The sequence below is a fragment of the Leuresthes tenuis genome, unplaced genomic scaffold (genome assembly GCF_036924035.1).
Source record: "Leuresthes tenuis unplaced genomic scaffold, fLeuTen1.0.hap1 SCAF_16, whole genome shotgun sequence".
NCBI lineage: Eukaryota > Metazoa > Chordata > Actinopteri > Atheriniformes > Atherinopsidae > Leuresthes > Leuresthes tenuis.
This window is the reverse complement of record NW_027325370.1, coordinates 31,335,585-31,407,673: the sequence shown is the minus strand read 5'-3', so window position 1 is coordinate 31,407,673 and position 72,089 is coordinate 31,335,585. Positions and strand designations below refer to the sequence as shown.

Genomic DNA, 72,089 nt, shown 5'->3' with positions numbered 1-72,089 from the left:
TTTTGCAGAACAGAGATTAGTCCTAAACTTTATGTCTGTTAATTACAATGTGTTGTCAACCACAACTAATGAAGTCCCGCTCACCTCAGATTCGGCACATACCTATTCTGTTTATGCAACACAACTGTTAATATCCTATGCATAACTGTGAAGCACCACTGCTTTAAAGTAGTGTCCAAATGACATCAGCTTCATTCAATTGAATCTAAATACAGTGGAGTTGAAAACAGTGCTCTCTAATAGGTTGTTGGACCACCTTCAGCATCAAATAACATGTACCATTGCATGATTTTGATAAGCTTCTGCAATGTCACATTTATTCCTGTCCAGATTTGAATTGTTTTGTTTCGATGGAGACCATGGGCCCAATCCATGTGTGAAAATGATGTCTCATGCTCCCTGAACCACTCTTTAAGTTTGATCCCGATGGATCCTGACATTGTCATCTTAGAATATGTTTGGGTCATCAAAGAAGAAGAAAAATCTACTGGTGGAAAAACCTGCTCATTCAGTTCATATAAGTTTCTAGCACAAAACATTGGTGAACCTCAACCTGACCAGCCGAAACAGCCCCAGATCATAACTCTGCCCCCACAGGCACTGTACATAACGGGTGCAGTGCTTCACCCTTTGGTCTTCCTACTCTGATGAACCCACCTCTTTGGAACAGGGTTGTCCTGTGATCTGGAGACCACAGGACCTTATCCCATTGCTCCAGAGTTCAATCGTTATACTCCCTAACAAATTGATGCCTTTTATTTTTTTAATCTTCACCGACAGGTGTTTTTTTAAGTTCACACAACTGTTTAGTCCCAGTACAGTGAGTTCTCATCACTTTGTTTGTGGGAATGCTCTTAAAATCACTACTAAACATTGCTGTGAGTTCTACTGTTGTTTTTTTTTTCCTATTTGATCTCACCAAATGCTGAAGTGATCATCTAAGATTGTTCTCCCTGCAAGATGATGCTGCAGCCAGGTTTTAACAATGTGTTGAACAGTTCTTATCTACACAGTTTCAGTAGTTTCAGTCATCTCCTGTGTTTAGTTTTCTTGACGCAGACCACAACTACTGGTTTTCACAACCACAGGATGTATTTGCCATGTGGTTGTTTGAAGAATGAGAAATTACATTGCATTAGTTAGATTTTAATAACTTGTTGTAGCTGGAACATATTCAGTTGGTTCTACTTGGGAAATAGGCCACTCAAAACATTCTTATTTAAACCCACAGGAAGTGCCAAATATGCCTAATAATGATATTTATAATCGACAAAATTCCACCAAATTTTATGCACATAGTCTAGGGATGAGTGTTACAAAAAAAAATTAAATACCACAATGATTAACGTATGTGGCTTTGCTCTACACACAAAAGAACAACTTGTATTCTATCTTTAAGGGGATTTGCCATCACGGCTGAAAGCCTAACCCTAACCTTTACTTTAAGTCCTAACTTAACCCAATTTTAACCCCTCATTGCTTTAAACATGCGGGAGCCACCACTTTGCCCTTTAAACAGACAAAATGTCCACATTTTGTGGTCCGAGTGCAGACTGTGCTCTGATAACAGTCACCCAGTGGAGATTTGTAAAAATGTAGGTTCTTTTCATTTTGGGGATTTTGACTTCGTCTGCACCCAAATTCACAGGAAGTATTATAAACCTCAGCTCTACAACTACATTATCCCTCAAGAAGGTGGCCACCAAAAATCCAAATTCATCTGAAGTAGAGGGGCAAGTTTTCTTTTACCTCAAGCTATCTTGGAACAATTCAAGCCGACCTGTGATATCCTGTGGTATATCCAGAAAAGTACCATCACTATTTTATTGCTGTTTGCTGCTTTGAATTTGCTCTGGTTTGAGTTGAGCCGTTTCCTCCTTATGTAGTAAATATGTGTATGTGTGTGTGTGTATTTTCGACACATTATGCAACTTTAAACAGTTTATACATGTTCAAACTGTGTATTCCTGCAGCATTACAACTGCAAACAGAATATCTCTGCTTTTGCTAGTTTTGACAGTTCTGTATCTGCCTCTTTACTGTTGCTCATCTGCGTTGTGAGACATGTATGTATCTGTTTACGTACAGCTATCTGTTTCCACACGGCTGTGGCTTTAGTCTGCTGTGCTCTCGGAAGTCAGTACTCTCCTGATGCTGACTCACCATCTGCTTACTCCACCTCTTACAGCCATCCAACATGCAGCAGGCGATGGGGCTGCACTCTCGATCCACAGGTATCCCCATCAAGTTTTTTCATGCACTGAGAACAACTTCAGCTGCCTCCTCCTTTGGTCTCACACCACTGGCAAACCATTTTGCTCCCTGTTCAGTCTTATTCCAACCGAACCTCATCCCAAAGCCACAATGTTTCTTCATTCTCTAACAACAGCAATCATACACATAAGGCCCTCATTCAGCCTCCAGTAGTAAGTCACACACACACACACATCAAACAGTAACAATCATGGAGAAGGTTAGAGCTACACTAATGGCTTGTACAGTCTTTGTCTGTGTCCCACTGATACGATTAACAAGCTTCAGCTATATTTAACATAATAAACATTTCAGTTTCAGATCTAGTTTTAAAACACAGCCTTGTCTAGCTTTCCAAATGCTCCAGGTTTGCTCCAAACATATTCATTTAAAGACTGTGAATCATTAATATTAGAAAAGTGCCTTTTTTGTGCTTTTCAGGTCAGTTATAAGTTTAACTCCTATTTGACACACAGAATGTCAATCATAAGACTTGAGAGTCATTACAGTTCTCTGTTAGTGAGAAGCTGAAACTTTTCAATTTATTCTTTCTGTCCAAAGCAGCTACGTTTAATGTTCTTTTCAGTATGGACTGCTGTTTTCCTTTAGTGGGATCGAGAGCTGTCATTTGTCTGATAAGTGTGTGTGTGTGTGTGTGGTGTGTGTGTTTTCACTGACAGATGATGGAGTCAAAGCGGAGACCTCCTCAGGTGACTCAAACCCCATTAGGGCCTCAAGGACACACAATGAACTCCACAAGGAACTGCTTCTAGCTCACAAGAAGTAGGTACTAAACAAAAGCCAAATGTGACTTGTAAATGAATGATTGAATTCTAATAATTCATTTAAAAAATACATTTTCATTCTAAGATGAAGACAAGAACAAAGAACATAATCAAACGATCTAAAATGAGTTTTTTCATTGATTTTCCTTTCCATACTCAAAATTCTTCACTTCTTTCCTCACTCATTTAACCCTGAAGCAGGTCTCATTAAGAATGTATGAGAAAGTTCCTTGCAATGATACACCCTCTCTCCATGTTACTGCAGTCTTTTAGTCCGCTGGAAGCATGAACCACTGTAAAGTGATATGTGTATTCAGATGACTGAGCTCCACCATTGGCTTGTCACCAGACTGTGGCAGTGAAAGCAACGGTTCTTTGTTTTTGGGTTTGTTACCGGGTAATCTGACAGTTAACATTCAGATTCAATCACTTCTGAGATAATGGTTCATGAAACTTACATTTTCAACACACTGTGTAAAGGAAGGTCGGTAATTTAGAAATTTATAGACAACAAATTTATAGGCCCAAACATTAAAAACATTAGAAAAATAGCTCAAGTAATTCAATCATTTAAAATAAAAAAAGCAAATACCTAAAACATACCTGAACATGTCTTAACAGGCTGTAAATAATTGTTCACATGTTATTGTTTAATAGTGTAAGATCAGCATTATTCTGAGAGATTTGGAAAAATATCTCAAAACTGCAGCCCACTGCAGGGCTCAAAACCTGTTTCATTCAAACGCATAAACCTTTAATCTTTATGTTTACTGAAGACATAAGTCTTTGGTACATAGTATGACTTACATAAATTCCTCCTTTTTTACAAGACTAAATCATTAGTATATTCAGAAGTGACATAAAATGCTATTAACCTGACAGTTGTTTTTGGCAGTGACTGTGCTCCAGGGCTGCGATGCAACAGACTGTCCTGAGATCACAAAGCTACAAAAGTGAGAATATGTGTAACGTGTAACGAGTAACGTGTTAATGGATTGTATGAGACGTAGAATAACTGATAGCAACAAGAATGTCCCAGTTTTCCTTTGAATTTATACGAGCACCTTTAACTAGATCAGTAATCATACTGAAAGTAACCAGGAACTATGGCAAGACAATAATAAAGTAACTTGAGACGAAAAGAAATATTCTAGGTCAGGACTGAGCATAATGATCAGCAATATTAAATGAACTTGAAGCTGATGGGAAATGATGAAATAACATTCAGTCCTGGAGATCAGCTTTGAGAAAATCCTGAGACAACACCAGCATCCCATTGAAAATAAAATAAATTCTTCACATGAGGGAGAATTGAAAAATGTAAATGAAAAAGGCATTTTTGAACAACTACAGAAAAATAATCAAGCTTTAGCTGTGGGACAGATGGCCTCACATTTGACTCTAGAATACTTTGGTATCCAGAGGAGTTCATGGTGGACTCAATGACTGCAAGGTGTCCAGGTCCTGTGGCTGCAGAACCAGCCCAGATCATCAGCCCTCCACCACCGTGCTTGACAGCTGGTATGAGGTGTTTGTGCTGATATGCTGTGTTTGGTTTCCTCCAAACGTGCTGCTGTGCATTATGAGCAAACATCTCCACTTTGGTCTGGTCTGTCCAAAGGACATTGTTCCAGAAAGAGACAATCCAATCTCTGTACATCCACAATGACTGGTGTGCTGATAGCAGATCTGTTTTCCAACACTGCTGCCTGGTGCTTAAAGCCCTGTTTATTCTTGTGCGGACCCTTCTACCTCCCCCAATAGATAAGCGTCGTCATTGTTACCGCTGTCTACATACTCCCCGATGCAAATTGCAAAGCAACCCTCTGCAAACTGCTAGATATAGTTGATAAACAGCAGCGAACCCATCCTGACAGTGCTCACATGATTGCAGGAGATTTCAACCAAGCCATCCTCAAAAAAGAACTCTCCAAATTCTCACAGCATGTGAACAGTTCAACAAGAGGGGATAATATCCTGAACAACGTCTACTCCAACATAAAACATGGTTACTAGACTTGTAACCTGTCCCTACGTGGGGCAGTCAAATCACCCTTCTCCTGTTGCCCACATACATCCCCCTCAGAAGAACTATAAAGCTGCAGGTCAAAGCCATCACAGCCTAGCCTAAGGAGGCCCTCACCCAGCAGCAGCACTGTTTAGATTGTACAGCATGGGACCTTTTTGATGAAGGGGACATACAGGGATACACAGAAGCCTGATTTTTTTTTTCAAATCCAATTAATTAAATTAAAAGTTAATCAAATTAATTCATATAGAGCATTTTCCTCGCTAAAGAAACCAACAGATTGCAATGAAACTTCTGTTCAGTCCAATATCCTGTCCTGAGCGTGCCTGAGGCGACTGTGGAGAGAAAAAATCTCCCTTTTAACAGGAAGAAACCTCCATCAGAGCCAGAACCAGGAAGGGCAGCCATCTGCTTCAACCAGCTGAGGTTTGAGAAGACAGAAAAGAGGGAACAACAAGTAACATAACACCAGGCCAGGGATACCTGCTGAGAGAGAGAAACACAAGTTAATGACAACAAAAATGCCAAAAGTACGTAATGACAAAATGAAAAGAGGGAAAAAGAGAGCAAAGCGAGGAAAGGTGTGACATAAGATGACTCCCAGCAGTCTAGGCCTATAGCAGCTTAACTATGGGATGTTTCAGGATTACCTGAGCCATCCCTAACTATAAGCTTTATCAAAAAGGAAAGTTTTAAGCCCAATCTTAAAGGTAGAGAGGGTGTCTGCTTCCCGAAGCCAAACTGGCAGCTGGTTCCACAGAGAGGGGCCTGATAACTGAAGGCTCTGCCTCCCATTCTAACCTGCAGTTTGGGAGCGAAGTGCTCTGTTAGGAAAATATCTTACAATGAGATCTTTAAGATATGATGGAGCTCGGTCATTAAGAGCTTTATATGTGAGGAGAATAATCTTAAATTCTATTCTGAATTTAACAGGGAGCCAATGAAGAGAAGCTAAAACTGGAGAAACATGATCTCTCCTGTTAGTTCTCATCAGAACTCTGGCTGCAGCATTTTGGATCAGCTGGAGGCTTTTCAGAGAATATGTGGGACAGCCCAATAATAAAGAATTACAGTTGTCCAGTCTTGAAGTAACAAATCATGTACATACAAAGAGTAAGGCAGGTCCTGAAGAGTGAGCTGAATGGTAAGAACAAAGTCTGAGCCATCAACACCTATGCCCTGCCAGTCATCAGATACCTTGCTGGTATAATGACCTGGCCAAAGGATGAGATAGAAGCTATAGATATCATGACAAGAAAGCTCCTCCCAATGCACAAGGGTTTCACCCCAAGTCCAGCACCCTGAGATTGTACACTAAGCGGAAGGAGGGAGACTGGGGATTAGTGTGGGGGACTCCAGGATTAAACAAAGATCCAGGAATATACAAGGAAGACGGCCACCAGTGATGACCTAATAAGTGAGTGTCTCAAGCTGCTGAAATCCAGGGGAGGGGAGTAGGAAGAGAATGAACTAGCATGGAAAGATAAGCTCTCTCACATCATGTATCACCGACTGATTGAAGAAGTGGCTGATATCGAAAAGTCCTATCAGTAAGCTCAGAAAAGCTGGTCTTAAAGACAGCACAGAGGCACTAATAATGCTGGCTCAAGAAAAGGCCCTGAGCACAAGAGCAATACAGGCTGGAGTCTACCTCTCCAGACAAGATTCCAGGTGCAGGTTGTGCAAAAAGCTGTTTTTGTTTTTAGATTAAGGAAATTCGTAATCGTATAAAGAATAAAAAATTCAGAATATGTAATCTTCATACCAAATACTGTCTTGACAGCCTAAGGGGCTGGCAGACTGTAATGTCAATGCAAGAAGAGTTGTGCATGTATAACCTGACAAAATGGTACATGTGACATGTTGCACGAAGAGGCATAACATTTTGGGTTAGATAGTGTACAAGAACATCCAAGACACATCACAGAAACTGGTTGACAACAAATAAGATAAGATTCTGTGCAATATATAAGCAGCTGCCTCCCAGCCAACCAGACATATGGTGGTTAACAAGAAGTCGAGGCAATTAACACACGTCAGCCATCAGGGGATTGGCCTCCTGCATTACTTGTAAATTAAGTAACGTCCAAGACCACCATACCAAACAAACTTGTAGAATCAATGCCATTACCAACTGAAGCTGTTCTGGCAGCCCAACAAAACATGTTATGTGGGTTTGAATCTGTGGGTTTCCATCTTTACTAACTCCTGCTCTCTCTCTTCTGTTGATGAAGGGGTCTGGTGCTGAGCAGCAGGTCAGAACTTCAGCAGGTGCTGGAGAGGAGGAAAAGGGTACAGAGCAGGCAGGATGGGGAAGGGCTGAGAAGAACGCCTTTAGAGGATATGATGCTCAGACATCAGCAGAAACAACTTGAGGTAATAAACTGTACTTAGATTTATTTTCTATATGGTTCAGAAATTCAATCATCTTTAATCTCTTCATTAATTTAGAAGAAACTATTGAATTAACTTTATCAAAAGATCAAGCTCTTGTAAGGGGTAACAGCGAGGACCTGGAAATTCAGCCACACACAGGAGTAGTTCAAGAGAAAACAGTTTATTTTGTACAGAGGGTAAATGATTAATGGTGAGTAGAGAGTTTTGCGGTTGCAGCCACAACTTGAGGGAAGGAGAGAAGATAATAAGTCCAGAATACAGAGGCAGGGTCAAAACACAGGGAGGCAGATGTCAGGTACTTAACACGAGGCCTAGGCGAGGGTCGGTGGTCCAAAGACAGAGCGTGGCTCGATATCCAGGGGGGGGGTTGGGGTTCCAGATAGGCAAGAGAAGCCCATCGTGGGCAAGCCAGGAAGAATAAGCCGGGGATGTGAACGTGGTCGGCAACTGGGATGAGCATAGTTAGAATGCTGGATTTCACTTGGCTGATGACTGATGATAATCTGGCAGGGAAGCAGAGACTGGAGCAAGCTTAAGTAGAGCTATGAACAGGTGAAACAGCAATTAGGCAACACCCAGGTGGGCAGGATAAGGCTGATTAGAGAGTGCAGCTATGGCATAGCAGAGAGGTGAAACAAGACAGCTCTGAAAAATAGACCATTGAGATTTTTTAAGGCTGTGGATTAACTAAAATTGAAATGATACTTGACTTTAACTGTTTAGTCCCTCATGCATAATCTAAAGTGAGATGGTCACACTTTAGAGCAGCTCCTGGTGCAGTCTATAGTCACTCCTGATTACTGCAAAGCCCGCCTCGCTGGTCTCCCAGCCTGTGCTGTGAAATTTCTGCAGATGGTCCAGAACGCGATGGGAGCATCTAGTCTTCAATCAGCCTAAAAGAGCACACTTTACCCCTGTGTTCATTGTGCTCCACTGGCTACCCTTAGCCACCCGTATCAAATTCAAGTCACTGATGTAAGCCTACAAAGTGCTTAATGAAACAGCTTTCATCTACTTGAATTCTCTCGCAAAGGCTTATGTCACAACTCAGTCACTTCGGTCGTCAAAAAATTGCCATTTAGCAGTGCGTACACCATGCCGTGTCATTCCACAAAGGTGGAATGACCTACCGAGGGCTACCAGAACAGGGGCGTCCCTGTTTATCTTTAAGAAACACTTGAAGACCCAGCCCTTCAGAGAGCATCTCCTAGCAATTACCCTATATTTCTATACTCTTTCTGTACTTCCCTCTATGCCTGCACTGTATTTCTACACTGTCACCCCTGTCGCCTCTGACACAGCCTTAGTAGTGGTTGTCCTTCTATTTAGCTTATTGATAGCTTATTGTTAGCTGCATTGTTATATTCTCATTTGTAAGTCCATCCATCCATCCATTATCTACCACTTCTGCGGGGGTCGGGTTGCGGGGGCAGCAGCTTGAGCAGAGAAACCCAGACGTCCCTGTCCCCGGTCACTTCCTCCAGCTCTTCCAGGGGGACCCCGAGGCGTTTCCAGGCCAGCCAAGAGATATATTCTCTCCAACGTATCCTGGGTCTTCCCCGGGGTCTCCTCCCAGTGGGCCATGCCCAGAACACCTCACCAGGGAGGCGTCCAGGAGGCATCCTAACCAGATGCCTGAGTCACCTCATCTGACTCCTGTCAATGTGGAGGAGCAGCGGTTCTACTCCGAGCCCCTCCCGGATGACTGAGCTTCTCACCCTATCTCTAAGGGAGAGCCCAGACACCCTGTGGAGGAAGCACATTTCGGCCGCTTGTATTCGCGATCTTGTTCTTTCGGTCACTACCCACAACTCGTGACCATAGGTGAGGATGTGAACGAAGATAGACCAGTAAATAGAGAGCTTCGCCTTCTGGCTCAGCTCCTTCTTCACAACGACGGGTAGGTGAAGAGCCCGCAACAGTGCAGACGCTGCACCGATCCGCCTGTCAATCTCACGCTCCATTCGTCATTCACTCGTGAACAAGACCCCGAGATACTTGAACTCCACAACTTGGGGAAGGATCTCATTCCTGACCTGGAGACAGCATTTGTAAGTCGCTTTGGATAAAAGCGTCTGCCAAATACATGTATATATATGACACACCAGTTATGCTGGCATGCATAGGTAGTCTATGTGAGGCCCAGGTAAATGTGATCACACTGTGTTTTTGATCACCACTGAGCAGTGTGATGGAGATCCGAGCAGAAAACCAACCAATTAACCACAGAAAAGTAAGAAAGAACAACTTATGTGGTGGACAGGGTGACTCCATTACATGAGTCCAGATGAGAACTGACGTCTTGCCCTTCTGGCATCTCACTACTCTCAGAATGGCTGTCATATATTATTTTAGAACATAGGGGAATGCAGATGAGGGTGATCATGAGTGGTTATCCAAGACACCTATGAAAGGGTGGGAGTGTCAGTGCTGTCTGGCATGTGCATACACTCCATTTGAGGCGGTGCAATCTTTTGAGTGCTGTGGAAAGGGGCATCTATGAGATCTGCACAGCAGCTACACGGTCAACTCTGTCTATATTTCTCCAGTTTTTCTGACTGAATACAGCTGTATGCACTCCTTTCAGGGAGTGGGATTTAAGTTTTACACTGTGGTGATTATTTCAGCGTTTTCCCAGACAGGTGTTGCTGCTCAGCTGTCATTGGCTTGTAACAGGGTGCTACCCACACCAGACAATTAGTCTTGTAAACTAATTAGTCCGAACGGCAGGGTAGCTTGAGTGGCCTCTTCCCCCCTTAGCATCTAGTGGAGCTAGTGAGGCTCTAGGTAGTGTTTTGCACCTAAGCAAAGAGTGGCACAGACAGTGTCTGGTTGCCATGCCAGAATAGGAGTTTGCATACTGTACATTTATACATAGTTATTTTAATGCATGGGTGGATTCTGAGATGGCTGAAATTAACTAAAGTTACAATGTAACCTACAGAATTGTTTACGGAAAAAAAATGGTTCCTCGATAATGATCATGGTGCACAAGTATTAAAAACCTTTAAAAATATCAAAAGTTATCTAAATTTTGACAATGCACATTAGATATATAATAGCATAGATTTTACTCTTGTCCTAAAGTAATATTTTTGCCATCTTTACAAGCATTCCTAAGTGCCCATGCTTTTACTTTTGTTTTAGGGGAAGAAGGAACAAGATGAGACGACACGGGCAGATGCCCAGCTGATGGAGTTTTTCAAAGTTCGACAGAACCTTAGAAAGATCCACTCAGTAATCCCAGAAAAGGCTACAAATTCTGCTATAGAATGATGAGCCAAAATGTAAAATGCCCAATAATGGAGTTACTGCAAATATATTTTATGCAAATCTGTTTAAAAACACTGATTAACAGATGTTCATGGAAACTGTATCAATGTATAGCTTTTTGAAGAAATGTAATTTCCCTCTTTATTGAGGTCAGTATTTTTGCTTGGTATTATTGTTTTTTTTTCTTTATCTCTTGTTATTTCTTATATTTAGCAAAATAGTTGTTGTGAATGCATGTCATTTTTTCTGTCTGTGATGTCTGCACATGAAGAGGATTATGTTACTGTTTACTTGCCAGAGACACTGAAAGAATATCTTTAAAACACATGGAGCGTTTTGTATTAAGTTGTGTGCAAGGGATTGGATACCAATGGGAAAATTACACACTTTATAGTGAAAAGAAGTAAATTTGACTTTTTCTTAAATATGTCAAACGTTTATGTGTTGTTGGTAAAATCAATTAACTTAATAACTATGCTTCCTCTGGAAAATATGCAATATGTATTTCAGAGCTCATTTGTATCCTTTTCTGTTGTGGAATCAAAGTTCTTTTCACCTTCACTTTCTCAAATTGTTTTTACGACTGTTGCATCCAAAATTGACTTAGTAGTGGAATAAAGTTTACCTGTATATATCAATGCTTCCTGTGCCAAATGTGTCTCAACCCCAGAGCATATTTCTAATTTTCTACATAATATTTGGCAAGATGGTCATTTTGACAAATGCATCAGTATGAGGCATATGAGGCAAAAACAATCAACATCTGAACTCTGCCGTGGCATGGATTCAGCTTATGCTCTCTACTCTATGGACTTATCAGGTCAGATCATCTACCAAAGAAGACTGGGAATAATTCTCAATAGCATATTGTACACTGCACAACCAATACCACTGACAGGACTTATCCACCTGCAGTTAAAATCTGAATTTGGACAGTTTCCGTCTTTTTGGAGGCAGAACTGAATTGGAGCACAAATATTTTCAAATGTAGGCTTCCGCATGCCTGTGTTTCTGTAAACTGTTTTCCACATTTCAATAAATTTGTTTATTTATTTATTTACTTTTTAATTTACTTGACATTTATTTAACCAAGAAGATTCCATTGAGATATAAGTTCTTCTCCTGCAGGGAGTCCTGATCTAGATGACATGAGACACACAATAATGAACCATTAGTGATTTTTTTTTTTTGTCATGGCCAAATGTAATTTTAATAACCCTGTGCAGTAAAAACTGGCATAGTCTCATGATCTTTGGGAAGACGACCCGTGCATTTAGAATAGCTCTGTTTTCTGAGATGGACTGTCTGTCCTAAAAGGACAATCAAGGAAGAAGGCAAATGGTGCGTCCATGACAGCATGACGTGATTTTACAAAATACAATCTAACAAAATCTATTCTCACATGAACCAACAGCAATCCACCTCTCACGTCTGGAGTTACAGGAATTTGCCCTCAATTCATGTTCTTTTAGGTCAGATTAGGTGTCACAGAAGACAGAGAATTAGTGTCCCTAACATACTGTACAGTTTGGACGATTTTGGTTCAATAGTCTTTTCTCTCTCAAGAAAGAAAGTTCAGTCAGAAAAGTTCAGTCCCAGCTCTTCAGAGAGCATCTCCTACCCTAGCACTTACCCTGTACTTCCCTGTATGCCTGCCCTCGATCTCTACACTGTCACCCGTGTCGCCTCCGACAGAGCCTGACAAGTGGTTTCCTTCTATGTAGCTTATTGTTAGCTTTAATGCTAGCTGTAAGTCGCTTTGGATAAAAGCGTCTGCTAAATGCAGAAACATAACAAAAACAATCTCCAGAGCTTTCTGCATGTTGGGATCTATCTATATCTATATCTAGTTGGTACTGCTCCACCTCATAAACCATCTGAAGCCCTTTCCCTTTCGAGTGAAAGACAGGTGATGTTACATGTCCCAGGAAACAGCCCTTGGCCTTTGCCTGCCACCACACTCACCAGATGGCCCGCAATCTTGTAGTCCTTTTCAAGGTGAGGTGTCTTTCCTCAACTGGTGCTGCTCCATCCGACGTCTATGATATCTGACATGAACAATATAAGTTGAAAAAAGCAATTATTTTATTTTATCTGTGACACAGTTTTCTGATTTACATTTTTGAAGGACTTAAATGTTGTGTATGTGTGAAATGAATGCACGTGCAATGTCGTGTGTACAGTAAATTTCACAGTTCCCTGTATTGCACGTTATCAGAGTACTATTTGAATGGTCGCAAACTTCTAAGATTTTGGTGTGAAATTTTTACATGAGAGGAACTTATTTTCATTTTAGTCTTAAACAGAGCTGATGTGTAAACTAAGGCTTCATCTGTGAGGTAAAAATTATGAAGTTATAACTTATGGTTCAACTTCTGATAAATAACATAGCATGGATGAACACACAACTATGTAATTGTAAGATAGTTGTGAAGCCAGAGTGGTAAATCAAGCAACAGCAGTCAGATGTCTTCCTTGGCCCAAGGTGTTTATTCTCAAATGCATGTTGCAACACATACAAAAAAAACTTACAAACAAAGATCTTAACTGAAAGCTTAATTTGGTCAATTAAATATATCTAGACTCCAACCACATGCACCCAGCAACATGGCCACAGCCCTTCTTTAGACCTATAGTCCAGCCTTAAATACCATTCTATTCAATTCGATTCAGTTTTATTCATATAGCGCCATATTACAAGGCACTTCAATAACATAGTCAATTGGGGTTCAATTCATTGTAATCATAATCCAATGAAATCCAATTAATTAATTTAGAAATAATCCAATTCATTCATATAGAGCCAATTCAAAGACAATATCCTAGCTAAGGAAACCAATAGATTGCACCGAACTTCTCTTCAGTCCAATCTCCCGTCCTAAGTGTGCCTGAGGCGACTGTGGAAAGGAACGACACCCCTATAACAGGAAGAAACCTCTGGCAGAACCAGACTCAGGAAGGGTGGCCATCCACCTCGACCAGCAGGGGTTTGAGAGGACAGAAAAGAGGGGACAACAAGCACCATAACAACAGGCCAGGGATACCTGCTGAGAGAGAAACACAAGTTAATAACAACAATGATAACATATGTATATGGAATTACTGATTAGTTTCATCTGGTTTCATAGATAAGTACAGCTGAGTATCATCAGCATAGGAATGGAAATTGATGCCATGCTGTCTAATAATGTTACCTAATGGAAGCATGTATAAAGTAAAAAGAATCGGTCCAAGCACAGAACCCTGAGGAACTCCATGACTTACTCTGGTGTGTTAGGAAGATTCTTCATTTACAAGAACAAACTGGAATCTATCAGATAAATATGACTTAAACCAGCCTAATGCAGTTCCTTTAATCCCAATAACATGTTCAAGTCTCCGTAACAGAATGCTGTGATCGATCGTATCAAATGCAGCACTGAGATCCAACAGGACAAGCACAGAAACAAGTCCGCTATCAGAGGCTAAGAGGAGATCATTGGTAACTTTCATCAGTGCTGTTTCTGTGCTATGATGCACTCTGAATCCTGACTGAAACTCTTCAAACAGATTATTTCTATGTAAATGATCACAAAGTTGAACTGCAACTATTTTTTCAAGAAAGGAGATTGGATATAGGTCTATAATTAGCCAACACTTCTGAATCAAGAGTAGGTTTTTTAAGTCAAGGTTTAATTACAGCAACCTTTAAAGTCTGAGTTACATATCCTGTCAACAAAGACCAATTGATCAAATCCAATATGGAAGTGTCAATTAAGGGGAAAACCTCCTAGAACAGTCTGGTTGGGATTGGGTCTAAAATACAAGTTTATGGTTTAGAAGAGACTATTGCTGTTGTTAGCTCAGAGAGAGTGTTGTACGCATTGAAGCTATAGTGCTGTCAACAAGAGAGTCAAGTTCTACTGGAGTAAAATTTAGGTAGCCGTCCTCTGTCATATCAGCACATGGCAGTGAAGAAAAGGATGATGAAATCAACTCTTTAAAACTGGTTACAGCATTCTCTGACAGACACCTTCTATATGTAAAATTCTTCTCAGAAACCGTGTAGTCAAGTAATGTAAATTCAAAAGTTATTAAAAAATGGTCAGACAAGACAGGGTTATGAGGGAACACTGTTAACTGTTCACTCTCAATGCCATAAGTCAGCACAAGGTCAAGGGTATGATTAAGGCAGTGAGTAGGTCTGTGAACACTTTGAGAAAATCCAATAGAGTCTAATATAGAATTAAAGTTAATATTTAGGCTGTCATTTTCAACATCTACATGAATATTAAAGTCACCCACTACAATGACTTTATCTGTACTCAGCACTAACTGGGATAAAAACTCTGAGAATTCAGACAGAAACTCAGAATAAGGGCCAGGTGGACGATACACAACAACAAACAAGGTTTTTGTGATTTCCACTTTGGGTGGGAAAAACTGAGGATCAGAGATTCAAAAGAGCTAAAACTAATCTTGGGTCTAGGACTGATGAGTAACCCTGATCTGAAGATAGCTGCCACTCCTCCTCTGCCTGTGGTTCAAGGAACATGAACATTTAAATAGTCAGAGGGAGTTGATTCATTGATGCTAACATGATCCTCCTGCTGCAGCCAGGTTTCTGTAAAACAAAATTTATCAATATGATGATCACAAATCAAATCATTCAGTAACAGATACTTCAAAAGGAGAGATCTAATATTCAGCAAACCACATTTAATAGTTTGATGTTTTTGTTCAGTTAAAGTTTTTGTTTAAATTTTTTTTTTTGCACAAGAGGATTTGCTCCATTTGTGTTTTTGATTGAGGGGGGGGGGAGCCACAGAGAAGTGTGTAAGACTACAACTCTGCATCCTGGTCTCAACCCTGGGTTGTCATGTTTTTGGATGACTAATAAATTTGTCCATATTTCTAGAAATGAGAGCTGCTCCTTCCAAAGTGGGATGGATGCCGTCTCTCCTCATCAGACCAGGTTTTCTCCAGAAAGACTGCCAATTATCTATGTAGCCCACGTTGTTTGCTGGACACCATCTAGACAACCAGCGATTGAATGAGGACATGCGGCTAAACATGTCATCACTGGTCAGATTTGGCAGGGGTCCAGAGAAAACTACGGAGTCCGACATTGTTTTGGCAAAATTACACACCGATGCAACATTAATTTTCGTGACCTCCGATTGGTGTAACCGGGTGTCATTACCGCCGACGTTAATAACGTGAAGACTGTATTTATGCTTATCCTTAGCCAGCAGTTTTAAATAGGATTCTATGTCGCCCGCTCTGGCCCCTGGAATGCATTTGACTATGGTCGCTGGTGTCGCTAATGCCACGTTTCTGACTATAGAGCTGCCAATTACCAGGGTTTTGTCCTCAGCGGGTGTGTCGCTGAGTGGGGAAAATCTATTTGAAACGTGGACAGGTTGATGGTGAACCACAGGCTTGACTTTAGGACTATGACTCTTCATCCTGACCATCACCCAGCCACTCTGGGGTCCCGGCTGCTCGGCTTCTGCTCGGGGGCGTCTAATGGAGCTAGCTACACTAGGTGGCTCCGCCCTGGTTAAAGGGGCCTTCTACTTGGTCTCTTCCGTTATGTCTTTCAGTCCAAAGGCTATAAAACAGGAAGTGATTCCTTTGTTCTTCCTTTTGACCCTGGAACAGAAGTCACAAATGACCAACAATAAAGATGGTTAACTAAATACTGAGTCTTGATTTAACAGATGTTGATGTATTTTAACCCAAAAAAAGGTCAAGTAGGAAGTACAACACAAATAAACCAGCGAGAGTAAGTCTCCACTGACCACTGACAAAATAATGCTAAAATACATCAATCACGACAGAATTAGGTTTTATGCCTTTGGTGACAAATGGTGTCACTCCCCACTTTGTCACAGTAATGTTGTTCATATCCTATTAGTCATGATACAAAGCACTAAAGTCAATGTCTAGAGTACTTACAGTTGTTTCATTAGTCTTATTGCAGGAATTAGCCACAGCTTCAGTTTCCTCTGATTTACAGCCAGCACAGAGCAGAAGGAGAAATGATCAGCAGTTATTACTCACTGATAGCAACATTGAAGCTAGCTCTGCATCTTTCTGTCATCCTGTTTTTTCTCTCCAGCAGTAAAATCTAGTCTGATTTGAATTCTTGCTGTGACCCAGGTCTTGATTTTATCAAGCAAAATGTCTGTTTTTCAGTTGCTGATGAGTTAAATGACACAGTAAAAAGTGTCGTGCTGGGCTGGAAATCAAAGTTGTGAGCTGTCGTATCTCAGTCCCTGTGTGCTCCTGGAATGTGCATATCAGAAGTCATTCTTCTTCAAAATAAGTAAAAAACACAGATTTAAAGTTAATAAACCTCTCTAGAGTTGCTTTAATGTATATTCATGTATAACATTGAATACCAGTAAGCTGATAAAGCTTTGAAGTTTGAGCCTCATCATTACAAAGTACTTGAGAAGGTGCTAGGTACAGGAAAGTCCTCCAACAGCCTGGGCCTAAAGCAGAACAATTAATGGATGGCTCAGGATCACCTGAACAAGCATCAACTATAGGGTTTATTAGGTGAGAACACAGTATTGATATCCATAATGTAACCCTTGCTTGAACTGCTGTGACATTTGCTTTAGGCTGGAGTTATTTCAGATATAGAAATATGCGCTCTTTTGGTGGCCCATTTTTTTGTAGCTTTCAGCTTATCAAGTGTACTCTGACCACGGAATACTGCAATGGCGCTGGGTTATTGAGAGTCTTATTTGTAAGGAGCATGATTTCATGGGGAGCCAGTGTAGATTATCGATAACTAGAGATATATGATTTATCCTGCTTATTCTCCTTAGAACTATCATAGCAGTATTTTGGATGTAGAAATCCTGATAATACAGTAGTCCAGCTTGATGGAAATCAGTCTAGAGGGGACGCATGCATAATAAATGGGATTAGGTAGAATAGTTCTGAATATGTAAGCAGTAATAAGCAGTGAACCTGCATATACAACCACCACTGTAATACTCTGAAGATGTGTGTAGCCTGTACAGCTGCTATCTGATCCTAGTGCAAGACTCACATCAGAGATTTATCACTTTAAATGTCCCCTACCCCTACCCCAACCACCCCACCCCACTAGAAAAGGGCAACTATTTCTAGTCAAGGACACACACTAAATATAACTCTGACTGTATATCTATTGTCACTTTGACCAGTGACGTCTCTGTATCTCAGGGCATAGTGAAAATTTTTTGTAAAAATGAATAATTCCCATCCATCTGAAAGCAGCTGTTGTTCAAATTATTAAAATATTAAGTGCTTAAGTGTTATTAAAAATAGCAATGGGTTATCTAAGGTCTCATTGACATGTGGATGTGTATTTTTAAAAACTGAGTTAAACAAATACTGTCCATGCTGCACTGCTTGAAATAATCTCCACAGTGACTGTCATGACAGGCCTTAACAGTCCAACTCTACGCTATCTAATCTATGGTGCAACTTTTTTTTACACCTGTTTTTCCCCTAACATGGAGGCTAAACGGTTCATTCAGAGACAGCAGTATCAGAGTTGTAGACTGTGTGTATTTCAGGCGGGGCGGAGCAGGTAATAGGAAGTATCAGGCGGTGTCAGTGGAGCTCCTGCAGCACACCTGTTTCTCATCTGTTACTGGCTTTATAAGAGATCCTCCTTCCTGGCACCCTGTTGGATTACTACACCATCAGCCAATTCACTATATTCAGAGACCGGTCCTGCTACCAGCATACCTGCTCGCCCTGCCTACACACCTCAAAACAGCTTCACAGCCATCTATGACTTCTGATACCCCTCCTTTGCTGAACCCCTCCTGGAAACAGTAAGCCTCTCTATCTAACCACATTATTGATTCTCCTTGGACTCAACTGCCAACACTCTAATTATAGTGACCCATCGGACCAGAATCTCCTGAGAACCTTCTTACCCCCTAACTCATCATTATAAATAAACTATTCTCCGTCTTACCCTGTCTCTGTCTGCTCTTGGGTTCAGTCTTGTTTGTGTGCGTGGCTACCTGTAGCCATGACAAGCAGTGAAAATTCTCAGTCCATTCTGCAGCAACAACCACTTACAGTACGTCATAGTACATGTGAAAAAGAAAGTTTACCTTCTATCATTTAAAAGGTTTTAAATGGCAGGAAATAACAAATAATCTTGATCATCTGGTCTTCCGCAGGTTTTAAAATGCAGTAAATACAACCTGAGATGAACGACAGCACATGCCATATTCACATTGTAGAAAAGTCAAACCTGACTTTTTTGCCCATTTGTGACCCATATCTGAGTGTTTTATGATAGTCTGAACAGCACAAATCCAATTTTTCCAAATCAGACCCTGGCCACTTTCATATGTGGTCCTAAATTGGAGACATATCTGATGTTTTTCAAAGCGATCTCAGTCTGAACGGTCATGTCACATTTCATCTGACTTTTACGTCATTGAAGGGAGACAAATGTCACAATTCTGTGCCAGGGGAGGCGGGACGCAACAAGATCAAATGTAAACAAAGGACAAAACATACATGGCAGACCACAGACATATATACATACCCTCCTATGTACTAACCCTCCCGTGATTTGGTGGTCTTGTGGACAATGCTGTGGTCTACATAGCAGGGTTTGTGGTTAGGCAGGTTCTAAGAAAGATGTCTTGCGATGTGTGCCGTGCCAACCTAGTGACAGACGCCGCACCCTCTGCGCATGATGAGAGCTACTACCACCTACTTGTGCTCAAAAATATTGGTGGGTTGATGATTCCATCCGAAGGCACAGTCAAGGTGGTGAGAGCAGCAGAGCAGGTGTTCGCCAGGTCCACTCAAGGCAAGCTCCTAGGTGTCAGTGATCATGCATCTGATCCGTGAGGAGATTGGCACAGGTGATGTGTTTTTGCTCGGGGAACATACTGGAGACACACAATTTGGCATTGACAACCACCATTATAACCTACTGGAACTAGTGATGTCTGTGTTCCTCAAAAATAGGCTGCACCACATAACAAAACTTAATGCCAGCACAAGAAAGAAACTGTGCAAAAACGTTCTCTTTCTGGGGTTTTAGCTCCAATTCATGACAGGCTTCTATATACTCTTGTAAATAGTGTTTTAATAATAGCATTGTTAATGTTCTTCTTATTTCTTTGAATATTTCAAAGTTATGCCACTTAACCCTCTGGTCATTTAAAGAACTTGTTTAGTTTGAATTTCAGTAATCAATCAAATCACTTTATTCATAGAGTAAGTTCCTGGAAGCTGTTCTGATGGTCTCATATTAAAAAAGGGTAAAGACTGCAGATTCTATGTGTACTATGATAATAACAATGATGATGATGATAGTGATATAATTATAATAAAAACAATCATATAATGTTGATATAATAATAGTAGCAACAGCAACAATAATTATATAAAGATAATAATAACAATAATAATAATACATGTAATAAGAAAATGATATAATAATAGTAATAACAATATAATTATTATTATTATTATTGATATTATTAATGTTATTATTATATTCAAACGCAATGTATACCCTTCAAGTAATGCTTTAAATAAAGATCTGAATACACCTCAACGTTTTCTGGGTTCTTTTCATTCTATGTCTGTCTGTTTGACGAACAAACCTCGTGAAAGTAGCTTGACAACTGAGTGATTTATGATCACTTTTATTGTGTAGAAACACCATTCCTGCATAGATGTAAAGTACTACAGGAGTGAGTGGCACTGTACCAAGATGGCCGCCCTGTAGGCACGCCCCTCTAGTGAGCGGCAGCAGTCAATGTGGCGTCTATGTATATATGTCTATGTGGCATAAAGAATGTGAGGTTTTGGACATCCTTGCGTAGCATCCTTATTTACTTCCATAAACACAGCGTGCTGTGTGCGACATCACATAGACTGGAGTCTTATGGTGGTCGCATTTAAAATATAATGACAACAACCACGCAAAAATATTGGATCTTAGCAAAAAAATCGTAATTGAGCATTAAGATCTGCAGCGAGAACACAAGTCTGTATTCATTGAACAAAAAAGAAAAGAAAAAGGAAAACATTCTAAAGCAGTGTGTGAGAAGTCCACATAATTATCTAATAGCTTGTAGAACCAACTATAGCACCAATAACTTGAAGTAATAATTTTCTGTATGACATTATTAGTCTCTCCCATCTCCACTTTGGTCTGGTCTGTCCAAAGAACATTGTTCCAGAAGTCTTGTGCTTTGTTCAGATGCAGCTTTGCAAACCTAAGCTGTGCTGCCATGTTCTTTTTAGAGAGAAGAGGCTTTCTCCTGCAGCCCTTCCAAACAAGCCATCCTTGTTCAGTAACTGTAAGTCTTAATGTAAAATGGGTAACATTCAAATTGTTTTGAAAAAGTCTTAAGGAGGCGTTCTGCTGGGGATGTGCTCTCCCAGCTGGAAATGTGAATGGGGGGGTCCAGGGAAACATCTGCCTAAAAAAGCGCAGGAGGCAGCGCATGATGCAGAAATTACCCTGTGGAAAGTACCCTGTGTTTCTAAACATATTGAGAACAGCTGACAAGGAAAAGGAAACAAGGTGTCTGAAGCAAATGTTGCATTTGCATTCTCACCAGCCACTACTTGGGAACATTTCTCAAACATGTCAGGACTCCAGTGTATATGTGTGGGTGTGTGTGGATGTGAAAATGTTCTAAGATCATTGCTGATGTCTTTCCTCCTTGGCATCGTGTTAACACACACCTGAAAACTGACAGAACTTCTGCTTTTATAGAGCTGCTCACACTGACTGATGATCAGTTAATCAGAGCATTGATCAGCAGCACCTGACTGCTGCTTACCCTGTTAATTCCTGTGGAAGCAGAAGGGTTCATTTAGTTTTTCACATATTGCTCCTGCAGTTAGGCTTAGTTTTTGTACAGTAAATAATGACGATGTGTATTGGTGCTTTTGTCTGTCTGAGGTTGTATTTACCTCGTTCTTTAGATTTGGTATGGGCCAGATCATTTTTCATATGTCCTGATACTTTTAACCATAAACTTTAAAGTGGACATGGTTTGATCATTATCATTAATTTAATTCCTAACCATGAATTAAATTAAATTAATTCCTCCACAATGAAATTAGTTCAGAAAGAGGGAGCGCTTTCTCTAGGGGAAAGTAAGGACCTCTGAAAATGTAACATCCTAACACAACAATCAGCAGTGTCACATGCTTGGCTGTGTTGTGTTTTGGGTCTGTTTTCGAGTCTTGGTGTATGGCATCAGGCACCTCTGCCATGTTGAACACCAGCCTCTGTTTCCCTATGCTTTCTCTCTGGCTTATTAGCCAATCATCACTCGGGTACACAGGATAAAAGTAGGCTGCGTCTCCCCCTCTGACCTCTCGCTTCCTGCCTCTTTGCCCCTTCCGCTTTAGGGTCATTGTGTTCGCCGCTCATCTCGGAGCACAGATTTGGTGCTTTCACCATGGCCGAGGCGATTGTATTGGCCATGTACCACCGCCAACCGGAGCAAAGGTGAGTCATGGTGAGCTTTTTTGCTAAATTGTTTGTAGCCATGTGCTAAGCCCCTTTCCGCTCCTCTCACTCTAACAGTCTGTTGGTCGCATAGTGGCTTTGGTGGCTGTCTCCCCCACTACGCCGACTCTCTTCCCCCGCTCTCCCTCTTTGGATGGGACACAAATGAACCAGAGATTATGGACACTAAAGTTAAGTAAGGTAGCCTAAGTAAGGCTAAGTGTCTGATTATATAATCTAGTAACTAACCCTCGCCACATTAGGTTGGCAGAGCAGGTGTTCTTGAGAGCCTGGTACGAAGCCTGGTTTCCTCCTGCTACCGCACCTGCTCCTCATTATGACTACCTTATAGGAGCTGCAGGAGCAATCAGTCTTTGCCAGATCGTCTCACTTACTAAGTGGTAAATCAACTCAGCCTATGCTCTGCCATAGTGGTCCTCGTAGTTGTTTAGCTTACCCTTGTTCTCACAGCTTCTGCCTGTCTCGACCCATTGTTCCTACGCCTTGATTTCTTGGGTCCAACCTGTACCTGACTCTCCGTAGTCTGGATTCCTCATCAGCCACATTTCCACACCTGCCTGCCCGCCTAGCCTCTGCTCAGACCCCAACCGACACAGCCTGTACCCTCTCCTCCACCCCGGACTCCTACTCCTTCCAAGTAAGGACTATTTACTCCTCTCTCTCTCGGATTATTCATATTACCTTTTATCATCTCCTTCCCTCTGCATAATCCTCCTGTGCCTGGAAGTCTCCACCACTAGCATTTCTTGTTTGATAAATATTTTTGTCCTTTATTCCCTCTGGTCTGCATTGGAGTCTCTTTTGCTGATGGCTTGGGCTCAAGACGTGACAGGCAGCAGCTGTATCAGCTGTGATGAAGGTGGTAGAGGGTAGTGGCATTAAAAGTTGTGGTAGTAATACCATCTGCACTGTTGGAAATGTATATTTGAATATTTAAGGAAAATGAATAACTAAGATGTAATGCATGACCTCTTTATTTGTTCTTACTTTTCCTTTGGAAAAATTACATGCTGCAGTAATTGAAATTACCTTTGGGATTAATAAACTATCATTCAATTAAACTAAAGTAAACATGACCAAGCCCGGGTCTATTAGTAGTAAGTCAGCTGAAGTTGTACACTACCAAGCTGTTTTTCTTATATCAAATAAAGTGTGTTAATATTTAAAATTATATTTAGACCATTGATTGTTATTTCTCAGTATCAATCTAATATTATGGGGGGGGGGCTTTAGACAAGCTGTAGCCTAGCAGCAATCGTGACAAAAGTACTAGAGTTAAAAGTAAATTAAGTAATAGGTTATTGGTTGTACTACTGCCAGAAATAAAACATTGTCATGTTCCATGTAACCTGAAGTGAAGGAGGAATAGACCCCAAACAACACTTTCAGGCAGTAAGTGGGCAGATGAAAAAACAATAACTTTTTTAACAAAAAAAAGGTACTGCCAAGGCAAATTCTGGTGTCGACACCTACCTGACTCAGTGGACCTAAGATCAGGACTTGTCACTGAACAAAGGAAAACCAGGAGAATATCTATAGAGGGAGATAATTACAAACAAGAAGCAGGTATGGCAATCACACCTGCACTGGAATATCATGTTTGGAGAAGATCCTTCTAAGTTTATCTGAGACTCCTGCCTCATATGGAATTACAGTATGTTTGCAGCTGTTCTTAGCTTCTCCATCAATGTGGTTTGGTCAAATTGTCTTTGCCGATTTGACAAAGTGCTGTGACTGTGCTGTATACATTGAAGAGGACGGAAGTCTTAATTCTGAGATTTACAGGAAACCCATACATACTTACCAGTACCTGCTTTTCGACTCACATCATCCACTAGAACACAAACTGGCTGTCATCAGAACTATGACAGGCTGAGAGTGTACCTACCAAGGCTGAGGGGAAACAAAAGGAAGATCAACACTCAAAGAGAGCTCTTCAAATCAGCAAAGACAAATGGACCAAACCACACTGGTAAAGAAGCTAAGAGGAACAGTCTCAAACATACTGTAATTCCATATGTTGCAGCAGTCTCAGAGAAACTTCTCCAAACATGACATTCCGGTGCACTCAGTCAGAGACTGCTTCACCCAAAGGACAAAACACCCAAACCAAAACTGAGTGGTGTCATGTATGCAGTGGAGTGCAGCAAGGAGTGTGCGTCTGTATATAGAAGAGACCAAACAGCTCCACAAGCTAATGACACAACAAAGGACAGCCACCTCTTCAGGTCCAGACCCAGCAGAGCACCTACATCTGAAGGAAAAGGGACACTTTGAGGACAGTAATGTCCACATTCTGGACAGAGAAGACAGAAGATTTGAGAGAGGTATCAAGGAAGACATCTATGTTAAACTGGTAAAAGTCATCTTTGAACAGAGGTGGTGGTCTCAGGTATCACCTTCCCAGCACCTACAATGTAGCATTGTCTCTCCTCCCAGGCAGTTTCACAATCATTCACACATTGGATCCTGTGGCCAAAGCGAGCCCCCTCTAACAGATAGACAATTCAGAGGTGATAATGACTCTAAAAACATCCACATTGGTCAGGGGGTTCAGTGACATATGTGACTGTAACAACCCTCTCTGCTTATAAGCTAATACTCCCCACCATCTAATTCACAACTGAAGAAGTCTTTAAGACGAGAGCTGAAACGACTTCAAGATCCTAGAAGAAGTCCAGTTGCCCTTATTTAAGTTCTTATGATCACCATGACCTGGATGACTGATAATCTTCATAGACAATCAGTCAAACCAGAAACCCTCTTGCTGTGAGGTGACAGTGCTCACCACAGAACCACAGTGCAAATAAGTAATTGATTAGGCAAATGGACTGTGCTTGTATAGCACTTTTCTAGTCTGGCAGACCACTCAAAGCGCTTTCTACTACATGCCACATGCACCCATTCAATCACACATTCATACAGCACGTCTTAGTCCATATAGGCTACACTTTTCTTCCACACACACATATTCATACACAGATGGTCACATCTATAGGCGACATGGGGTTCAGTTTCTTGCTCAAGGACATTTCAACATGTGTCGAACCACCGACCTTCCAATTGGTAGATGACTGCTCTTCCTCCTGGGCTACAACCATTGTATATCTATATATATGACAATTCACCTTTAAAACTACTATCACTATGCCTTGCCAAAGGGCACTTTGGCATGTGGCGGAACTGGGAACCTATGATATGATTGGAAGATGACCACTCTACCACCTGAGCCACAGCCGTTCCTTGCTGAACATAGAAGCAGCTTATAATCCTAAATATAGCATATCGTCATAGGTGCTGCTGTCAGTGCTCCACTATTTCTGGGTGTCTTCTGTTATTTCCCATTTATAGATACCTCTTTCTCTTTTATTTTCTCTCTCTCCCTCTCTCTCTCTCTGTCTGTCTGTCACTCCTCCCTCCATCGTCCTTGAACGTTGCAAGATTTGTCAGGAGCTTTTTAGGGCCACACGACTCAACAAAAAGACTGAGGAAAGTATTCTTGCCAGTGCTTGTCCTGTACCTGAGTGTAGTAGTGTGACAAAGACCAGAAAGGACCAGCAGTCATGGATGATGTATATAAAGCAGCGGTGAGTACCACCTAAGTTAGGTCTGATGGTTTAATTTATCTCTCAAATGAAAATTTACTTTGAAGTAAAGATTCATAAATATTCAACAGTAAAGATCATTGTATTATTTGCTTTATTTATAAAAATATTGATAAGATCATATGAAATGGACAAAATACATCTACAATCCTAAAGAGATTCTCATATTTTCTGGATTGTAATTTTTGGTTTCAGAGTTGTGTAATTAGTGTAATATATTTGATTTAGCTAAATGTGTAATGATTATTTACTTATATCAATAAGCAAATCCAGGTAAATATAACATAGAGACATTTTTAGGCCAAAATGATCAACTTCAGCGAGGAAAACTATTTCAAATGTATGTTTGTAATGAGTTCTAAAACTATCATTAAGAATAATGAGGTCACGTCTGTGGCATTTTATGCAGGGATTTGAACAGAACACATCAACAGCCTTGAAATAAAAGTGCTTTTGGCCAACAAAACACTAGCAATCTGTTCTATTTTTATCTAATTGGTGAGAAGAAGACATTTTGGCAATATAATGAAATTGTCGATTTAGTTAATAAAATATCAAAATTAAGTAAGAAAAGAAGAACATTTATTATCCTGTTATGACTGCACTGATGATGTATTTAAATAAAATAATTATATGTGATAACATTAAACAAGAGTTGAGCCTTAAGTGTAAGAACAGATGTTTAAAGGTCCAACAGAGTATAGCAAGACTGCTGCGATTAGATCATATTTCTGTGTCTGACAATAGAACAAAGAACAGCCAGGCAGGGACAGCTGACCACCTCAACTCCCCGCACCCATAAAACAAGAATAGCAAGTGGAGCTAGTGTCACATTACAGTTCAACCGTACTGAGACAAGCACAAACTGGAGATTTGAGGTTCCAGTCAAACCATAGTTTTGTAAAAGGTGAAAAATACAGTTATATATACATATTTAAAATACTTGTTATTTTTCTTTCCCCCTCCAGGTAGAGAACTTGACAGAAGAACAGAAAAATGGTGAGGACACTGTACCTACTAATGATATTTCAGAATAAATTATGTTTTAACATGTTATAACTACTTTAGCTGACAAGTATTGTTATGTACCTGATAATATATAATAAGAATATATTCAATTAAATAAAATCCAGTTTATTTATATAGCGCCACATTACAATACGGGGGGGGGGGGGGGGGGGGGGGGTGACAGGTGAGGTCCCCCAGCAGTCTAAGCCTATAGCAGCTTAACTATGGGATGTTTCAGGATTACCTGAGCCATCCCTAACTATAAGCATTATCAACGTTTTAAGCCTATATAATAATAACAAATCTAGAGGTATGAATAACAAGCACAAAAAAATCAAAATTATTCATTACATTTCTTTACATTTTCATGTCTTTACAGGAGCGATGAAAAACATAAAATTAAATTTGTATTAATATATTATTGGGTGCAACCAAACATTCTTTACCAACAAATCATAAAGAAAGCCAGTACAGAGTAGGCTCTGAAACAAAATACCTGGATAGTGACTGGGCTGGAGGAGCATGATAGGTGGGAACAGCCCTCTGATTGGAACAGAGTCGTGTTTCATTGTTGGATGTCTGTGAAAGTCATACGTTGTCCATAATGAACACCATTTTCAGATATGAGATGGGGCATGAGTGTACTTGGTATCAAGCCACCTTAGGCCGAAAGTCAATGATCGATTTCTTAGTCATATCTTTACACGTATGGCCGGACATCTTGGACACTTGGTTGAGAAGGGGTGCAGAGCTGTCATCTGAACACCACCTGGTGGTCAGTTGGATCCAGTGGTGGAGAAGACAAACTTGGTAAACCCATACCTGTAATTTGGATGAACATCTGGTGGAGGTCGCTGCACAGGAGATCTTCAACACACACCTTTGGAAGAGTTTTTCATACATGCCAGGGGAGGGTGGGAAATCTGAATGGGTCATGTTCAGAGCTTCCATTGTGGATGTAAACTCCAAAAGCTGTGGTCAGAAGGTCATCAGTGCCTGTCATAGTGGCAACCGAGGGACCCAGGTCATGTATGCATGTATGGACGCAGGTGGTGAGGGATTTCATGAACCTGAAGGGGAGGCCTTTTGAGTTTAGTTGTGTCAGGGATCACCTAAAGCAGCTGACAGATACCTGTATCATCTGTGGTTGCAAAAGCTAAAACTCAGGCATGTGAGGAAATCAGTGAGGCCACGAAGATGGACTTTTGGCTGGCCTAAGGAAATTCTGGCAAACACTTCAGAAATGAAAAGCAGGCCCCATACCAGGTTGTGCTTGGTCTGTGTGAGGAACTGCTGACCTGGATGGGATATTGTCCAGCTGTGGAAGGAACACTCCTTAACCCAATCACCATGTCCTCCACCGAGGAGGCAGGGTCTGAAGACTTGGGGGAAGACACACCAATCACCTTGGCAGAGGTTACTGAGGTAGTCTAAAAATACAGTTGGTGCATGTTAGACTCCTTCAAGCCTGTCCCTTATTAATAATTCTGTTTAAGATGTTCAGGATCTCGAGGCATAGTTAGAGAAAGGGGGGGGGGGGGTCTAGTTTAGAAGCTCAGGGTTGTATTCTGTTCTTTGTGGATAAAATGGTTCTGTTGTTTCAAGCCATGGCCATCAGTGTGTATTGGATTGGTTTGCAGCCAAATGTAAAGTAGCCAGGAGGACAGTCAGTTCCTCCAAGTTTGAGGTCATGAAAAGGGTGGAGAGCTTCTTCTGGATCTGGGTCATTGCCTCAAGCAGAAGAGTTTAAGTACCTTCCGATCTTGCTCACAAGTAATGGGCCCTTTATCAGCACTAATAAAGCCACTGCACCAGTCCATTGTGTTAAAGAGGGAGCTAACCCAGTCATTTACTAGTCCATCTTCATTCCAACACTCACCTTTGATCATGAGATTTGAGTAGTGACCAAAAGAATAAGATCGCAGATACAAGCGGTCAGGTTTCCTTTGCAGGGTAGCTGGGCACAGCCTTATGGGGTTAGAGGCTTGTACATCTGGAGGGAGCTTGGAGTAGAGAATCTATTTCTCTACATTGAAATGAGTCAGCTGAGGTTTTTTGGAGAACTAAGTAGGATGCCTCAAGGTTTTCTGGGTACATCCAAATGGGAGGAGACACTGGGGCACATCCAGATCTTGGTAGAGAGATTATAAAATCCCTATGGCCTGGGAATGTCGTGGGATCCCCAAGGAGCTTGAGAGTGTTGCTAGGAAGAAGGATGTTTGTGCTTCCCTCCTGGAGTTGCCTCCATTACCAGACTTCTCATAAGCAGAAGAAAATGGATGGATGGATTGATGGATGGCGAGTGTCTCTGGCAACATCAACCCCATGTATGAATATCTGTGTATAAGGGGTTTTCTTTCTTTTATGGATCTATTTCTTTTTTACAAGATTAATTTGATTTATTTACAGATAGCCTTCTGGAATTTAGGGATTTACTTAAAAGAAACGAATAATCTACCCACAATTGGCACTTAGAATTCTGATACCCACCTTATTCTGTTAAATATTGTTGGAGGCAAGAGGCCACCCGGGCTGTTCTGTGTGGAAAAACATGCACACTTCACATGGAAAGCCTCTTTAGCCAAGATCCAAACCAGGAACATTCAGACTGTGTGGCAAGTGCTGTACTGTGAAGAAAAGGGTAGTTCTTGAATAATTTATAGCCCTGTAATAAAACTGCAGGAGAAAAAATTAACAGATTAGAAACATAACATTGATGGAAGGTTTACACACACAAAAATGGTATCCAAGTGTGGTGCCAGTTAAGAGGCAATCAAGAAGATATCCAGGAAGTAGCCAAATTTAAGCTGTAGACTCGCATATAGGATTCATCTCTTAAGGTATCAAAAGCTCTTACTGTCACTGGAGACTATCCTCTCCAAAACATGCCCATGGGGCATTTGTTCATGGAGGAAGATAATTATTCAATAATTACTTTCAATGAATATGGGAACTCTAGTGGATGTGAGAGCAGCTGTATGTGAATGCTAAAAATAGCATCCATGACAGTCGTGCTGTTAAAAAATGTTTATTTTTGCTCTGACTGTAATCATTTTCTAACCCAAACAAAGTATTTTTGATTTTCAAACAATAACCAAGAAATGTTTCCTAAAGCCAACCAGGAAGTAACTTTTCATTGTACCGTATTTTCACGACCATACGGCGCATCGTACTAAAAGGCGCAGTCTCAGTTATGTGTGCCGTTACTGTGTTTTTAACACACATAAGGCGCACTTAATTATAGGGCACGAGTTTTATATACAATCCACACAAGCATACAAGTTTTTGTATTTAAAAATAGATCGGGAGCAAAACTGAGTTTGTTTGTGCTTTATTTAAAACACACGGTTGAACAAACAAGTGTGCGTCATAACTCAAACCCATCAAAGTCTTCATCTTCTGTTTCTGCATTGAACAGCTGTGCTAAATCTCCATCAAACATGCCAGGTTCATTGTCTTCACTGTAAAAGCCGTGTGGCTCCTCGGAAATGATGCCGGCTTTTGCCAAAGCTCGAACAACAGTGCTAGCAGACACGTTAGCCCAAGCATCTACAATCCACTCACAAACTGTGGCGTAACTTCCCGTGTTGCCTTCCACCCTTAGTGAAACTATGGTCTCCATCAGTCATCCATTGCTCCCATGCCGCTCACAGTCTGACTTTGAACGGCCGATTCACACCGATGTCCAGCGGTTGGAGTTCCTTTGTCAGGCCTCCCGGAATGATAGCAAGCTCAGAGTTCGTTTGCTTAACTTGTGTTTTCACATCGGCTGTGAGATGGGCACGCATAGAGTCACAGATCAACAGCGATGGCGATGCGTGGAAAAAACCACCTGGTCTTCTTACATACACCTCCCGCAGCCACTCTTTCATCATTTCCTCATCCATCCAGCCCTTTTCATTTGCCTTAATGATAACTCCAGCTGGAAACTTCTCTTTAGACAAAGTCTTTCTCTTAAAAATCACCATAGGCGGCAGTTTCTGTCCATTAGCATGGCAGCCTAGCACAACAGTAAAAGAAGACTTCTCGTACCCCGTTGTGCGTATCGCTATCGTGCTGGTCCCCGTCTTCTCCACAGTGTGACTCACCGAGATGTCGAAAGTGAGCGGCACCTCATCCATATTAGTGATGTGGCTGGGCTGGATGTGTTTATCGGTGATATGTTTAAAGCAGTAGGAGCGGAAGCTGGCCAGCTTTTCATTATAATCTGCTGGAAGTTGCTGCGCTACTGTAGTCCTGGTCCGGATGGAAAAATGGCACCGTTTCATGAAACGAAAGCACCAAGACGGACCTCCTTGGAAATGTTCGATTTTCATTTCTTCTGCTAGCGTTGCCGCTTTAAGTCGAATGGTGACCGTCAAAACGCCTCTCCCACTCGTTCTTTGCTCGATGATCCACTGCTCGAGTCTTTCCTCCAACTCGGGCCACCTCGCCTTATTTCCGCGGAAACTCAGCTGCGTCTTCTTCACCTGTCGGAGCTCGTTTTCCAGCTTCCTCCACTTGCGAACCATCGATTCGTTTATCTTAAATTCTCTCGCAGCTGCTCGATTCCCATGTTCCTCCACGTAGCTGATGGCCTTCAGTTTAAACTGTGCTTCATAAGCGTGCCTCTTTGCCATTTTCAGGGTTGTTAAACAATTCTTTTATATACAGGTACAATCAACGCTCCCACTTCACCCTTTAACGTTCTCATGGTGTTCTTTACTACGTCCGCCTTACAACAACACACAGGGCGCACTGCACTATAAGGCGCGCTGCACATTTTGAAGAAAATCTAAAACTTTTATGTGCGCCTTGTGGTCGTGAAAATACGGTAACTTGCTGTGTTTACATGTAACCAAGGCAACTATTAAAATGGCATCCAACAGTGACTGCAATTACACGCAGAAATGTTCTTGCATTGTGCAACACAAACACGAATAGGTTCGAAAGAGGAGTGCAGCTACGTAAAAGGTCCAGTCTTACAAACTGAGGTTTAACAGACAGTCAGCAACTCAGGAGACAGAAGGTATGCTGACATCCATTCAGAGCAGCTACTCAAAAAATCCAATCTTCACAAAGCCACCACCGCCAAGTCATGGGACAGTGAGAAGCAGATGGACGACAACATCTGCAGCCATATGTGACTGATAAACAAACAGATACGTTTCAAGAGCAGATTTCATCTGTGCTTCAAGGTTGGCTAGAGGCAGAGCTACGGCACAATGGCAAATGGGTTTCAAGTCATTAAGACTTGTTTGAATTTATTCATTTTTCTTGAAATAAGGCCACACCAGTGTTTGCGTTACTTGGCTGATCCTACTGGTTTATTGTTTTGTAATGGTGAGGCTCAATTTTTATCTCCCTTTACATTCTCAAGATCGATTTCTATGTTTGTTGTGAGTAACTGCAACACCTTTTAAATAACTACTGTTGTGTCCTTTCTAGAGTTCAAGGCTGCCTTTGACATCTTCATCCAGGATGCTGAAGATGGCTGCATCAGCACAAAAGAGTTAGGGAAAGTGATGAGAATGCTGGGACAGAATCCAACCCCCGAGGAGTTACAAGAGATGATTGATGAGGTGGATGAAGACGGTATGTCACATTTCAGCATGTTAGGTCACATCATTGTAGCCATTGGGAGCATGTTTGTTTCATTGCATGATTTAATAGGGCTAACTGAGTAGTTGCTGAATCTATGATAGAGTCTTTATTATATAATGCCGTTTGTTCACAGGTAGTGGCACTGTAGATTTTGATGAATTCTTGGTTATGATGGTTCGCTGCATGAAGGAGGAGAGCAAAGGAAAATCAGAGGAGGAGTTGGCTGAACTTTTCCGCATGTTTGACAAGTAGGTTTTTAACATTACTTCTGACACCACACAGACCCACTTCAAAATCTGAATAAAATCCCTAAGTCAATAGAAACCAAGTGCCATCTCCCACTAACCGATTGAGATGATGTTTTAAACGTAAAACATTACTCTTGATGACATCGATTTGTGGCCACAATGCAACTACTCACCAGACCATGTCAGAAAGTGTAACGAGTAGCAGAAAGACTACTAAGAAAGACCCACAGAAACGCAGACAACTAAGAATTTATTTGAATTTATTGAAAACTTCAGAGCAGATGAAGAGGACAGCAACAGCAAACTCAGGCTTCCAAGGTCTCAGAAATCTCACTGGTTTCTCTGTGGAGATGAATAAAATAGGTGAGTATTTCTGTGAACGTTGGACTGAGGAAATTGAATTTAGCATAGCAAATTATGCACCAAAAATTTGTTGAGATCTCTCCAGGATTACAGATAGGACAGACCAGTCGATGAGTCACTGGACAACGAGTGGTGAGTGCTGGGAGACGAGCTGGGGTCAATGAAAGATCTTAATCCTCACACTGTTAAATCCAGAAAAAAAAGTAGAAAAGAATCACGAGTCTTGAGACAAAGCATAGCTCAGAAAGACTTTACTCACAACAGGGGGGCAGGCAGGCTCAAAAACCCAAGGGCAGAAACAAAATGGGACACGGGATTTGCAAAGCAGAAAACTGGAAGCGCACAGGGAAAATTCTCTGACGATCTGGCACTGGAGAGAGGAAAGACAGCTGCTTAAATTGGGAACAGCACAAGTGAAGGAATCAGAGTGAAACAGGAGCCTGATGCCTTCAAAGCTGGCTTGGAAAACTCAATTCATTGAAAGACCATGACAGAGATAAAGCGGTTTAACACAGCACACTCAGAACAGATCTGTACTCAATAATCTAAGCCAGCATTTATCTTGTGTTAAGGAATGGAGACGGTTACATAGACCTAGAGGAGCTGAAGACCATGCTGGAGTCCACTGGTGAGGCCATCACTGAAGATGACATAGAGGAGCTGATGAAAGATGGAGACAAAAACAACGATGGCAAAATTGATTATGACGGTATGGTAACCAGCTCATGAGCAGCACAACCTGATGATATTATGCAATAGCTCACATTGAAATTTAAACAAATACAATTAGACACTTTTGCATACATATACACCAGTGTTTCTCAATTCCGGTCCTCATGACCCACTGCCCTGCACGTTTTCGATGTTTCCCTGCTCCACCACACCTGATTCAAATGAATGGCCACTGCAGAGCTTGGTGATGAGCTGATCATTTGAATCAGGTGTGGTGAAGGAGGGAAACATCGAAAACGTGCATGGCAGTGGGTCATGAGGACCGGAATTGAAAAACACACATCCATCTGTCCATTTTCTATACCCGTTTAATCCAATTCAGGGCTGGGGGGGGGGGGGGGGGGGGGGGGGGGGGGGCTGGAGCCTATCCCAGCTGCTTCTGGGCAAAAACTTGTAAGCGTATGTGCAGATTTTGTGAACTTCCTCTGCTGTAACAAATATATGGTGCAATACAGTTGAAATTTCAAACAGCATGACGAAATGGCTGACTCACCATATAGTGGATGTGTTAATACACTCCTCTCTGTCCCTTCTTTCTCTGACATTGATCTCTCACTGGTCCAGTCCCAAAGAGCCACCTAAAGTTGAAAGGAAGTACTGCTTCTAAGACATTTCAATGTATATTAATCTTTCTCAGGTGTACAAGTCTCAAAACACAACAATATCAAAGAAGAATTTTGAAAACAGTCCCACATTCTGAAGTCAGAATGTATTGTTGCAGCCATTCATTCATTTTTTTGTCCTCATTTGAATGTACAAGGTCTAAGGGAGTCAGAGGCAGTATTTACCACCACAGGTTGGCAGTCTTTCTGACCCAAGAAACCATCCATAGTTCACTTCAATCATCTACTCTGTCCATATCAAAGGCTTTACTTCTGAATTGTAAAACCAAAGAGGCAACTTAGACAAGGGTTGTATAATCTATGGGTTTTTGAGTGTCTACTCAATGTCAACAGCTATAACACTTTAACATGTCAACACAATCGTCAATTCTGTATATTTACTTAAACAGGTTGTTAGAATTCCTTACAAGTATATTGCACATATCCACTGGGATTGTTGAATGCTCATCTTCTCTGATGATTGCCAGATAGCTGAGCTTTGAATCTCTCTCATCATCACCTGGGGTTCAGGTTTGGACTCTGGCTGGACTTCTTTTTCATTCTCCAGTTTCCTAATGTCAGTAACACTCTTTCATATAGTTTATGTAGACATTTAGCTGGGGCAAGAAATGTATTTTGGCAGGTGAATGCAGACCTTAAACTCCTATGGGTAGCTGTGGTTCAGAATGTACAGGAGTTGTCTAACGGTCAGAGGGATGGTTCAATTTCTGTAGGTAGAGTATGACTTAAAAAAAAAAAAAGAACTGCATAGACTGAAGAATTGTATAAACTAGAGAGTGTTTGAATTGGTGAATGTGGCTTGCAGTCTAAAAACGCTTTCAAATGAATAAACAAAACAAGGAAAAGGCCGCATAAATGCAATTCACCCAGTAACTTTATCCCTAAAACAAAGAAAAAGCTGTTAGGTGCTCTGTATCCAAAAGAGCCAGCGAATGAAGAAGGGTTCAATTAAAACAACAATGTTCATCTCTTCTATTGAATTAAACAGATGGACACTGTCCAACTGTAAGTGGAAGTCATATGAACTAAGTAAACTGTCAGTCTAGGTTGTTAGCTTTCTTGTTGAGTTCAATTTAACATGGTTTGATTTTCATTTTGAAGTGTTTATAAAGTTCCTGTTGTTGTCCACCTCATACTCAAGCTAATTAGCAATCAAGAGGAAATTGTTTTTTTTAAATTTCATTTACTCTGCCACATATATTTACTATACCCATATATATCGTATTTTGCGCACTATAAGGCTCACCTGATTATAAAGCACACCCTCAATTATGAGGTCCATTTCTGTACTTAACCCATACATAAGGCGCACCTGATTATAAGGCATAAGTATGACCTAATGTTCTCTGGAACATGGGCAAAAGCATTAATGATGACACGATTCAATCGCTAAGTATGAGCTCGATACAATCTTCGCCCCATTCAGAGTGAATGGCTGGGATCCACCTGACCCTGGATTCACATCGAACGCAAAGCAAGCAACGGAAGTGGCCAGTTGCCATTCTTTTCCAATGAGCGAAGAGGCGCGGCAAAAGTTAATGTGGCGATGAGCGGTGCGAAGGGCGAGCGGTGAGTGATGCTGAGGGGGCTTAATGCCCTGATGAATGCTCGGCGCTCCCTGCGGTAAATTCAAAGTGGCGGTATCCTGACAGATTTTGGAATCCAGTGCACACATAAGGCACACCGGATTATATGGCGCTCGGTCGTTTTTTTTTTTTTTTCTGAAAATGTAAGGCTTTTAGGTGTGCCTTATGGTGCGGAAAATACGGTATGTATTTTTATTCATGTCATGAAAAAAAACAGTTTCCCACCTAATGACATTGTGGCATAGGAAGAATGTACAGACTCCACCAGCTGTTTTTAGTTCCCAGCAAGAGTGATCTGTCCCATGCAGCAGAAACACGTCTATCTACCACTGCACTAGTACGCCAAAGACAACAGGGCTTAAAAGCTGCTTGTGCATGTGATGTGTTACCCTTATGCAACATGAGGCTGTAGACTCTGTGAGACAACTTCTGAAAATTTCTGTCAATTTTAACTTCCTCTATCACAAATATCATATCTATCATAAATAATAGTGTGTGTGTGAACAGGGGGCAGGAGTGAATGAAATATAGAATAGAAAAATACTTTATTCATCCCCCAGTGGGGGAAATTCAATATTAGTCAAGAAGCTCAAAGGTTTTTCTTTTTAAAATATTTACAATGATTGTATATTAGATAAATAAATAAATTTGAGAAGAACATGTCAGCAGTCACTGTTAAAAAGCCTTATGGCTGTGGGGACAAAGGACCTCCTGAATCTCTCAGTCCTGCAGCCTCTCACTGCAGCTGCTCCTCTGACCTGCCAGGATGCTGTGGAGAGGATGTTAATAATTCTCCAAAACAGAATATAATTTCTTCCTCATCCGTTGCTCCAACACAGCACTGGGAGGGTCTAGCCTTCTGCTTACCACAGAACCAGCCTTTTTCACCAGTTTTATCCGGGCGCCTACAGTTTTTGTCTGTAGTGCAACTCCCCAAGCAGACAGCAGCATAGAACAGTGCATTCTCAGTGATAGTGTCATAAAACATGCACATCATGTCATTGTGAACATTGAAGGACCTGAGCCGTCTCAGGAAGAAGAGACAGAACAGGCCCCTCCTGTACACTGCTTCTATGTTGGCAGACCACTCCAGTTTATTATCCAGCACCACCTCCAGGTATTTGCAGGTCTGAACAGTCTCTATCTCCCCTCCATCAATGCAGACTGACTGGTATGGAGTTTTAGATCTCCTGAAGTCCACCACCAGCTCTTTGGTTTTGGTAGCGTTCAGGAGCAAATGGTTATTTTGGTCCAGTCATAGAAGGTCTCCACAAGGTCCCTGTACTCCTTCTCCTGTCCACCGCGCACACATGCCACAACAGCCGTATCATCAGAATATTTCTGTATGTGGCAGGACTCTTGAGTTGTACCTGAAGTCTGATGTGTACAGGGTGAAAAGAAAAGGAGCCAAAATGGTACCCTGCAGAGCCCCAGTACTGCATTCTAGTGTTCCAGAAACACATCTCCCCATCCTGACATACTGTGGTCTGGCAGTCAAATAGTCTATAATTCCCGATGTCAGGGAGGGGCCACTCCCATACCTAGAAGCTTGTCTTTTAGTATGGGAGGCTGTATGGTGTTGAAGGCACTGGAGAAGTCAAAGAACATGATTCTCACATATGAACCAGGCACATGCAGATAAGCATATGCCCGGTGCAGCATGTACAGAATCACGTCTTCCACTCCTATGTGTTTCTGGTAGTTAGACTGGAGGGGTCAAGATCCTCAGCTACCTGCAGTCTCATGCGACAAACAAGGAGTCTCTCCAAGGTCTTCATGATATGAGATGTCAAAGCCACCAGTCTGTAGTCATTCAGCTCCACCGGTTGCCCTAATTTGGGCACCGATATGAGACAAGAAATTTTCCACAGCACCGGGACTTTTTCCATCTGAAGGCTCATATTGAAGAGCTTATGAAGAGTAGGGCTGCCACGATTAGTCGACTATTAAAATCGTCAACGACTAATTTAATAGTCCATGCTTTTTTTTTTTTTTTTCAAATTTTGTTTTTCTGTCAAAGCTGCTGCATCCTTTCTGTCCTTGACACACATACGCAGTAGTGGTAACTGGGGTCAGCCGTGATGTCACAGGAAGTTAAACCAAACAGGCTCTGGTATCATGGCTATCCAGCAACGGAGCTCAAAAGTGTGGGAGCATTTTAAGAAAACTAGACAAATGTGTGCAATGTAATATCTGAAAGGCAGAACTTGCCTTCCACGGCAGCACAACGACGCTGCACGGGCACCTGAAAAGGAAGCATGTTGTTGTGGCTGATTGTGAAGAGGGACCGTCATCTTGGTAAGCTAACTGGCTAGTTAGCTGCTAACATTAGCGTAAACAGAGAGTTAGCTTGCTACTTACTCATATTAATAGCTGTAAATGTTAACATTAGCGATGACGATTTGATTAATTAGCCTTAGCACACATATTTCATGTGTTTTCTGTAACGTTATAACCGTGATGTGTTTGAATAGGAATGCTAATGTTTTCTGATGTTACGTTTCAGTGCTAAAAAAGTACGCTCATCTTCAATGGACGCTTTGTTACAAAGCTAGCTACATGCACACCTCAGCAAACAAATGTCCTGACTGAGTCCATACTGAACATGTTGGTGTTATATTTGAGTCAGTGAGACCAAAAATATTTGTGAATAATTCCTTAGTTTCAGGTGCCTGCCTCATTTGATTTAAATGCAGCTATGTTTGATGCCAGAGACAAATGAAGGAAAGAAAAACCTAAAAAAAAAACAAAAAAACTTAAAGGGTTAATGAACTACGATATTGTCTTTTTTTTAGTTAGCATATACCTTAAACACTCCAAGCTGAAAGATAATGATGGTTATATGAGAGCAGCTGTATCCTAGTGCAATAAGCTGTATGTGTTACTTTCAGTATACGTATGATCCAATTAGTAGACTAATCGAAAAAAAATTATTGGTGATTAGTCGACTATTATAATAATCGTTTGTGGCAGCCCTAATGAAGAGTGACTGCTAGTTGACCAGCACAGTACCCCAGAAGCCTTGAACAGACTCCATCTGGGCCTGCAGCCCTCCCCGACTGAAGTCTCCTGAGCTCAGCTCCAACCTCCTCTATAGACACAGAGGGAGCTGCCCAGGTTGTAGTGGAGGGATGGCGACAGGAATGATGTTGGTATCAATCATAGAGACAGGGGTGGGGGTACAGCTGGTACATATATATATATATATATATATATATATATATATATATATATATATATATATATATATATATATATATAGGGGTTTTCAAATATATGGAAAGGGCTGCCACAAAACAGAAAGCAAATGTGACATGACTGAGCACTTCTCACCCTGCCTAAATCTCAGGGGAAGGTGGTCAACATTTGAAACCCCTTGTCATCAGTATGTCATCTCTCAATCCTTTTGGAGTCATTCCAAACATAAATCCCTATCTATACTTAATCAGAGATGTTGATTCATAAAATTGTTGGACAACTTCAGTATTAGATATCCAGACTGAAATCTTATGCACTAAAACTTGGATGCCCCCTCTAAATTGTAAATAGTATCAACTTTAGATTTGGTTAAAGTGCAACTAGAAACAGGTCTATATATGCATGGCAGTGTATCCACACAGCTGTTTTGATGCTAAAGATATCAAACATGTAAATGCACACACAATAGACCACACCCTGAAAAAGAAGAGCTTAATAGATGTCAAAATAACCAGGAAAGGACAAAGATAAGAAATAATGTCCATCAGAGAGATATTCATTGTGATGTGAGGAAAAAGAGGAGAACTGAGCCAATATGCTGCAGTTATCATGGTTCGCCACCGATTGTTAACATTGATTTCACACTATCATGAAGTTTGCCATCCCACATCACAAATGTGGCTCAGGTCTAAGTGATTGTCTGCCAATTGGAAGGTTGGCAGTTCAATCCCTGGCATCCCCTGTCAGCATGTTTAGCACCTAACTCCACTTTATCCTCATTGTATTCATCATCAAAGTCGAGATCTGTTGATTTCCACTGTGTCACATTCTAACCTCAGACTTTCCAAAAAACTACCCAGAACTCAGTTTGTGCTTTTCAAGCTTGAATGCACACAGGAAGCTCAGAGGGCTTGCTGCAACCATTTTTCTTTACTCAGGGCTACCATTATTGAACATTTGAGGTTATACCTCTAAACGGTATATCCTTAGATTTTCTTTGGCTGTGTGTCAGTCTTCACCAAGGTCATTTACAGCTGACTACATGGAGGAAGAGTGCAGTGTAAGTCAAGCTGAATGAAGCTGTCATTCCCCACAAAAGCTTCACACTAACCATTAAATACATTTCAGTTAGTATGCACAATACTTTTTATAGATTGCAGTATTTTTATTTCCTTATTGGCCTATATAGTGTCATCTCACAGCAAGAAGGTACATAGTTTGAGTTTCAGCTGGGTTCCTTTCTGTGTGGAGTTTGCATGCTCTAGACATGCATGTATGGGTTCTCTCTGGGTACTCCAGCTTCCTCCCACAGTCCATAAACATGCATATTAGGTAAATTGGTTTTTCTGTGTTGGTTCTGTGATGGCCTGTCAACCTGTCCAGGGTGTACCCTGCCTCTCATCCAGTGGCAACTGAGACTAGCTCCAGTCCCCTCCTCCCTCTCAACCCTGATTTGGATAAAGCAGTTATAGAAACAGACGGATGGATGGATTATTTTCCTATGAGATTTTTTAAATTAAAACCACATTTTCATGAGAATACATGCAATATTATGGGATTTCAATAAGTTGTCATGTCTTCATTTTTTGTGTGGTTATACATGTAACACTTTTACTTCTTTGTTGTCTTTGACAGAGTTCCTGGAGTTCATGAAAGGTGTTGAATAAAGGATTTTACTAGAGGGGCCTCACTTCACTTCCCTTCCCTTAACTGCATCTATCTTCTCTTTGCATTGAAAGTGTCTTCACTGATAAGTCCATTCCCAAAGACATGCTCCCACCTTTTATTTACAAATATTTAGATTTATGACAGTGATAATATATCAAAGTGTCATACAGAAAGACTATTTTCAATAAACATATTTCTATAATGCTGTATTATGTCTGTCATGGTATATCATGTATTAATGAAACATAACTCTAAAACAAATTACAATTTTGTAAACAAGTCAACACATCAGAGATGATATTCTTAATTCTGATGTCCTATAGCTGAAGATAATATTTTGACTTCTTGACTTTTTTAGATTGTAAAGATATCAGCAGGGTCAAGTGTTTGAGTACAGAGTTCATAAAATGTCAGTCAGCGTAGAGGCCTGTTGAGACATTTTGAGTTCAGAAGGTGGCAAAACATTTAGTCATTTAATCATCTGTTATGGACTGCTAACCTGTCCACAGTGAACTTTGCTTCTGGGATAGGCTCTAGCAACCTGGACCTGAATAAGATAAATCAGGTCTGGAAAATGAATGAATGTTTTGATCTATCAAAATATTAGGGTATTATGTACTTCTCCTTGTATTACAGTGGCCGACACGAGCAAACGCGCTGCAAACAACAAAACAAATCCAACAGTAAAACGCTGTAAGAGAAAAATGCAGCAATCACAAAAATGACCGGAGCACACGCTCTGCAAACTTCAAAACACATGCAAGACAGAAACACTGCATTTCACTCAAAACACAACGGAAGTTCGCCAGGCCACTAGGGGGTCTCGACCTGTGGGGATAGGGGATGGACTATAGAAGATCAACCATAGTAACGAAGGAGAAGAAAGTTAAAAGGTACATTGTCCTTTATGTCTTTTTTAAACACTTGGCCGTAATCTTTTACCATTTTACAGAAGAGCAACGGAGTTATGTAGCTAATGTTAGCGTGCTTTAATTCAACTGTACCTCTCTCAGTCACCATCATGGAGGCAGACATCCAATGAAGGGAAAAATTGTAAAAAATTATATAAATTACATAAAAATATAGTTTTCACAGGGAATCAGTTCCTGTTTATTGTATTTTGTCCTCTATGTTTTATTATGTTGGAGAAGAAGCATTATTGTCAAAGAGATTTTTTTTTTAAAGGACAGTGGATTTGTATCCTAAGTCGATTATTTATATTAGTATTATGTTTATCATGCACAGAACAACATACGTAATTAATAAGTATTAATAACTTGTACAAATACATTGCAGTTCATAAAAATAATAATAATAATAAAAGGCTGCAGTATCGTGATAATACCCGGAACCGTGATACTTTGTCTGAACTACGATACTGGTATAGTATCGTGGTTACTTATTTTGCTCTAAAACTCTAAAATATACAAATGTAAACAGACAGTGCAATTTGTTAGCTGTTATGGAGTCTGATGGTAGTGGGATAAAAAAAAAAGTTCTTGAGCCTGGTGGTCCTGCATTTCACACTTCTGTACCTACGGTCTGAGGGGAGAAGTGTGAACAGTCCATGTTGGGGGTGGGTGGGGTCTTTGATGCTGGAGGTGGCTTTCCTGTAGACTGCAGTTGTAGATGCTCTGCAGAGAGGGGAGTGGAGTCCTGATGATCCTCTCAGCTGTCTGCAGGCGTTTGCGGTCCATGACAGCGGCACTGCCGTAGCACTCAGTGATGCAACTGGTCAAGATGCTCTGAACTTCGCTGCTCGTACAAGTATGTTGAGCCAAAGATGGACAAGACTCCAAATGCATACTTTTTCATGTTAATATACTTGTCAGGAATGGCACTCCATGTTTGTCGGGGTGGGGGAGTTTCTCCATATCACTCCATTTGTGCTCTTTAACGAGTGTAGCCCTCTGACGGGCGACTTCTTCAATATCCGCCGTCAGTAATTTGAACTTATTTACCCATAAATCTTTATCCGCTATGTCGGCCAGTTCAATTTCTAGATCAGGCTTACTTCCTCCGGTGAATGCAACTGTGTTCAGCAGGGATGGGTTGATGTCCAGCGGTGTGACAGGGAAAGAGAGGGTAGGCTTCTCCTTTCTGAAATCACTGAATCTTTCTCCAAATGCAGCTTGCATTGTAATGATGGCACGGTGGAAATAATCACAATTCATTTGATTGTTCGCTTCTTTGAACTCTCTTAGGGAGGGAAAGTGAGAGAGCGTACCTTTTTGTGCATCTCTTGCAAACACTGTCATCTTGCATTCGAATGCCAAAACATCTTCCAGCATCTGCAGGGCTGTGCTTCCCTTTCCTTGGAGATTTTTATTCAGCGTGTTCAAGTGACTTGTCATATCCACCATGAAGTAGAACTTACTCAGCCAATCGAGGTCTTCCAGTTCAGGATAGCTGAGGCCTTTGCTTTCCAAGAAGGTTTTCACATGCTGCAGACAGGTAGCGAAGCGTTTTAGCACCTCTCCCCTGGACAGCCACCGGACTTTGTTGTGCAGCAGGAGATTAGAATATGCGTAGTTGACTTCTTCTAACAATGAACAAAACTGTCTGTGGCTTAACCCGTTTGCAAGGTTCATCACTTCCACACAGTCAGGGGGGAAAGTTTGTGCGCACAGCGCTTCTTGGTGGAGGATGCAGTGAAACGTCATGAGCTCTCGACCCAGTGACTTTTGAAGCAAATTCACAAAGCCCTTATGTGCTCCTCTCATGCTGGGTGCCCCATCAGTAGACACTGACACCAGGTGAGTGGTGTTTGTTCCTTTCGCTTCTAGACAACTCAAAACAGCATCACAAATGTCCTGCCCTCGTGTTTGGCCCTTTAGCGGTATGAGTTCAATCAGTTCTTCCTGCGGCCCATCAGAGTTTACATATCTGCATAACAGTACTGTCTGCTCAACATTGTTTACATCACTTGACATCACAGGCAATTGAAAATGCTTGAGCTGAATTGACGTCAACAATTTGCTTACTGCTGATGTTTTCCGCCATTTTATTTTCCATTTTTCACAGGGAGAACAGTATCTGACGGGTGTTATTTGGCCATCAGATACCGTTCCCCCACTTTAACACAGGGAGAACAGTATCTGACGGGTGTTATTTGGCTGTCAGGATAAGTTCCCCCACATTAACACAGGGGGAACAGTATCTGTCGGGTGTTATTTGGCCATCAGGATGCGTTCCCTCACTTTAACACAGGGGGAACAGTATCTGACGGGTGTTATTTGGCCATCAGATACCGTTCCCCCACTTTAACACAGGGAGAACAGTATCTGACGGGTGTTATTTGGCTGTCAGGATAAGTTCCCCCACATTAACACAGGGGGAACAGTATCTGTCGGGTGTTATTTGGCCATCAGGATGCGTTCCCTCACTTTAACACAGGGGGAACAGTATCTGACGGGTGTTATTTGGCCATCAGATACCGTTCCCCCACTTTAACACAGGGAGAACAGTATCTGACGGGTGTTATTTGGCCATCAGATACCGTTCCCCCACTTTAACACAGGGAGAACAGTATCTGACGGGTGTTATTTGGCTGTCAGGATGCGTTCCCCCACTTTAACACAGGGAGAACAGTATCTGACGGGTGTTATTTGGCTGTCAGGATAAGTTCCCCCACATTAACACAGGGGGAACAGTATCTGTCGGGTGTTATTTGGCCATCAGGATGCGTTCCCTCACTTTAACACAGGGGGAACAGTATCTGACGGGTGTTATTTGGCCATCAGATACCGTTCCCCCACTTTAACACAGGGAGAACAGTATCTGACGGGTGTTATTTGGCCATCAGATACCGTTCCCCCACTTTAACACAGGGAGAACAGTATCTGACGGGTGTTATTTGGCAGTCAGGATGTGTTCCCCCACTTTAAACAGGGGGAACAGTATCTGATGGGTGAAATACAGCCATCAGATACCGTTCCCCCACTTTAACACAGGGAGAACAGTATCTGACGGGTGTTATTTGGCAATCAGGATGCGTTCCCTCACTTTAACACAGGGGGAACAGTATCTGACGGCTGTTATTTGGCCGTCAGGATGCGTTCCCTCACTTTAAAACAGGGGGAACAGTATCTGACGGGTGTTATTTGGCCGTCAGGATACGTTCCCTCACATTAACACTGGGAGAAAAGTATCTGACAGGTGTTATTTGGCCGTCAGGATGCGTTCCCTCACTTTAACACAGGCGGAACAGTATCTGACGGGTGTTATTTGGTCGTCAGATACCGTTCCCCTAATTTAACACAGGGGGAACAGTATCTCACGGGTGTTATTTGGCCGTAAGGATGCGTTCCTCCAATTTAACACAGGGGGAACAGTATCTGATGGGTGAAATACAGCCATCAGATACCGTTCCCTCACTTTAACACAGGAAGAACAGAATCTCACGGGTGTTATTTGGCCGTCAGGATAAGTTCCCCCACTTTAACACAGGGGGAACAGTATCTGACGGATGTTATTTGGACATCAGGATGCGTTCCCTCACTTTAACACAGGGGGAACAGTATCTGATGGGTAAAATAAAGCCATCAGATACCGTTCCCTCACTTTAACACAGGGAGAACAGTATCTGACTGGTGTTATTTGGCCATCAGATACCATTCCCTCACTTTAACACAGGGGGAACAGTATCTGATGGGTGTTATTTGGCCATCAAGATGCGTTCCCTCACTTTAACACAGGGGGAACAGTATCTGACGGGTGTTATTTGGCAATCAGGATGCGTTCCCTTACATTAACACAGGGGGAACAGTATCTGATGGGTGTTGTTTGGCCATCGGGAAGCGTTCCCCCACTTTAACACTGGGAGAACAGTATCTGACGGGTGTTATTTGGCCGTCAGGATGCGTTCCCCCACTTTAACACAGGGGGAACAGTATCTGACTGGTGTTATTTGGCCGTCAGGATGCGTTCCCCCACTTTAAGACAAGGGGAACAGTATCTGACGGGTGTTATTTGGCTATCAGGATACGTTTCCTCACTTTATCACAGGGAGAACGATATCTGACGGGTGAAATAAAGCCATCAGAAACCGTTCCCTCACTTTAACACAGGGGGAACAGTATCTGACGGGTGTTATTTGGCAATCAGGATTCGTTCCCTCACTTTAACACAGGGGGAACAGTATCTGACGGGTGTTATTTGGCCATCAGGATGCGTTCCCTCACTTTAACACAGGGGGAACAGTATCTGACGGTTGTTATTTGGCCATCAGGATGTGTTCCCCCACTTTAACACAGGGGGAACAGTATCTGACGGGTGTTATTTGGCCATCAGGATGTGTTCCCTCACTTTAACACAGGGGGAACAGTATCTGACGGGTGTTATTTGGCCATCAGGATGTGTTCCCCCACTTTAACACAGGGGGAACAGTATCTGACGGGTGTTATTTGGCCATCAGGATGTGTTCCCTCACTTTAACACAGGGGGAACAGTATCTGACGGTTGTTATTTGGTCATCAGGATGCGTTCCCTCACTTTAACACAGGGGGAACAGTATCTGACGGGTGTTATTTGGCCATCAGGATGCGTTCCCTCACTTTAACACAGGGGGAACAGTATCTGACGGGTGTTATTTGGCCATCAGATACTGTTCCCCCACTTTAACACAGGAAGAACAGTATCTGACGGGTGTTATTTGGCCATCAGGATGCGTTCCCTCACTTTATCACAGGTGGAACAGTATCTGATGGGTGAAATACAGCCATCAGATACCTTTCCCTTACTTTAACACAGGGGGAACAGTATCTGATGGGTGAAATACAGCCATCAGATACCTTTCCCTTACTTTAACACAGGGGGAACAGTAGCTGATGGGTGTTATTTGGCTACACTGACCATCAGGCTACACTTCGCGAGGAAAGCCACAACAGCATGTGCTATAGATCTGGCATCTCCTCCCTCCAACTTAACAAGCCCCAGAAATGTAGACAATTGTTGCTTGCTGTCACTAAGGTACCTTATTACAACCCCCAGGTACTTCGAAACACTGACATCCATGGATTCATCAAGGAGGAGCCTGAAATGCTGGTCACCCACATCTGCAACCACCTTTTTCAGAAAGTATGGTGCCAGAACACCATTGATCATTTCTGTGCACTTTGTCCTGTGCATTTTGAAGTGGGTAGCAGCAGCTGAGTCTGAGAAAGCCACTGTACATGCTTCTCCGATTTGGTCACATCCCAGCATTGAACACTGGCCAGCGATAGCTAATGCCATGGTGGCCTCAGCCTTTTTTGCAGAATCTATTTTTTTTTATCATAAATGGCAGCTTGTTTTGTGAGGAAGTGTTATATGGCTTTGCTTTTTAATGCGTTTTTGTGTTGTCATGTGTTTTTTCACATCGCAGTTTGGCATAGAAATCAGCCTTACAATACATACAGTATGCCCGTGTATCAATTCAATTCAATTCAATTAATATAGTCCAATTCAAGCCAATTGGAATTCAATTCATTGTAATCATACTCCAATTCATTCATATAGAGCCAATTCAAAAACAATCCTAGCTAAGGAAACCAACAGATTGCACCGAAACTTGTCTTCAGTCCAATCTCCCGTCCTGAGCATGCCTGAGGCGACTGTGGAAAGGAACGACTCCCTTTTAAAAGGAAGAAACCTCTGGCAGAACCAGAACCAGGAAGGGTGGCCATCCGCCTCAACCAGCTGGGGTTTGAGAAGACAGAAAAGAGGGAAAAGAGGGGGGAAAAACACCATACCACCATTCAAATGATACCTGTTGGAACAGGGAAACACAAGTTAATAACCACAATAATGTCACATGTACATAAAATCAATTGAGAAATTAAACAGGGGGAAAAAGAGAGCAAAGTGAGGAAAGGTGTGACAGATGAGGTCCCCCAGCAGTCTAAGCCTATAGCAGCTTAACTATGGGATGTTTCAGGATCACCTGAGCCATCCCTAACTATAAGCTTTATCAAAAAGGAAAGTTTTAAGCCTAATCTTAAAAGTGGAAAGGGTGTTTGCTTCCCGGACATTTACTGGCAGCTTATTCCAATAATCACCAATAAACAGCTTCAACTAGCCTTTGAACTCTGGGTTTGATTCCCACTCCTTCCTGTATTTGACTGTAGAGTTTAGACTGAGACATAACTGGTTTCACAGAGAGGCACACACAGTGGGCGAGGTGAATAAGTGACTGAGTCTGTGTGAGTGAAATTCAGTCATTTATTTTACTGCAGTGATTTGTTTTAGACAAAGAGAGTTTAACAGTAAGAGTGGATCTTCCTGTCCTGGTTCAACCAGCGGCGGCTTCGAACATGCGCGATTCATTCGCAGTCTGGCTGCAGGCTGAGTGCACGTCTGCTCTGCTGTGAGGCGTGAGGACTGGGCCACCTGTGAGTGCTGTGGGATGGGGAAGGGTTCACGGCTGCACCTGCTGCTCGTTGAGAAGAGTAGATACGTGCTTTCACGTCAGTCTGTCAATAACACCACAAAAAGTCGCTGGTCGCTTTTTTGAAAATTAGTCGCTAGAGGGGACTGAAAACTCGCTAAACATAGCGAGAAAGTCGCTAAATTGGCAACAGTGCACAATTCTTGGTGGGGCTAAACTCATCCAGTGAGAAACGTTCCGCGGTGCAAAAATAAGTGCGGTTAAAACGCTTTAATTTCTGTGGGATTGATTAATTTTAATTAACGTGTTAAAGTCCCGGCCCTAATGGAAATTCAACTTTTTTTTAATGTTGTGCGGACACAAAGATGTTTTAAATTGTACTCGTCCCTCAGATTATAATCCCCATTTCTGTTAAAAAACTAGTTTTGTATATTACCAGGAAGAAGATTATTTATTGCTTTGTACATAATTTGTGCTGTTTGAAATAGAACCAGGTCAATGAATATTAATGTTTTTGATTTTAAGAATACTGAATTTTTGTGATCTTTGTAACCAGTATTATGAATTATCCTTATGGCTCTTTTTTGCAGGAGTGATATTGATTGTAAAATAAAATGGTAGGCTTGAGGAAAATAAGTTTCTCCTTGTGGCTGGCAGAAAGTAACATCAGTTAGAGGCCTTAAAATGCATCAGAGAAGAAAGAGATGTGTGGTAAAAGAAGGGCAGTGTGGCCACATAGATCTGTAATTTTAAGAAGTCAGTCGAGTAAGTCAGATGAAGTCCAGCAGCAGGTAGAAAACCACAGTCTGAAAGACATCAATAACACAGCTACGGAGGAGGAAGTTCCAAGAAGGCAGCTGATACTGAGATGAATAGGTCAGAAAGCGAGAGTTAAGTGGCCTAGGGCAAATAGCAACAAAGAATGGGAGGCAGTCAATAAAGATTTGTCGTTAATATGAAGTAGGTTAGGAGGAAATGCAAGCGATAGGTTAGAGAAGATGGGAGATATAATTTACTCCTATGGTGCAGAAAGATTTGGGGTGCAAGATAGAAAAAGGGTTGAAAGAGTACAATTAGTTAAGTCTAGATGGCAAAGAGAAAATGGTTAAGGAAAGAAGAAACTTGGAAAAGAGCTACAGAGGAAGAAAGGGAAGGAATGAATGTTTTGCAGGAAGAATTGAGAAGCAGGTTAGCAATACTCAGAAGGGCCGAATATCTTAGGAAAAAGAGAAAGAAGAATATGTAAAGACTGCGTTTTACAGGGACCCCTTCAAGTTTGTTAAAGGGTTGTTTACCAGGAAAAGGGAGGGCAGTTTAAAGCAACAAAGTAAGAGGTGGAAAAGTATCCAAGAAATACATAATCAGATCTTCAGCAATGTATAGTAGTAGGTCTATTCATTGTAATCACAATCCAATGAAATCCAATTAATTAATTTCAAAATAATGCAATTCATTCATATAGAGCCCATTCAAAAATAATATACTAGCTAAGAAAATCAACAGATTGCACCGAAACTTGTCTTCAGTCCAATCTCCCGTCCTGAGCGTGCCTGTGGCGACTGTGGAAAGGAACGACTCCCTTTTAACAGGAAGAAACCTCTGGCAGAACCAGAACCAGGAAGGGTGGCCATCCGCCTCGACCAGCCGGTGTTTGAGAAGACAGAAAAGAGGGAAAAGAGGGGGGAAAAACACCATAACACCATTCAAAGGATACCTGTTGGAACAGGGAAACACAAGTTAATAACCACAATAATGTCACATGTACATAAAATCAATTGAGAAATTAAACCGGGGGAAAAAGAGAGCAAAGTGAGGAAAGGTGTGACAGATGATGTTCCCCAGCAGTCTAAGCCTACAGCAGCTTAACTATGGGATGTTTCAGGATTACCTGAGCCATCCCTAACTATAAACTTTATCAAAAAGGAAAATTTTAAGCCTAATCTTAAAAGTGGAAAGGGTGTCTGCTTCCCGGACATTTACTGGCAGCTTATTCCACAGAGAGGGGCCTGATAACTGAAGGCTCTACCTCCCATTCTACTTTTAGAAACTCTGGGAACAACAAGTAAACCTGCAGTTTGGGAGCGAAGTGCTCTGTTAGGAAAATATCTTACAATGAGATCTTAATAGATACTACTGTGCAGAAGGCAGGAATACCAGGTTTCGCAGGGTGTTTAGAGCACACCTGTACAGGCCCTTGGAAAATGCATTGAGCAGATCAATGACTGGATGTGCCACAACTTCCTCCAGCTAAACAAAAACAAAACTGAGGTAATTGTCTTTGGAGCCAAAGATAAACGATTGAAAGTCACCACAGAGCTTCAATCTATAAATCTAAAAACGACCAACCAGGCCAGAAATCTGGGTGTAGTGATGGACTCAGACCTCAATTTGGACAAACACATTAAGGCAATAACAAAGTCAGCCTACTATCACCTTAAGAATATATCAAGGCTAAAAGATCTGATGTCTCAGCAGGACCTGGAAAAACTAGTCCATGCATTCATCTTCAGTAGGTTTGATTATTGTAATAGCATCTTTACAGGTCTGCTTAAAAAGTCAGTTAGACAACTGCAGCTCATCCAGAACTCAGCTGCTCGAGTCCTCACTAAGACCAAAAAAGTGGAGCACATCAGTCCAGCTCTGAAGTCTTTACACTGGCTGCCTGTCCATCAGAGGATAGACTTTAAAGTTCTGATGCTGGTCTATAAAGCTCTGAATGGTCAAGGACCAAAATACATCAGTGACCTCCTGACCCACTATGAACCTTCCAGACCCCTCAGGTCATCTGGATCCGGTTTTTTATCAGTTCCCAGAGTCCAAACCAGACATGGAGAAGCTGCATTTAGCCTCTATGCTCCACATGTCTGGAACAAACTCCCAGAAAGCCTCAGATCAGCTGAAACACTCAGTGTATTTAAGTCCAGGTTGAAGACACACCTATTTTCAGCTGCATTTGAATAAGCTTGAGTTTCAAAACGGAATCATGTTTTAACTATTGATTTTATCTTTCATATATATATAATTTTTTCTGATTTTATCTATTGTTCTTATTTCCTTCTTTTGTTTAAATTTTAAATCATGCTTTTTATTTCTTCTGTTTTAATGTCTCTGTGAAGCACTTTGAATCACCTTGTTGTTGAATTGTGCTATACAAATAAACTTGCCTTGCCTTGCCTTGCCTTGCCACTAGCATGATTTGGCATCAGATTCAGACAACCAAGTTGGGGGAAACAATTAGCCAATCGTCCAGATATGGCAAGATCGTCAAGCCTCTGGCTTGTATGGGAGCAAGGGCCGCTGCCACACACCTCGTAAATATGCAAGGGGCAAGTGAGAGACCAAACGGCATCACCTTGAATTAATAAGCCTGGCCCAGAAAGGCGGATCTCAAGACCTGCCTGTGGTGTGGAGCAATAGGCACATGAAAATAGGCATCTTTGAGATCTATTGATACAAACCAGGCCCCCTGTGCCACTGTCTGGAGAATGTCTGCCATCCGCAACATTCGAAATGGCTGGACCTTCAAAAACCTGTTCAGCCCCCGCAGCTCACAGATGTAGTTTAAGCCTAAACCGTTCTGGGATTTGTAAACCATCAGCAGGCTTTAAAAATCTATTCTGTAGAGAAATTCACACCATTTAATGTAAATGGGTTGAATGGACCAGTTAAAAGGAAAAGAGTATTATTTGCAAGAGTTGAAAACTGAGATAGCATTTATACAGGAAAGCCACCTTTCTGAAAGTGAACATCAAAAGTTAAAGAGGGAATGAGTAGGGCAAGTATATGCATCTTCATTTAACTCCAAAGCAAGACGAGCTGTATTACTATTACATAAGACTCTACCCTTCTCTGTGGAAAGAAATATTTCTGATCCAGCTGGGCGATATGTACTGATGGAAGGCAATATGTACTCTGAAACTTGGACTCTCCTAAATTTGAACGCTCCAAATTACGATGATCACTCCTTTATTCAAGAATTATTTCTGTGTCTGAATCCTCCCTCTCAAACTCCTCCCTCTCCATATCGAAATGGATATCAGAAATGATGATGTTTTACCTTTAGAGAAGATTACATATGTCATAAGGAATAGATAAGATACCTTCTTATTGATCTAGCAACCTTTTATTGAGTATATTAAGACATTACCACTAACAGCTGTGGATTCTCAGTAAACCTTGAACTGGTTCAGTATAAATTGATAATAACATCCAGGTGCAGTGTTTAAGATGCCCTTGACACATCGGTCACAATGTAATCATTATCCCTTTTTTAATTATTTACATTTTAATTATTTTTGTTATTATTCTTTAGCCATACATATATAGTTTTTTTTATGTATTTTCTTTATTTTCCTAAATAATTGTATTATTATTATTATTATTATTATCTATTTGTTTGCCTTATTATTTATACTACTATGCCTGTGGGAATAAGTTGTACTGTTTTTGCATAACTGAAAACTTCAAAAGAAAGTATTCTAAAAAAAAAAAAAAAGAATGTTTCATGGGATGTTGTCTTTGACCGACTAAAAGATTGTGGTTGGTTTGATCAACCCAAAGCAAACTGTCACAAATCTTTGATGGTTTAATCTACTGACACTAAATCTGTCTCATACCTGAGTGTTCAAATTAGACCATTGAGTTTAATGCTTTTTCAAAACTAGTTAGCATGAAAATAAAATGATTGTGATAGTGATGGATAGATAAAGAAATCACAATTCAAAGGATTTAAACATATTTTCATGCTTGTTTGTTTTGTTTTTTTTTTTGGTTGTTTTCTTTTAAATATCTCACTAGTTACTCACAATTCAGGTTGTTGCGTAGCTGGCTGGCGAGAGAAGATTGTGGTGATTATTTTCAGTGATAAAAAAACTTGTAAAAAAAAAAAACCTCATGAGGTCATTCCTACTGGGTAGGAAATATATGGTTCAAAGATCTTTGACTCATTTTTAACTTGGCTAGAGTGCCCGAAAAGAAACTCAAGGTTATTCTTGTTCCATTCATTTGATGAAAATAATATATTTCTAGCTTTGCACATAGCTGTGTTATAAATGATTAGATCATTTTTGTAGAAATAAACATAGATAAGGATAACTGATTTGAAGTGTTGACAGTTTAATCTTGTCATAACAAATCATAATCAAAGCTAGGCTTGTACTTTTTGTTATATTCATAATTATTTATTGTTCTGGAGCTAATTTCAGTTCAGGTCCCTGGCTAAAAACTGCCATCAGAACATTATACTTTAACACAAAAATGGATTACAGATTGCATGAGAATAGAGAGGGTTTTTTTTAGCTACAAACTCTGTCATAAAAGTAGTAGATACTGTGCACAAAATTATACATTGGTGTTGACATGTTATTCATTTGAGATTGATGTGCAACCATTGTGTTTTTTAGGGCGAAACCCCACATTTTCAAAAAATAATGGCCAGAAACCAAAAACTAACCTTACTCTGCGTTATTATTCTGATAATAATACACATAATATATATGTATATCTTTTTGTATATATAGATATATCTATTTTCTTTTGTTTGTCTTATGTATGGGTGTATCTAGACAGTAAGGGAAGACGGAGGCGGGGCTGAACCGGAAGTGAACTTGCCGAAAACAGGAAGTTCTTTCATTTTAGCTGCAGATCTGAAATTGTTTGCTTATTTTTTTTCCTCTTGATGTCGGTCTGCGTACCAAAACCATTGAACGATATATTTTTTCTAAACTTTAAGAAGCTTTGGTGAGCGTCAGGAAAATGAAACGCTATGATTTGAACAATTATCGTGTACTCGAACATAACCATTAAATGTAGCTAAACGTGTTTTGTTTTGTTTTTTACCCGAAAGAGGTTTAGCTATCGGACCATGAGAAGCTAGCTGAACGTTATTTATCCACCGAGCTTTTCCAATCTCAGGCTCGCCAGGAATATCCGAAACATTCAAGGTAAGAGGAGGTTATCGTTTGGTAATGCTGTTGGTGTTTCCTCACTATGTTTTTACGCAGTGACGCTTGTTTTACATGTCTAAAGTAAATGTAGGTAAGCAAAGGCTTACCGTCGGCAAGCGTGAACTAAATCTTACAATGAGCAGTCACATCAACTATCCTGACGGTGAAACAAATGTAGTGCAGAGTAGAAAAATGCTCAGCTATTTAATCACAGTACGCGGAGAAGGAATCAGAGGCCAGTTGTTGGCTGTGCTGTGTAGCAGCCACACGTCAGCACCGTGCGGGTTGTCAGTCTGTTATTAAATGTCGTTAGCTTCTTTGCTAACTTTCGTTAAGTACATGGCCAGTTGATCGATCTGTTTGCCTTGTGTTGTTTTGCTAAGCAACTGGAAATGCTTGGAGCTCAGTGCACACCGTACTATTCGGACACATTCGTCCTCTCTGTAAATGTTGCTTTGGTTAGCTCATTTAGCTTTGCCAATGTTGTGGTCCAAACGCTTTTAGGAGTGTTTCGTCAAAAGTAACTCTCCTTGTTCTAAAATTAATTTATTTCCGGTAGGTTTATAATAACCACCACGGTTATTTTGATTGTCACATTTTGTGTAGTTGTTAATGGAAAGCACCACATTGTCAGTATGAGTCAGCACACTACATGCTGAAGATAACAACGCTCTTTCAAAGACATGTTTGATGGTACTTTCTGATCCTCAGTCTGTACACACCTGCGGTTATAAATGTGCTCCCGCTCCACATTGAACACAATGTGCGCATTATTTATCTGTAAAAAGGAAAATAAAAAGGAAATGTGTTGTTTTTAACTGTCAGGAGCTCGAGCCTTCTTCTTTACTGAACGAAACCAACCAAAACGATTCTCACACACTTGTTACTCATCTCTGGATTTTTCCAACCTTTAAGATTTAGGAGACATTTTATGACCTGGGTGGTTGGACAGACAAATGCAGTGGGCTTCAGCTGCCTTCAGGTGGTCCCTCAATATATTTTCATTTGATATTTCTTTGAGTTTCTCAAACTTAAAAATGGCATAAACTGCATATAAAGGTTAGACGTTTGCTTTTTTACATTTTTTTTTCAGTTTAGTTCTTTATGAAAAAGACGACGCTGGAGACAACTGAATCTGGTCTGACCTGGAAAGATTAAAATAACGCCAGCTGTTTCTGATCGTAGCCGACAAATTGCTGACTGACTGGCATCTTCTCACATAGAATTTTATATCCCAGATATTCCCAGAGTTTAAAGTAATTCCTGAAAAAGTATTTTCCTCATCTGGATAAGGAAACCAGAGCGCCACAGCTGTTGGTCAGGAAAACTACATCAGTGCAGCCTGTCCTGCCTCCCTCTGGAAACACAAACAGCCTAGTTTATTCTGTTCAAACCAGTCAATGGAAACATGTCTGATTCACTTGTTGCTTTTGGTTTTTGAAGCCTGCCTCAGATTTGCATAGCTAGTGAATGGAGACCTGGCTTCTGTGGCCCGGGACATGTTTGTGTTCACGCTGTTGTAAGAAAGTGTCTCGGACCACAACTGAATGATTGGATTTTAACGTTCTCACCTTTATGTAGGACTATTGTGTGAGGCTCATCTAAAGTACACGTTAATATGAAAAACAATTTGGAAATCTTATCTAATCTGCAAAGATTAAGCTAACACGACTCCCAGCCAGCAAACAGACCTGCGTGTCCCATCCAGATTAGATATATTATCCCAGATGTTAGGAGAGTTTCCTCTTGTGGATTTTCAGGCATTTGTTGTAGTTTTGTTTAATACATTTGTTTCTTAATGTTTAAGGTGACAACAACTTAAGAGTTCTTATGGGTGCTGAAAATACTTGAAAATGCTTACATTTCTTTGTTGTTTTCAAGGTTTGAAAAGCACTTACATTTTGGATGCAGTGCTTGAAGCTGCACTGGTTTGATAATAGATCGCCATCAGCTTCAATTTAAAAGTTTGCTATTTCGATGAAGAAACAGAATAGAGCCTCGCTGTACTGCAGCACAGCTGTATCCCCGTCAACAGCTGGCAGTGTAGTGCAGTCAGGACAGCTGAGAAAGTCTGTGGAGAAGCAACAGGCATCACCGCTGTAGTAGGGCTGCACAATCAATCGTATTTTGATCGCGAACGATTTTGGTCGCCACAATTAAATGAACCTGATCGTCAATGATATTTACCTTCAAAATGCAGCTCTGCTGCCTGCATCGAACCACATGTTCTCAACCAGTAGTCTACCAACCACCAGGGGAAAGCATGGTTAGGACTTCATTAAGCTGCCTGAATAACAAGCGCACAGTGTAAGGCAGCTAGCTACACAGTCTATGAGTTAGACGGGGTGACATCCATTGTCTGGACTTGTTTTTAGATTCAGGGCAAGTGACTTTAAACAAGAATAAGTTATTTGCAAAGAGTGTAACGAAGTAGTGTCTGCCCCAGAGTAACACCACTAATCTGTTAAATCACCTGAAAAAACATCACAAACCTAAATATCAGGAATGCATGAAGGCCAAAGCTAATGATAATTCCCAAAATCCCCATCCGTGTCCAGCTCCGACCCAGACAACCATTACAGCAGCCTGGACCGGACAGAACCCGATCCATCTACCTCCCAAAGACATGCAGAAATAATCTTTTTATTTGGCCAAAGACATGTCTGATAAGTACTTTAAAATTTAAATTGTTGGCACATTGTTTATAAATGGTGCAGTAAAGATACATGATGAATAATCGTGATTACAATGTTGATGAAAATAATGGGGACTATGATTTTGGTCATAATCGTGCAGCCCTACCTCTGCCGTTGTTTGGGCTTTTTGTTCAGGGAGATAAAGCACGTAAGCCGCTTTGTTAACCTTGGTGTTGCCGGAAAATGAACAATTTAAAAAAAGAGTGAAGGGCACTTTTGTTCCCTCAAGTTGTTTTGAATTGTGTACATTTTATTCCAAAAAGCTGATGGACTGCCATCGTCAAAGTTGGTGTTTTTATAAATGAATTGAAATGAATGGATTTGTTAGCCAATCTGAGGTTACCAAACATAACTTTAAGATCTGTGACTCCTCCTTAATATATGGACTATGTCACCACAGGCTGGTGCTTGAAAATCTAGAAAATTCCAAAAAGCCTGGAACCTGGAAATGAAGCAACCCTCTGAACAAACCTTCATTATGTTCCTCTCTGTCCCTGAGCAGCCAGATGTGGCTTCATGTAAGTGAGAAGAAAACTAAGGCATTCTGTTGCTTCTTATCTAAAGATGAGGGAACATTTCATGTGCAAGTTAATTGAAAAGTATGTAGGGAAACCTGGAAGGGTTTATTTTAATCACAGCCTTTAAATAATTCACATAATTTGATATCCTTTCATTTGGAGCGCTTGTGACATCACACAAATCTCACTGAGTTAAAACTAAACATGTCATCTATTTGTGTTTAATGGAAGTAAATGTTGTGTAACGCCATTCAACCGTGTAATTATGGGATGTGGATTTGGGTTCATATTGCCCAGCTCCATTACCCAGTGTATCCTGCCTCGAGCTTGTTTAGATGGTGAAAATTCTGAGGAATTAGCTTGGTGGCCTTGTCAGAATTCCTCCCAGATTCTCCAAAGTGAGAGTGGGCTGATTGCCAACTACTGCAGGTGATTTGGGCTTAATTACAGCGCCACCATGTGGCTGATTGAGGTCATATTGGTTAGGAAGCATGTACTTGCCAGTGTTTAGGTCAAGTTTGTTGCCTCTGAGTCATTTCAGCACACGGCATTTAGAGCAAGAATAATGGTAATTTTGATATGGGCATGCCCCACTGCCCATTTCTGCCCCCTTGCTGCTTTGCTTTGGGGTGGTAGTGCTTGTGTTGTGTTCTGTTCAAAGTGGTTCTGGTTGTGTTTGGGGTGCTGTTGTTAATGACCCACAACCGCTCTGGTTGTGTTTCTGGTTCTGTCTAAGGAGTTCAGGTTGTGTTTTTGTTGTTCTGGTTCTGTCTGAAGTGGTTCTGGTTGTGTTTGGGGTAGTTAATAATGATCAAATAAACCACACCACCTGGTGATTGAGGGTTGTTTATGAACCACACCCGTTATTGTTTGGGGTTGTTCTGGTTCTGTCTGAAGTGGTTCTGGTTGTGTTTGGGGTGGTTAATAATGGTCGATAAACCACACCCCCAGCGAAGGGTTGTTACTGAACCACACTCCATGCATGGTTATGTCTGAGGTGGCTCTGGTTATGTCTGAGGTGGCTCTGGTTATGTCTGAGGTGGCTCTGGTTATATTGCATTCACTCTTAGGCTCCCCCTTAGGAATGCATAGGATTTGTGTTGCCACAGTAACAAGCCTCACGTTAACGGTTGGGCAAATTTTAACGTTGAATTTCTCAAAAACCGTAATAGCCAACATAATGAGACTGAAATATGTTGTAGTACAGCGCGTCCCGGGTTGAGGAACATTTGAATGATTTTTCTACAATGAAAATCCTCATCATCCACTACAAACAGAAAAAGGTGAACGCATAAAAATGTCATATTCCTGGAAAGCAGCTGCTTGTTGATTTGGAACACGGCCAACATAAATGTGTCATGTACAGCTAAAGAAACATGTGGAGGCTCTGCTCTGTACCTTTAAAGGTCATATTCATTGCTGCTGGAAAACCCTTTCAGTGTTTGGAGGTATAGTAGATTTTTGTTGTTGTTGATGATGATGATTATTAGATACTGTTCTTGATTTAAAAAAAGAAATAATAATTTACGTTTTCACATGATTCCCCTCTCCTCATACATAGCTTATCAGTTGGAGCAGGAAGCCAGCAGAAGTTGGAGGGATTCTAGCTCCATTTGTCGCCACTGACCCTTGAGATGACGTCACAACAAGCACAGCTCCCAAATGGTGGTATTCCTCCTCAGCTTGCTCAGCAAGCTCAGCCTCATTTTCACCCCAATCAGGTGGACTCGAGTCAGAGCAGTGCAAATACTGGGCCTCTGGGATACAGAGCTGTTATAAGGAGGCCAGGCTGCCCCACTGTGGCCCGCACCAGCGGGGAGGTGTCCAGCAGGAAAGTCTCTGCTTCCTCCTCCAACTCCAGTCTGTCCAAAAGAGATCGCAGCTTTGAACCATGGCCTGAGGAGGAGGAGGACAACTCCCATGGGCTGTACTCACTTCACCGCATGTTTGACATAGTCGGAGCCCAGCTAACACACCGGGATGTCAGAGTACTGTCATTCCTGTTTGTGGATGTGATTGATGAGTATGAGCGTGGTGGCATTAGGAGCGGGAGAGATTTCCTGCTGGCCTTAGAACGCCAGGGTCGCTGTGATGAGACCAACTTTCGACACGTTCTCCAACTTCTAAGGATTATCACCCGCCACGACCTTTTGCCTTATGTCACACTCAGGAAACGGCATGCTGGTGAGTAAAGCGTGATCACCGGGATTTTAAAACCACACACTGGACCTGAGTTTCTGTCTGTGTCAGCAGCTTTTGCCGTCCCACTAATTTGAACTTGCTTAATTGTCTTTATTATAAATACACTGCACAGCCTTAGGGCTCCACAAATTTCCTCCATCAGTAACACTGGTGGTCTCGACTTTGGCTTGACTAACACATGTACCTGTGTATATATAAATAGTCAATGCTGTTTGCATACCTTTCTTTTAAGAATAACTTTTTGTCAAATTGGTGAAGGACAGGAAAGCAGGCAGAGAGAGAGAGGGGGTTAGGGTTAGGGGGTGAGGGGGTGGACACAGGTCGGGACCAGTTCCTTGGCCTGTGCAGGGGGTCCTCGCTCTACCTCCAGCACTACCCTCATTTCCTCCACATGCAACAGCCACATTTGCTCTCATGCACTTCCCATAGCAACCGAGTCACAAACAGGTCACCCACCATGTCACCCGTTCAGTGGAAAGGGTCACCTGGTCATTTGTACAGAACATATTTACATTCAAAATCTTTCCTTTAGCTACAATATGTGTGTGTGTATGTTAGGGATGTGCACAACTAATGGACTAGTTGGAACGGCACACACAGCCAACTGGTGCTTTTACTTCTTTTTTTTGGCTTTTCAGCGACAACATTCAGTTTATACACTTTTCTCTATCCAGCTGGAGATGACAGTTACACACATTATATCCAAATTAAGATTACAAGCAAATAAGAAACAAATATCCACTCCCAATTAGATACGTTAAATATGTTGAATCAAATATGCACATTCAGACATTCATATAAACAAGCACACACACAAATAAGTAATGAGGAAACCAGCAGGACTCCCACTAAAACATGGCGAGGCGCTGTGTGGATAATGTGACAGAGGTGGTAGAAACGGAATCTGCCTCAGGAAGACCATTTGACCAGTGTTTTTTAAGAGTTGGCTAATTTTGTTTGGGACAGGAGGAGAAAACTTTGAAAACCGTGCCCCAGACAAAAAGCAGTCGACTAATCGATCAGTTGTACACATCCCCAACATATTTATTCATATGTATCTATATATTTGTGTGAATTAAACTGAGGCCACCTTACCAGCACATAATGTACTTTTGCGTCATGATTTCTGCAATATTTGCCCTGTTTTTCATTACTTTAAAGGTTCTGGGCATTGGAATTAGTTGTATTAAGTTAGTTGTTGTTTTCAGTGTGCCCAGATCCTGTTGACAAGTACCTGGAAGAAACATCTGTGCGCTACATTTCAGCAAGAGGAACGGAGCAGTGCAAGAACACTGCACCTCACAGAAGAACAGGTGAATCTGTGTGTGCCAAAGTTTCTGTTTGGAAACTTTTGGGATGACATGGTGGCAGAAATTCAACATAATATCCCCAATTATGCATCTATAGTTAATATCTAACAATAAATGTACTGCATGTGAGTCCACCATGTTGCATCAGTGTAACTACTTTAGCCTAGAAGGGACAAACCTTGCTCTGGGCTGGGAGTAGATGTTTCATGGTTTAATATGGTGTCACTTTACATACTAGACGGTGTAAGTTCTCTCTTTCCTGTTTTTTCAATGTAGTTTGAAGATTGATAAACTTCCAATCCAATGTCATTCTGTAGGTTCGCAGCCAGTCATTTGTTGCTCCCCGTCAGGATCGCATGTTGGCTCTCCGCGAACAAAGCCAGCTCCCCCTGCTCCACACCGCAAACGGAAGAGAAGTCACCCCTCAGCCGACTGCAGAGAGAAGCAAACTTGTGGTAAAAAGCAACATGAGGACCCTCATGTACAAAGTGCATCTTGCCAGTTAATGACCTCAGTCCCGTCTGTCATTTTTCTAACTGGTATGGTACAGTATCACATAACTAGTACTGTACATCAGCCAAGGTTAGAATCAAGCCGAGACCTTTCCTTACTGTGACATGGAAACACTGCAGAGCGCCCGTTGGTCAGACAGGATAACCTGTGGGTGTAAACCACATGGTTTTTGGAGCAGCACGCAGACACCAACATGCTTATCTGGTCAATAAAGTGGTTTATAAGTCTGGAACACAATTCACAAAATAAACCCCAGATATCTAATTTATGTGCGTGAACTATATATTGTTTCAATAACCCTGTGCTTGGATTCACAGGTGTATATCCATAGAACTACACATTGGCCTACTGTCATTGATTTTACATACGTTACCCTGTTTTAAGAAATAGTTGTATGTAAAATAAGTGAGAATGTTCACATTCACATCTGCAGCTTCACTGAATAACATTTACTGTTACCTCACCAAAAGTAGCGCTTTAAACATCCTTTTAAACATGGGTAAAATTGGCTGGTGGAACCCTTCCCTATTGCCAGCGGCAGCAGGTTTACTTGCAAAGTTGTGCAAGCTAGAAAAGAGTGGGCACATGCTCAGAGAGCTGTTGTTGCAACAGACTTCTAGGAAACTTAGCTGTTGTTTATCCAGTGTGTCTCCTTATGGGAAGCTGAATATTTTTATTTTTTTTAAGGTGGCTAAGATGAGAAATTGTCATTGCTGACACATACAGAGAAAAAAATGTGGGGGTGGGAAACGCATGGACTGGGCTTTACAGGGAAATAGATGGTGTCAAATTACATCGATATAAACAGTTTAGATTCATAGTTTGGTATACTACTCAGCCTGAACATACTGCGTGAGCAGGTTATTTGTTTCTCCGATGACACAAGCATATTCCAAGTGGGGCTGAAACAATTCCTCGAGTAACTCCGTTACAAAAAATCCTCAGTGCATTGTTTGTTCCAATTAGCTTCAGCTTGCTTTAGCTTCAGCTGCTATTTCATGATAAGATATGACTCATCTTTGCTTACTATTATTTATCTGTCAGTTTACTATTTGCTCACTATATTTATTCCAATCGCTTGACTTCATATCATTGATGGATCAGTCTGATACAACTCAATCTCACGTCGTAATAGTAATGCACTGTTATTAGTGCATGATACGGTCTGTCACAGACAGTGATATGCAGAGCGTGATCATCTTGTGCAAGAGCTAGGCTACAGTTACAGGGATTATTTTGGGTTAAACAACAGACGGTTTTCAGTAAGACTCCTCTCAGGTGACCTGCCATCTGCAGAGCTCAACACTCAGGGAGATGATGAGCTGTGTGCGCTCTGCTGTCAAAAAATGACAGTAATGTCATTGCCTCAGTGTCTTACTGAAAAGTGCAGAAATTTTCAACGGGCCACTCTTCAAGCGGTCACTAAAAAAAGGCTGAATGCTTTGAATAAGATGCCGTGTGCAGCTGCGTTCACCCTCTCCTTATTGGGAACAGCTGTGAAAAGACACTGGAGCTCAGAGGGAAATGTTAGGGGGACTTTTCCTTAGTAGCAGGCTTGATTTGATGGTGCAATGGAGGAAACTGGAGTAAAAACGAGCAGCACGACCAGAGAAAAAGATGTCTGGGACCATTTCAAACAAGTGAAAATACTGTACAGTGCGTGTATATTTATAAAAACAAAATTAGCTCATCATAAGTGGTTAATCAATCACATCCAGTCCACAGAATGGAGGACACGCAAGGTAACTTTTCACGTTAGTATTTTAATGAAGCTTAATCAGTAGGCATGTTAGTTGAAAAGGATGCTGGTAAAGAACAAATGTCTCCTATTCTTGGAACAATCAGTTAAATAATTGATAGAGTACTCAAATACTAAAATAATTGTTTGCTGTAGCCCTATTTCCAAGATTCATCAGGATCAAAATGTGAAAGAGACATCATTTTCACACATAGATTGTCCCCCATTGAGAATCTTTAGGATGTGCTGGAGAAGTTTTCAGACTCCATCGTCAGTAATACATGTGACTATTATTAATCAAAGCAAAATGTGGTGCGACAAACTATTAGTTTGATTTTTTTTTTTGTCTTTTCTTTTGTCTTTTTTTTTTAGGACTGCCAATTATCTCCAGGTCTGGTTCAAACTGATAGATAGAACTTTATTTATCTCTCGGGAGGTTCCCTCTGGGACATTAAGGTTTGCAGAGCAGCACCATAAGAAAACTTTGCACTCACATACACTATAGAAAAGAGACAGTAGAAGAGAACAGCAAATATACATCAACAGTTTAGATAGTTTTCTTCTCTCTGCCACTATTGTCAGAGAGTCCATCTCTATGTCGAACACAGAGTCGGCCCTCCCGATCAGCTTTTCCAGCCTGGATAGGTCTGCCTTTGATATGCTGCCACCCCAACACACCACACCATAGGAGAGGATGCTGGTGACCACAGACTGATAAAACATCTACAGGAGCTTCGTGCAGAGTTTTTCGCTGTGGAAGAGGTGGCAGTAGGGTTGGGGCTGGCAGGGGGAAGGAGGGGAGGGGTTTGTTTTGGTGCTGGAGTGGGGGTTCATTGAGGGAAGGAAGGGAGAGGGTCTGTGATGGTTCTAACACCATCCCAGACCTCCCTCATGCTGTTCTCTCTCAGCTTCTGCTCCATCTTCCTCCTGTAGGAGTCCTTTGCCTCACTCAGGCAATGTTTCACATCCTTGTCCTTGGTCCTGAAGTCCACCTTCTTCCTGTTGAGAACGGCCTTTTCTTCCTGCATCACCCGTGGTTTATTATTAGGGTAAGACCGTTCAGGTCTTAGCAGGGGCGACCACATCTACACAGAAATTTAGATAGTCCCTCTATGTCTTTGCCATATGGGTGTACTGATGCTGCATGCCAACCAGGTTGTGGTCGGACTTGCCTCCTTTACGTTGGTATACAGTAACTCAATCGTCCTATTGTTTCTGGTGGGGTAGTCCACAACCTGGTGAAAAGCAGCCAGAGTCGAGTCCCAGGTGATGTTATTGAAGTTTCCAGAAATGATTATGAAGGCCTCAGGATGTTGTGTCTGCAGCTTTGCTGTGACAGTGTGGGTCAGCTCTCAGAGGGAGATCATGTGACTGAACTCCCTCGGTAGATAGTACGGCCGTAGGTTAGCAGCTCCAAGTTTGAGCAACATAAAAAAAACTACCTTCATAGAGACATGACCGGGGTTACACCAACAGTTGTTAATATAAATGACGAGTCCCCCATGTCTTTGTGTCCTTGATGACTCTTACTGCAGTGAATCCCTGCAAGTCCATGTTAGCATCTGGTATGCTGTCCGTTAGCCACGTCTCTGTGAGGACAGACAAGCTGCACTCACGGTAAATCCATTGGTTTTCCAAAGCGGACAGCTCGTCAATCTTATTTGGCAGCGAGTTAACATTTCCCATTATTATGGAGGAAAAAGGAAGGTTTAAAACGCCTCTGGTTGTCCGTTAGCTGACCTTTAGCTTAGCACCAGCCTTGCAGCCTTGATATCTTCTCCTCAGCTCTGCCGGTATGCTGTGTCTTAGTCCGTGTGCGTTTGTCCTGAGAGTTTGTCCAGCAGCTCCTCTCCTGAAAAAACAAGAGAACTGGTTCTAGCTCATTCTTTAAAGTTCAATGTATCCATGGGGTACATATAAAAAAATCCTACATGAAAGGAGTAGGAAAAACAAACTTGGTGCTGCAGAGCGACCAGAAAGGCTGCCATCTCTACAGCGCCATATCATAGCTGTAAGGTGCATTTCAGCCAGCAACACCCAGGGATAAAATGGTCTGGGGCTTTTTTCAGGGAGCTAAATCATCATAGTAGCCCTGGGTCTTTTGCACTTCCTTTTAAGTGAAATATGCTGTCACAAAGTAAGGGTTAGGGTTAACCCTAACCCTGCATTGGTTGACAGCAGTCTACTAAGCTGTCTAACCAGGAACTCTGCTTCAGCTGTGTTGACATTTACCTGGTAGTGTAATGTATTCTGTATAGGTACAAGTGTTTGTGAATCAGAAGCATATATGGAATTTAGAGGACAAATATGTAAGATGTTTATTTACAAGAAGGTTTTAGAGATGATGATTTAGGTAGAAACACATACTTGGTTTATTCCATTTAATTTATTATTTTTTGTTCCCCACTCTACTCTCTCAGATATCCGCCTCCGGGTCCGTGCAGAATATTGCCAGCATGAGTCTGCGCTTCAGGGCAACGTCTTCTCCAACAAGCAGGAGGCCGTGGAGCGACAGTTTGAGCGCTTCAACCAGGCTAACACTATCCTGAAATCCAGAGACTTGGGTTCAATCATCTGTGACATCAAGTTCTCTGAGCTCACCTACTTGGATGCCTTCTGGAGGGACTACATCAATGGATCGTTGCTAGAGGCGCTTAAAGGGGTCTTTATCACAGATTCCTTAAAACAGGCTGTGGGCCATGAAGCTATAAAACTGTTGGTCAACGTTGATGAGGAGGACTACCAGGCTGGTCGACGCAAACTGCTTCGTAATTTGGTCACAGGTGGAGGAAGCCCACCGGTGGGTAACAGAGACGCTGTGTCCTAAATGTACAGTCCATGTGGTAACATACGGGAGCAACGCTGCTGTACTTCCCATACAAGGAATGGAGATGATGTGGTTATATCGTTTGAGGTGCGTGTCTGAAGGACCTGAAGAACTTCCAGCCATCCCATTAATTCCTACAGAGCTAATCTTATAGGATTCTACGTGGCACCCCTAAACATAGCATGCAAGGAGATCAGGAACAGAAACATTTGCAATGCATACTGGCATTATTTTCAATGTTGATCAAGTCAGTTTCTTTGAGGAGGGGATTGCTGATCATGTTTGCATTGAGTCTAACACATTTCTTGTTTGTTGTATGTTAGCTCATTAAATGCCTTTTTTTTAAAAAACTTTGTTAATAATACCCTTCACTTCCACTCTAATGTGAAGTCATTGTCAATACAGATAACATGCTCAACATTAACAAGTTACTCCCAGTGGGAGTTAAACGAGTTCATCTTGGATTTCCCGGTACTGTAGTGTCCCTGGTGGCAGGTGAGACAGTTGATTCGCAACTCTTTCAAATGAAGCCTTTTTTTCGGTTGACACAACTTTGTCTTGGCATTCTTTTGCAAATGTCTGGCTGCAATCAGATATGATTCTATCTTTATTTGAAATGTCAATCACCCAGTCACTGCCAGTGTTTAGAGACAATATTTTGTGGATCATTCTAATGTATGTGATTGAATCCATGGAAAGATTGACTCCTGCTTCTGGTGTATAAATTCCTCCACTGCTGTAGATCTGTTTTGATTTGAAAATGCGTGTCTGCCTATACTTCACGTTCCCTGTCACTCTGTTTTTAATCCACTCAGCAAATAAACAGCAGACAAATCAGCCGTCATGTGCAGTCATGTTACTAGTGGAGGTGGTAGAATGCTAGAGCAAATCCAAATAATTCCCACTTCTTGACAGTGAAGTTGAAGATATTTAATCTGGAATTCACATGTTAAAACTAATCTGTGTGTACTATGTCTGTTTTATGGTTGTGAGCATGAACTCTTGTGATGGTTTGAGCAGATGGTGATGTCACTCCCCATCCAAAGGCTAAATGTGTTGAGAAATAACTGAATGAAAAAAAAAAAAGATGAGACACTAAACTGGGGCACTCCTTGTTTGAGAACACATCAAGAAAGGTGGCACTGCAGGGTCCAGCGTAACGAAAAAGTTTGCTTATTGAACATGACTGCTGAGGTATTCCTGCAGGTGCATCTGGCCATTTGGTTTTGCCAAATCCAGGCCAAACACAACCCGTTAACTAAGGGATTTGATTTACTACTGAAGAGGAGTGCTGATGATTCAAGCCACTCAGAGCTAGTATTCATATTTAGTTTCTTAAAGTTTCTTATAGCACCCGCTGATAATGGCCTTTTTTTCTGACAATGACGGCCTGCCAGTTAAGCCAATCTTACATTCAGTGACTTTATACTTTTTTTACAGACGGGTTAAGGTTCAGTGTTTCTTTTTTTAATGTTTCCTCCAAAAAACTTAAAGGTCTAAATCTGTGCATGAGCTTATCCGGCTCCGTATGTCAAAAATCCAGCCAGTCAGACGCATCCCCAGTCAGTACGCTGACCTCAAGCTCTCTCTTTCAGGAAGCATCTTCCAGTATAAGAACACAAATCCTTGGGATATATGGCGGTAATTATTCCGATGTTGGGGGTGCAAATGCTATCTTAAAAGTAGTTTTGATATGTGTGAGATCAGTAATGCACACAGACTAGGATGTGAAAACCCCCACAGTCAGAAAGTTCTGTTGCCATGGGAGGTGTGCTTGGTTCGCAGTAATGTTTGAGTAGATGGTTCGCACAAGAATGCCGGGGCTTGGTTTACTGGGGGCATGTTGTATTTCAAAGGAAGGATTAGGGTGGTTTGTTCACCTGTGATTTTTGAATTATTTTGAAAATGTTTTGCTCCTTGACTCCCTCACCAGTTGTGCGATGTGACACCACTGCCATAAAAGCAAATCCACATGTAAGCCCTGCACATGATTCTGTTGTGCCTTTGAAGAGGCCAGTAGGATGCCAAATAAAGCCCACAAAAGTTTCAAGGAACTATGAAAAGAAAAAGAGACGGTCTGGTGCGGAGCTGGAAAACAAAGTCATGAGCTGTGGTATCTTGGGCCCCGGGCACTCGAGTGCAGTTTGAGGCCTGGGAATGTGCAGAACAAAATGTAATGTTCTTCAAAATGAGTCACATAGTTGGAAGGTTCGTACACATCCCTGGTTTCACTTTTATGATGTGACTGATATGAAATGCACAAAGCCAAACCTTATGGTCTGACTTGTAGTCAGTAAAAGAAAGAGTGTACTTACTCAAAGTATGTGTTTTTTTTAAATGCAGGTATGCCTTTACTGCCCTAATATTTTACTTGCTGCATTACAAAGTATTTGTGATTACTAAATCTTTTTGATCAAATTTTACCTCAAATTTTTATAATACAAGTGAAATGTCTTGGTGTCCATCAGTCAAGTTTAACTGATGAGTAGCATTTCATTGAAACTCTGCTGTATGTGTTATCTTGGTATGTTTTTAATGACCGGGGGGGGGGGGGCTCAGGTCCACTGCTAGTGCATGCAGGTAGAGACTGAAGGCTTTGCAAATCGCACCGCGTTCCAAATAATCCTGCAAATGATATTTTCCTCTGATTTTCCTAAATAGTCGATGCAAATGATAGTCAGCATAATTTAAGTAATCAACCGTTAGAGTATGATTAGAATGTTATTGAACACACCTACCAATGATTACAGCATTTTTTTTCAAAAATTATAAACTTGAAATGCTAATTATTAAGCACCACAGAGTTTCAAAACATTTGTTAGGTTGTAAAGAATTGAAAATGGTCATATGTTTCATTTGCAGCATTAGGTCATCAAAAGCTTTTTCAATCAAAAACATCTTAACAGGCCAAGCAGCTTCACAGTTCTTGCATCCATCGAACTTGTGAGCTTTCGGAGAGTTTCTGCTTGAATTTCTTTGCAGAATATCAGAATAGCCCCCCAGACCTGCTGTTTGGATGTGAACTGCCTCCCACCCTCATAGATCTTTTGCTTGAGGATGCTCCAGAGGTTCTCATTAGGGTTGAGGTCAGGGGAGGATGGGTCCACACCATGAGTTTCTCGCCTCTAATGCCCATAGCAGCCAGTGATGCAGAGGCATTGTGTGCAGCATGAGATGGTGTATTATCATGCATGAAGATGACTTTGTTACGGAAGGCACGTTTTTCCTTTTTGCACCATAGAAGGAAGTGGTCAGTCAGAAACTCCACGTAGTTTTCAGAGGTCAGAGACCCTATAGGGGCCGACCAGCTCTCTCCCCCCATGATTCCAGCCCAGAACATGACTCACCACCTCCTTGCTGACGTCGCCATCCACTGCTCCATCCATCTGGACCATCCAGGGTTGCACGGCACTCATCAGAGAACAAGACTGTTTGAAAATGAGTCTTCGTGTCATTCTGGGCCCACTGCAGCCATTTCTGCTTGTGAGCATTGGTTAGGGGTGGCCGAATAGAAGGTTTATGCAGAACTGCAAGCCTCTGGAGGATCCTACATCTTGATGTTCGCGGGACCCCAGAGCAGCTTCAAATACCCGTTTGCTGCTTTGTTATGGCATCTTAGCAGCTGCTCTCTTAATCTGATGTATTTGTCTGGCAGAAACCTTCCTCATTGTGCCTTTATCTGCTCGAACCCGTGTGTGCTCTGAATCAGCCACAAATCTCTTAACAGGACGATGATCACACTTAAGTGAAATATCTAAGGTTTACATTCCTTGTCCAAGGCATTCAACTATTTCACACTTTTCAGCAGCAGAAAGATCCTTTTCCTTTCCCATATCGCTTGAAAATGGTGGTCTGCGTAAGACTGTGGAACGTCCTTCATTAAGTCGTTTTCCTTTAATTGGGCTCACCTGGAAAACTAATTATCACAGGTGTCTGAGATTGAGTTCAGTGATCCAAAGAGCCTTGACACACAATACCGTCCATGAGTTTAATGGAAAACAAAAAATGGAATCTTTATGACACTTGAATACAACTTGCATAATGCTTTGGAACGCGGTGTACACGTCTTACTGCGGTGTAGTATGATGTAGACCCTTCATCACAAACTTGCTTGCAATGTCTTAAGCTTTTTTGAAAAAGCACTGGAAGTACGTTTGTGGAGGGGGCGTGGTGCATCAGCTGCAGGAGAGAGCTGTGGAGAGAGCTCTGGGGAGCAGGACCAGTTGAGTGATTAGTACACCGGCAGTCACTTGTCTATTCACTCTCCTCTTTTAAAAACTCAGTAGCGTGCTGGAGCTGCGAGGAGGATTGAAGTGGAGTCGGCAGCACGAACCGGGAGGGAAGGCCTGCGAACGACTGCACATTCGTGAAAAAGAGTTTAATAAACTATACGTTGAACCGTCCGCTGTCTCTGAGTCTCTCTGAGAGAACCCGCAGTGGCAACAGGCCGCCACATTGGCACCCAACTGGGATTCAGCAGAGGAGACATGACGGAACCGCAACAGCCCATAACAGCGCTGGCCCAAATGCTGGCGGAGGTCGCGGCAATGAATCGGGATCAGGCGGCTCTCGGCAGGCAGCAGCTGACCACACTGCAGGGCCAGGCGGAATGGCAGACAGAGCTGCTGGAAGCACTGGTGGCTCGAGCCGGGGCAGCGGCACCGGCCCCCTCACTCGCTGGGGTCGGCCTGTATAAGATGACGCCTGAAGACGACCCTCAGTCGTTTCTGGGGATGTTCGAGGCAACGGCGGCGGCGTGCAGATGGCCGGAGGCGGAGTGGGCCGTGCGGTTGCTTCCCCTCCTGTCTGGGGACGCCCAAACGGTGGCGCTGAGCCTTCCTGCTCGCTCTCGGAGCCAGTACGCGGACAAGAGGGCAGTCCTGGATCGCCTGGGGTACTCGGCGGAGGACCATCGCCGCCGGTTCAGAAGGACCAAACTGGGCCCCACGGACCGTCCGTTCACCTATGCGCAGCAGTTGACCGACGCAGCGACACGGTGGCTGCTGCCAGGGAACTCGAATGGAGAGCGGAGGATGCTGGGACAAATCGTCCTGGAACAGTTCGTGGAGGGGGCCGCTGCCACCGACCTACTGACCTGGAGGCCGCGATCACCCTCGCGGAGGACCATCTGGCCGTTTTTTTCCAGGGCCGGACACCGGAGGCTCGGCCAGCATCGCTGGGCCGGCCAACACCAGCGCCCCGGAGGAGGCTGTCAACAGCTGGCTCTCAGCTGGCAACAGCACGACCGTCTCCTCTCCCCCGCACTAACCTTTCCTGCCCTCTCTTTCCACCCCAGGTTCCAGCCGCTACAAGTCCTGCTCCTGACCCACAGAGGGTCCCTCAGGTGGCGGGGCAGGAGTGTTGGAGGTGCGGGAAGCCCGGTCATTTTCGCCGCGAGTGCCCGCTCATGGAGGTCGGACAGGTGATTCGGGTTGTTGGCCCTCCAGCGCCCTCCCCCGGTCCAGGAGGGACGTACAGCGTTCCGGTAAGGATTCAGGGGGGTACATATCAGGCAATGGTGGACTCGGGCTGCACACAGTCTATAGTTCACCAGAATCTGATTCGACCTTGGGCTTTTATAGAGGCAGAATGGGTGGATATTAGGTGTGTGCATGGGGATATTCACAGATACCCTGTGGTCCCGGTTGAAATTCGCTGTAAGGGGAAAAAGCATAATGTGAAGGCCGTGGTTAGCTCCTGCCTAGCGCACCCCCTGATTTTGGGAACTGATTGGCCCGGGTTTGATAGATTAGTGGGGCAGTGTGTGGGGGTGCGCTCACGACCGTCAGGGTCATGGGATATGTGTGCTGTGCTCAGCGGTGACGCGAGGTTGTCCGACACTGCAGACGGGGAGGGGGAGCCGACGGTACCTTCACAGGAGGCTCCGTCGGTTCACGTGTTCGACTCCATGGAAGATTTTCCACTCGAGCAGTCTCGTGATGATACTCTACGCTATGCCTTGGATCAGGTGATAAAAATTTATGGTAGTATGGTGCGCCCTGACGCAGTGCTAACATATCCGCATTTTTCATTGTGCAGGGACAGAGTGTACAGAGTGAGTCGTGACACTCGGACAGAGGAAATCATAACACAGCTGTTGGTGCC

At 42.0% G+C, this 72,089-nt stretch overlaps 2 protein-coding genes across 4 annotated transcripts; both read left to right on the top strand.

Moving 5' to 3' along the window:
* The first annotated feature begins 25,685 nt into the window (after positions 1 to 25,685).
* tnnc1b (troponin C type 1b (slow)) lies at positions 25,686 to 40,894 on the top strand. Of its 2 annotated transcripts, none has more exons than XM_072367675.1 (6): positions 25,686 to 25,842; positions 26,829 to 26,859; positions 32,296 to 32,442; positions 32,585 to 32,699; positions 33,635 to 33,771; positions 40,837 to 40,894. In XM_072367675.1, exons 1-6 carry the CDS (start codon positions 25,819 to 25,821, stop codon positions 40,866 to 40,868), a joined length of 486 nt encoding a protein of 161 aa, XP_072223776.1. In that variant the 5' UTR covers positions 25,686 to 25,818; the 3' UTR covers positions 40,869 to 40,894. The 2 variants fall into 2 exon arrangements, with proteins under 2 accessions (XP_072223776.1, XP_072223775.1); XM_072367674.1 differs by having other exon boundaries at positions 25,687 to 25,846; positions 26,833 to 26,859.
* A 12,964-nt stretch (positions 40,895 to 53,858) lies between these two features.
* Positions 53,859 to 66,823, top strand: dedd (death effector domain containing). 2 transcript variants are annotated; one of them, XM_072367870.1, is made up of 6 exons: positions 53,859 to 53,974; positions 54,081 to 54,177; positions 58,956 to 59,578; positions 60,805 to 60,909; positions 61,224 to 61,361; positions 65,578 to 66,823. In XM_072367870.1, the coding sequence occupies exons 3-6, from the start codon at positions 59,029 to 59,031 to the stop codon at positions 65,982 to 65,984; spliced, it is 1,200 nt and encodes a 399-aa protein (XP_072223971.1). In that variant the 5' UTR covers positions 53,859 to 53,974; positions 54,081 to 54,177; positions 58,956 to 59,028; the 3' UTR covers positions 65,985 to 66,823. The 2 variants fall into 2 exon arrangements, with proteins under 2 accessions (XP_072223971.1, XP_072223970.1); XM_072367869.1 differs by having other exon boundaries at positions 53,859 to 54,187; positions 58,964 to 59,578.
* The last annotated feature ends 5,266 nt before the right edge of the window (positions 66,824 to 72,089 follow it).

Excerpts from the sequence above, each read along its gene's own strand:
- dedd (XM_072367870.1), top strand. The coding sequence starts at position 59,029 with ATGACGTCACAACAAGCACAGCTCCCAAATGGTGGTATTCCTCCTCAG. Across the intron at positions 59,579-60,804 it reads ACTCAGGAAACGGCATGCTG|TGTGCCCAGATCCTGTTGAC; the intron begins GTGAGTAAAGCG and ends TGTTGTTTTCAG. Across the intron at positions 60,910-61,223 it reads TGCACCTCACAGAAGAACAG|GTTCGCAGCCAGTCATTTGT; the intron begins GTGAATCTGTGT and ends GTCATTCTGTAG.
- tnnc1b (XM_072367675.1), top strand. The coding sequence starts at position 25,819 with ATGGATGATGTATATAAAGCAGCG. Across the intron at positions 26,860-32,295 it reads GACAGAAGAACAGAAAAATG|AGTTCAAGGCTGCCTTTGAC; the intron begins GTGAGGACACTG and ends TGTCCTTTCTAG. Across the intron at positions 32,700-33,634 it reads CTTTTCCGCATGTTTGACAA|GAATGGAGACGGTTACATAG; the intron begins GTAGGTTTTTAA and ends TCTTGTGTTAAG.